This window comes from Lactuca serriola, chromosome 1 (genome assembly GCF_051521515.1).
Source record: "Lactuca serriola cultivar US96UC23 chromosome 1, Lser_US96UC23_V15, whole genome shotgun sequence".
NCBI lineage: Eukaryota > Viridiplantae > Streptophyta > Magnoliopsida > Asterales > Asteraceae > Lactuca > Lactuca serriola.
The window spans coordinates 70443303-70514545 of NC_136408.1; the positions used below are offsets into that span (position 1 = coordinate 70443303).

At 35.0% G+C, this 71243-nt stretch overlaps 7 protein-coding genes and 2 pseudogenes across 10 annotated transcripts; 6 read left to right on the plus strand and 3 right to left on the minus strand.

Moving 5' to 3' along the window:
- Positions 1–12032: 12032 nt before the first annotated feature.
- Positions 12033–13966, plus strand: LOC145091474 (protein VAPYRIN pseudogene; annotated as a pseudogene).
- A 674-nt stretch (positions 13967–14640) lies between these two features.
- Positions 14641–15200, plus strand: LOC145091481 (major allergen Pru ar 1 pseudogene; annotated as a pseudogene).
- Positions 15201–19062: 3862 nt separating this feature from the next.
- LOC145069243 (uncharacterized) lies at positions 19063–23285 on the plus strand. Of its 2 annotated transcripts, XR_013689383.1 has the most exons (14): positions 19063–19244; positions 19375–19501; positions 19640–19832; positions 19914–19994; positions 20345–20451; positions 20594–20654; positions 20751–20810; positions 20916–20990; positions 21096–21215; positions 21316–21370; positions 21510–21635; positions 21728–21957; positions 22155–22266; positions 22998–23285. XR_013689383.1 is itself a non-coding variant. In XM_079016188.1 (13 exons), the coding sequence occupies exons 2-13, from the start codon at positions 19470–19472 to the stop codon at positions 22176–22178; spliced, it is 1164 nt and encodes a 387-aa protein (XP_078872314.1). In that variant the 5' UTR covers positions 19063–19244; positions 19375–19469; the 3' UTR covers positions 22179–22395. The 2 variants fall into 2 exon arrangements, 1 of the variants encoding a protein (XP_078872314.1); XM_079016188.1 differs by lacking the exon at positions 22998–23285 and having other exon boundaries at positions 22155–22395.
- Positions 23286–25314: 2029 nt separating this feature from the next.
- Positions 25315–29170, plus strand: LOC145091490 (5-methyltetrahydropteroyltriglutamate--homocysteine methyltransferase-like). 2 transcript variants are annotated; one of them, XM_079029229.1, is made up of 12 exons: positions 25315–25560; positions 25730–26083; positions 26167–26254; positions 26330–26457; positions 26556–26947; positions 27116–27279; positions 27368–27448; positions 27524–27690; positions 27767–27872; positions 27961–28211; positions 28306–28507; positions 28584–29170. In XM_079029229.1, exons 2-12 carry the CDS (start codon positions 25734–25736, stop codon positions 28950–28952), a joined length of 2298 nt encoding a protein of 765 aa, XP_078885355.1. In that variant the 5' UTR covers positions 25315–25560; positions 25730–25733; the 3' UTR covers positions 28953–29170. The 2 variants fall into 2 exon arrangements, with proteins under 2 accessions (XP_078885355.1, XP_078885359.1); XM_079029233.1 differs by having other exon boundaries at positions 25315–26083.
- Positions 29171–37874: 8704 nt separating this feature from the next.
- LOC145091502 (uncharacterized) lies at positions 37875–40326 on the minus strand. 2 transcript variants are annotated; one of them, XM_079029253.1, is made up of 7 exons: positions 40100–40326; positions 39517–39856; positions 39303–39432; positions 39095–39181; positions 38769–38969; positions 38493–38696; positions 37875–38356 (listed from the first exon to the last, which is right to left on the minus strand). In XM_079029253.1, exons 2-7 carry the CDS (start codon positions 39748–39750, stop codon positions 38151–38153), a joined length of 1062 nt encoding a protein of 353 aa, XP_078885379.1. In that variant the 5' UTR covers positions 39751–39856; positions 40100–40326; the 3' UTR covers positions 37875–38150. The 2 variants fall into 2 exon arrangements, with proteins under 2 accessions (XP_078885379.1, XP_078885371.1); XM_079029245.1 differs by having other exon boundaries at positions 39517–39762; positions 40100–40325.
- Positions 40327–46128: 5802 nt separating this feature from the next.
- Positions 46129–47666, plus strand: LOC145091532 (uncharacterized). Its single transcript, XM_079029273.1, has 5 exons — positions 46129–46257; positions 46487–46681; positions 46831–46919; positions 47004–47117; positions 47233–47666. The coding sequence occupies exons 2-5, from the start codon at positions 46498–46500 to the stop codon at positions 47422–47424; spliced, it is 579 nt and encodes a 192-aa protein (XP_078885399.1). The 5' UTR covers positions 46129–46257; positions 46487–46497; the 3' UTR covers positions 47425–47666.
- A 171-nt stretch (positions 47667–47837) lies between these two features.
- On the minus strand, positions 47838–51744 carry LOC145091520 (uncharacterized). Its single transcript, XM_079029262.1, has 9 exons — positions 50390–51744; positions 49963–50052; positions 49069–49876; positions 48903–48994; positions 48706–48812; positions 48498–48586; positions 48383–48420; positions 48223–48290; positions 47838–48031 (listed from the first exon to the last, which is right to left on the minus strand). Exons 1-8 carry the CDS (start codon positions 51416–51418, stop codon positions 48225–48227), a joined length of 2319 nt encoding a protein of 772 aa, XP_078885388.1. The 5' UTR covers positions 51419–51744; the 3' UTR covers positions 47838–48031; positions 48223–48224.
- Positions 51745–53292: 1548 nt separating this feature from the next.
- LOC145069257 (uncharacterized) lies at positions 53293–54114 on the minus strand. The gene is made up of 2 exons (XM_079016205.1): positions 53934–54114; positions 53293–53834 (listed from the first exon to the last, which is right to left on the minus strand). Exons 1-2 carry the CDS (start codon positions 54049–54051, stop codon positions 53386–53388), a joined length of 567 nt encoding a protein of 188 aa, XP_078872331.1. The 5' UTR covers positions 54052–54114; the 3' UTR covers positions 53293–53385.
- A 14541-nt stretch (positions 54115–68655) lies between these two features.
- LOC145091541 (binding partner of ACD11 1-like) lies at positions 68656–70703 on the plus strand. The gene is made up of 8 exons (XM_079029285.1): positions 68656–68794; positions 68883–68986; positions 69074–69158; positions 69401–69466; positions 69551–69613; positions 69727–70067; positions 70182–70298; positions 70486–70703. Exons 1-7 carry the CDS (start codon positions 68789–68791, stop codon positions 70249–70251), a joined length of 735 nt encoding a protein of 244 aa, XP_078885411.1. The 5' UTR covers positions 68656–68788; the 3' UTR covers positions 70252–70298; positions 70486–70703.
- The last annotated feature ends 540 nt before the right edge of the window (positions 70704–71243 follow it).

A 71243-nucleotide genomic window follows, 5' to 3' on the forward strand; every position in this document is an offset into this window, starting at 1 on the left:
TCGCCCACACTCCACTATCTCTGAGATACGGGACTTGCCCACACTCAGCTACTATCACAAATATCATAACACAAACATACTATCAGACATACCTGGGGTGTCCGAACTACCCTTCGGCCCTAACAACCGAACTTGGGGACTATTCCCCTCCTACCATCACTATCACATATAACATATCATGCCAACATATAAACATATCATCACATGCTGTCAGACATATCTGGGGTGTCTGACCTACCCTTCGGTCCTAACAACCGAACTCTACTACTATCACATATAACATATCATGCCAGCATATAACATATCAGGTAGTAGCAAACCTAGATGATATCACAAAGACAATCATCTAATATACAACTCCTACTGGTGGGCCGGCATTGTGGCCGTAGACCCACCGCTACTGGAAGGTAACTCACCTCACACTGCTGAAGTGCCGTAGACACAATCCCACACTGCTGAAGTCCCGCAGACTCAACCCCAGCTGCTGGATGACAGATTCCCGATCTGTCAATATCAAAACATCACCCAATTAATAATTGGGTCCCACTACATAACCATAAACACTTACTTTGGATAATTACGTTACCCCAAGCTTGGCTTATTCAAGCCCAAGGCCCAACCCGTAGGCCCAAAGTCAACTAGGAAATCAAAGCCCAACACATGGCCCAATTTTCCAAATTGGGCCTAGGCCTATACATGGTCTCATTCTGAGGCCCAACATCATATAATCATTAAGGCCCAAACTATGGCCCATCTATGGCCCAATTTTCCAAATTAGGCCCAAGCCCCTTACATGGGCCTTACCCTAGGCCCATTAAATTATTCTAGTCTAATTGCTTGACTTTGGATGACCCATTAATAACCCGATCATCAAGGCCCAAAAGGAAGGCCCAACAATAAACCCAAGTGAAATTAGGGTTTCCCATAAAATGATGATTAGGGTTAAGTTTCCTACTTAACCCATTAGGGACTTAATCCATTAAGTCCATTATCGCTTAGATTAATCTTTGCCAAAGTTTATTATTTAATATCTCAAGTTATTAAATCATTCTCGTGTGCTTCCCGATTAATTCTCACAAATTTGAGTTTAATTGGCATTAGTGTTTTCCAACCCAAAGACTAACCCATTTATTAACTTGTTGGGCTTCTAGATCAATTAGGGCTTTATTGGGCCTATTAGGCCCACTAGAATGTCATTAAGCCCATTAGGGTTTTATTAGGGTCCATTAAGGTTTTATTAAGCCCATTAAGTCTTATTAGGCCCATTAGGGCTTCCTTGGGCCCATTAGGGTTTCAAACTCTCCAAACGAATCAACACAATCGAGACAAGGCACACCGCCACCCGACACGACGGCCGGTGGCGGCAGCCACCACCCTACGGTGGTGGTTTGAGATTTCATTTCATTATTTCGACACTATTACAATTACAATGCAAAATCTCAAAATAACACACACTCACACTAATACTAACACACACACACAACCACCTAATGGTGGCCGACGGCGGCGCATGGCGGTAGCCACCATGGCCGGCGGCCATGGTGGTTATCTTCATAGTTTCTGGCTAACCAACATCCACACAACACCCACTCTATTGCAGCAATAAACCACACACACTAAAACACGCACAACCACCTTCTCCGGTGGCTAGCGGCGGCGGACTAGGGTAGCGACCCCTATGCATTTTGCTCGGACCCCGAAAGCAGCCACCCACATGGTGGCATTCAACGAACGAAAGAGACCCACGAAGGTGGCAGTATCGGCTAATGATCAAACAAAAGCGGCATCCACGCTCCAGCTCCCTGGCGGCGGCAGCAGCAAGGTGACAATGGCAGTTGGCGGCTCGCAGCCTCGTCGTCGACTGATGTTGTGGCTCCACTGACGGTGTAGGCAGCAGTCGGTCCATGCGGCGGTTGAAGAAGGAGAAGAAGAATGAGAACGGTGGAGGCTAGGAGGCAGTCGATCGATTCTTCAGTGTGCCTCGGGTTCGTCGGCACTCGTCGGGGAAACATCTTCGGTCTCAGTGTCCCTCCAAGCCACTCACAGCGTCACCGGCAGCAATGGTCTCGACGGTCTTTGGTTGATCGGAACAGGAAGAGCCGATGGGAGTGGCGGCTACACAAAGAAGGTGGCGGCTGAAGAATTAGGGCGCTTAGGGTTAGGGTTAGACGGACGCTAACACCATATATACCGCTCCTTTAGAACTTTGAACCATAATGACATAATTAGTCCCTGCCCTTCAATTTTCTTTCGAAAGAAATCCAAAACTTACATTACAGCCCCTAAGCCTCTAAAATTCCTTCAAATAAAGTCCCAGAAGTTACAATTTAGACCCCGCCCTCATTAATACTTACAAATTAAGTCCGGATTTTACACTTTTAACCTCCATCTTCTAAACTTGTGACAATTAGCTCCTCGAGACCATCCTTGGATATGTAATTATTTATTTTAGGGCTACCATTTGTTCATTAATTTATTTATTTATCTAATAAATAAACAGGGTATTACAGCTAAACATGGTCACGTTAACAACCCATGTGATTACCGACATGTATCCGCTCTCCAATCCTTCCGATCTCCGCTCCCGTTAGCTTAACGGCCTTCCGGCCGCCTCCTAGACCCTCAAAACGGCAACTATGAAGTTTTCTTGTTGCACAAGTCGAAGTGGAATATCATAGATTATCAAACTGGTGGAATGATATGGGGTATTTATAGTTGATGGAGATGGAATTATATGGAATATTAGAGTTGGATTGGAATAAGGAAACTAATGTGGCTTAGGGATTAAGCAAATAAAGATAAGGAAAGTGGTGCTTGGGGAATAAGTAACGTGGAGGGAATTTCCGTCCAGCTTTTATGCTTCATCTTCAAGTCCGATTTTGGATAAGATAAGTGTCGAATTAGCCAAAAGTCCCTCTCACATAAGTCGTAGGAAATTTCGTCTAGTTTTCAGAACATTTTGAATCTCGTCAATTGGACTTGTGAGTCATCAGATATACCCGAAACACTGAAGAGGGGTCAATCTGCCAGCAATATCCTTTTTGCATCTTTTCAGCTCCATTCTCTTTCTTTTGCATTCCATCTCCCATTTTAACTGTAATTAAATATTTCAAAGCATATTAAGTATATTTTAGTTCTAAATAATAATAATAAAGGCTAAAATATTAAGATATGTTATACATAAATATATATAAAAATACACATATCAGAAACCAAGCTCGAGGGGCTTGGTGAAGACCGTAAAGAGCTTTGTTGAGATGACACACATGATTGGGATGAGTTGGATCAACATGGCCTGAAGGTTTTTCCATGTATACCTTTTCACGTAGATGACCATTCAAGAATGCGTTTTTAGCATCTAGTTGGTGAAGGTTCCACCGATTTTTGAATGACAGATAACGAACAATGTGAACTATGGTTGCTTTAATGATAGGGATTAAGGTATGAGAAAAAATAAACTCGAGAATTTGGGTGAAACCTTGCGCAACAAGACGTGCTTTATGGTGACTAATGGTGCCATCGGCATGGTATTTGGTTCGAAACACACACTTAGACCCAACCATATTTGCATCGGAGGGGCGTGGAACAAGTGTCCAGGTGTTGTTGTGGTGAAGTGCTTGTATTTCCTCAGTCACAGCACGACTCCAATGATCAAGTTTAGCTGCTGATTTGAAGCAAATAATGCACCATGAAGATGTGTTTAAGACGTAGCAAGAAGATCAAAAAGATGTTGAGGTTTGACAATGCCCATTTTACATCTAGTATTCATAGGATGTGTTTAAGTTTGACCACAAGCAGGAGATGGCGACGGATGTGGCGGACTGGTCAGTGACTTAGATGGGTCGGGATGTGGCGGTGGTGTGTGGTGGTTATGTGGTGACTGTGGTGGGGTGTTATTAGGTGTAGGAGCATCGTTGTTTTGATCTGTAGTGGGTGAATGATCTTCTTGTAAACAAGAAGAACAAGGTGTGGTTGTTTGAGGCGTGGGCGATGTAGATAACGTACTGGTGTAGTCTTGTTGGGTGAGAGAGGCGGTGTATTATCTGAATAAGAACTCATAAATAAGGTGAGAAGATTTGGGGTAGTTGTCTTGCTTGATAATGGATAAGAACTTTCATCAAACTTTGCATGCCTCGTAATGAAAACTTGAGAAGTGATAAGATCCAAGCAATTGTACCTTTGTATTGAGTGCAATAGCCTAGAAAGACGCATTTGATGCTTCATGGTGCAAGTTTGTGCTCTGCGTAGGGTCGTAGATAAGGAAAGACCCGACATCCAAAGGCTTTGAAATTGTTGTAGTTGGGTGTGACATTAAAAAAAATTCAAATGGGGATTTGTTTTGTAATAACTTTATGGGTAGGCGATTAATGACATAAGTTGCAGAAGAGAATGCATCAAACCAAAAAGTTGCAGGAGCATTGACACCAAATAACATTGCATGTCCCGTTTCGGTTAAATGACGATGTTTTCTTTCTACTCGTTCATTTTGCGGTGGAATGTAGGGACAAGAAATTTGATGGTGAGTACCATTATCATGAAATAATTTTCACACTCAATTATTTAGACATTCAGTCCCCTGTCACTTTGAAAAACCTTTAGTTTGCAAGCAAACTATGTTTGCGTGAATGTTAGAAAATTTTCTAACACATCATAGAAATCGGTTTTGGTTTTGAGTGGGTAAAACCAAGCGAATCGCGAGTAGTCATCAATATACAAAGCATAGTAGCGATATCCATCAGTAGAATTGACTGGTGTTGGTCCCCATAAATCATAATATACCGAATCAAGAACATGTAAGGATTTTTTATCATTCAGTTGAAAAGGTAAGTGATGTTGCTTTGAAAGTTCACAAGAAGAACATAGATTAGGACTTGGTAGAATAGAAGTAACATGCAAATATCCGTGGTTATTAAGAATAATAACATCATAAGCAACATGATCAAGTCTTTTATGCCATAATTCAAAAGAAGCTTTAGTAGGAGAAATCACTAATGCTGCCAAATCTTGAGAGACGAGATTGAAAATGTAGAGACCATCCTTATGCGTTCATGTTGCGAGAATTCTTTTGTTGATTATGTCCTGGATAACAAAAGAAGCCCGAGAAAACAGGAAGTCAACCGGGTAATCATTAGTTATCTTACTCACAGAAAGTAGTTTCTTTCTTATGTGTGGAACTATAAGAACATCGCATAATTTCAAGTGTGGTGTAAGAGATAATGTACCAATGAGAGAGATAGGGAGCACCTTACTATTTCCAAACGCAACTTTGTCTTTGCCATGATAAGGAGCGGATGAGTCAAAATCGGTTGAATATGGGGCCATATGATCTGTTGTGTTGGTATCCACACACCAATTTGGAGTGGAGTCATTTATATTGCAATCAACATTGAAGGCTTGAACAAGATTTGCAATGGAGTAAGAGGACTTTTGAGCAAATCTGCTTAAGTCTGGACATGAACTAGCATAATGACCATCATGGCGACATAACTGACAGTGTAGTGGTCGACATCCACAACCCCTAAAAGAAGAGTTTCCATGATAAGAGGATCGTTCAGACATGCCTCTTTCACGAGAGGGATTAGCAGTGATGGCAGCAGGAGATGGGGTTGATTCATGGAGAGAAGAGACAAATAACTCGTGACCTTCAACCTGAGCAACGAGGCCACGAAAGGAAGGTCATGGAGTTGTGGCTCATTGGGCAATAGAGAAAGTTTCAAAGGACAACTCTAACCCGCATAAGAACCAGTGGATCTTGTCAATAACAGTGATCGGTTGCCTAATTACTGCAAGATTATCACAAATAAAGTTAAACTACTTAGCAAATTCATAAGAGAGGGTACCCGTTTTTAATTTGCACAAAATCTTTAAAATTTTGACAGCGTTCTATAGAGTCATGGCTATAAACTGACTATAGAGCTTTCTAGACTTCATGAGAGGAGGAGAGACCTAAGACTTTTGCCATTGCTTCTTCAGACAGAGAAGATTGAAGAATAAGGACCTTTCGGTTGAGTTTAATCCAGACAACATAGGCTGGATTTATGGTCTTGCCATCGGTTTGGATTGTATGTGGAGGGGTAGCGACAGAGCCATCAACATGGTTCATCCATTTTTGATGAAGCAGCAGTGGAGTAACTTGATTCTTCCAGAGAAGATAGTTGGAGGAGGTTAACTTGATTGTAAGCATGTGAATGAGGTTTTTGAGGGAGAAAGAATCAGTAGAAGACATCATGTGAGGGAGGGGGTCGATCGGCAAGAGATAAGAAGAATTTAGGGATTTTGGTTTTAGGAATGTATTAGGTTGATACTATGTGAGAGTAGAATAAACATTTTTCCTTGAATATTATTGATCTATGATCACATATAAATACTAGAGTACAACACAATTACAAGAGCTATACAAGGTAAATTGAAAATAACTTAGGTAATCAAATAAACTAACTATGGACAAGATTTATCTTAATAGTTACCTTTCAAATAGGGCAATAATCTGTACACAACACTTTTTAACCATATAAAACAAATTATGCTTTATACAGTTGTACAATACAATCATTTAAAACGTAAGTTGTTGTGTATGGACAAAAAAATGTTGTGTACAAATCATTAGCCAAATAAATACTTCTTAAACATTTTAAGATATAAATATTTTCAACATAACATAAAATTCCAATGATTTCAAACTTTTAGACATACAAATGTTTTTCAAACATACAAGGGAATATCCATCAATATCATAAACAAAACCATTAAAATTTTCTATCTATTTCCAATGCATTAGAACTAATATCTTTTAAAATTTCTCACCACATGCTATTTCTCACGATCATACTATTCACACATCATGTCAAAATATCATGTTAGGTTGAGAATCGTAGTGAGATACAAAGGGTTAAAGGGGCTAGACATCATATACGCATATATAAAATCAGTATGTTATATATTTCAAATAAAAACCCATTTCCTTCTTTCACACTGAATATCACACTCTTGAAAAACAATGCTTTGTTATACCACATGCTGAATAGATAAAATTAAATTTTGAATTAAAAAGTGTTTCTCACAATAGAGTGCAATGCTGATTATCGACTTAACAAATTTCCAGTCATCAATTCACAACGTCACACAAGTCATTGTTTCTCTCAATCGTTGTTTCATACTTAGAGTATTTTAGGGTTATTGCAAGACCCAAATGTTAGGATTTGGCCCATGCAAAATAATCTACTTTAAACTCAAGTAAAATATGAACCATAAACATATGTACCATACTCAAGGGTTTGCAAGACCTAAGGTTTCTTTTGTTGGGTTTTATACACATCAAATACATTCTAAACTAGGTAGCAGAAAAATCGAAACTACGATATACCTAAGTGTACATGCAACCTATGGATCTATGACTTCATGCTAATTACATCAACCCTAGAAAACATAAAAAACAAACAAGAAAACATACCTCTTTCGTAGCCCTTGATCTACATGCTTGAGATCTTGATCCTGTACGAAGTTGCTTAGTTGAGAGGACCCAAACCAGAATCCTCTAATGGTATCACACCTAATGACACCAAAGAGTGGAATAAAAATAATTAGGAGAATGGTCAATTTCACAAACCCTAAAAGGGGTTAGAAATCGTCCCAAAGAGGGAGTGGAAGAAGAGTTGACGAAACTTCAAGCCAAGGTGCAAGGAAGAATGGAATCCTTAATGTCCTATTTATAGCCTTGGATCCCTTCTTAGGTTTTGTACACCTTCCTATGTGAGATGGGAGGCCAACAACGAAATTCACTCCTTTTCCCATGTGGGATGGGGTGATTTTCATCCAACCCTAATTCCATAAGGGTTCTAGAACATTCCTGATTAACCAACTATCGATTAATGAATATTCAACCATTTAATTAATTAAATTGTTAATTAATTCCCAAAATATATTTTCAATTAGTTTCTAATTAATTATTAACCATAATAATTAATAAACAAATTTCTCCGTTATTTATTCTACTCAATTTGGGTATTGAGGGCAACCCAAAAGGACTCTGTTATTATTAGAAATATTACCAATAGTTAATGACCTTGGACACACTTTCTAACATCTTTTAGTTACATAAAACTATTTTCTGCGGGGCAACGGGGTGTTGGTGTGGGCGGAAATGGGTGTGTATATGTTTATATTTAGAAACATTTTGAAGTTGAAAAAGTATGGAAAACAATAATTATTAGTTTTTTTTAATTTTATGTAATTCTAGAAAACAATATAATTATTGTTTCCTTACTTTTCAATTTTCATTGAATTTTTTTTACGGAAAACAAGTTATTTTTACATAACTAACACACACTCCAAGTGATTTGGTAAAAACTTTTTAGAATATAAATACCATGAAAAATCATATTTCACTCAAATATATAAACCATACACCATACTAGGGATGAAAGTGGGTCCAAACCCGGACCGGATGGACCCGGACCCGAAAACCCGAAAACCGGTTAACGAGATTTTGTAGAACCGAAAACCGGACCGGTATATAGGAACCGATTCCGGTTCGGTTCCGGGTAAAGTGGGTCTAGAACCGGAAAACCCGGAAACATCAAAGTGGGTAGGTTGGAACCGGATAAAGTGTGTTTAGAACCGAAAAAACCGGAATTTTTTGGTAATTACTTACTACTTAGTGGGTTGAACTTTGAAAATTTTCATATTGATCCCGACTTTAGGGGACTCTAACTCATTGAATATGAAACCAAATTAACAAAATTATAGTCTAAAATCATGTACAAAATCTAAAATACACTGTGGAAAAAACTGCATGTCAATCCGACTTTAAAAGAATGAGATGTGCATGTGTTAACATTTTCACATAATACAATGTACAAAAACAAACAGCTGAAAAGTTGAAAATTTTAAGTTTTGATATCCCGACTTCGGAGGACTGTAAATCATTGAATGTTAAACCAAAAATGATAAAATTATAGTCTAAACTCATGTACAAACTGTAAACTACAAGTTGGAAAAAACCACATGTCAATCCGACATCAAACAAATTAGATATGCATGTTTTAAAACATTTACGGAATACAAAAAAACTGAAAAACTGAAAACTTCCAGCTTTGATATCTCGAATTTGGGGGACTGTAAGCCAATGAATATAAAACTAAAAATGACAAATTTATGGTCTAGAATCATGTATAAACTCTAAACTATATGTTAGAAAAAACCGCATGTCAATCGGAATTGAAACAAATGAGATATGCATCTTTTAAACGTTTCACAAAAACCGGTACCGGCCCTAAAAGTGGTTCCGGTTCCAAACACTGGTTCTAGTTTTTAGACCCGGTTTACCCCGATCCGATGGACCCAAACCCGGATTACTCGGAACCCACTTCTTAGGTGTGACATGAAACCACACTTTTGTGGTAATTGCTAATATGTCGCCTACGTGACATTGTGGTTTCATGAAGGAGTATGAGTGTGACACCACTCCTTAGGTGTGACATGAAACCACTCCGGTTTACCCAGACCCGATGGACCCAAACCCGAGTTTTTTTTTGATTAAAAATAAAAATTTTAATTATTAAAAAAATTGAGTGTGACACCACTACTTAGGTGTGACATGAAATCACACTTTTGTGGTAATTGCTAATATTTCGCCTACGTGACACTGTGGTTTCATGAAGGAGTATGACACCACTCCCTCCAACCTAATTAACTACCTAATATATATATATATATATATATATATATATATATATATATATATATATAATGAGAACACCTAAAAGGTTGAGAATGCGAGAACAAGTATATTCATTTGTGATTTCATGTATTCATTTGTGGAGAAATGATAAATTTTCGCACAATCAATATTAATATGTTTTTTCTCTTCAATTGAAATTAAAGGCATAAAAATTTATCATTTCTCCACTAATGAATAATGGAATCACACATGAATATACTTGTTCTCGCGTTCTTAACTTTTTTGATGTCTCATTTGATCTTACTCCTTATAGACCATTAGGGAAAGGTTATTTGGAAAACAAAAAAACCCTAAAAATCATAATAATGCATAAAAAATACTAAGACATCACAAAACTTTTTTTTAATTTTTTTTATCAAAAAATCGCAGCATTTTTTATAATTTCGCTGAAAAAAAATAAAAAATCATTCTTTTTTTGTAAAAAAAAAATTTTATTTTTTTTCAACGATTTTGACATAAAAGTTGCGATTTTTTGATAAAAAAATTTAAAAAAAAGTTTTGGGGTCTATAAGTATTTTTTTTATGTATTTTAATGATTGTTAGGGTTTTTTTGTTTTCCATAGAGTCTAAACCTCTCTCTCTCTCTCTCTCTCTCTCTCTCTCTCTCTATATATATATATATATATATATATATATATATATATATATATATATATATATATATATATATATATATATATATATATATATATATATATATATAAAAGTTATCAGCTCATTAGGGGCACCTTGACTTCCCCCGACCCCCATAGAGCTCCACTTGCATCCGCTCTTATTTGAAACTGAAGCATATAAGTTTTGAAAATAAATTATAGAGTCTGGTTTATTTAATAGAAATCGAATGTTTTAATTTGTACAAAACAAATTAACGTATACCATATATTTTTTACTTTTTTCATTATTTATTATTTTATATTTTGAGAATCGTTTTTTATAAATTAAAATTTGCCAAATCAGATTATATATGGCGTTTGTATAAGGCTTTTTTTTTGTTTTGTTTTTTTTTTTTTTTTTTTTTAAATAATAGTGAATCCCAACACTTTGAGGTGTGAATAATTGTACCAGAGTGATTTAAGACTTCTTTTTTTGACTCAAAAAGTGTAAAAATTGCCTCATTCATTACTCCCCCAGTTTGATATTATACTTTGTTCGAAATATGTAAATGGATATTATAACTATATAACCATATTAGAAATTAAATATTTTTCTACTTTTTGACCCAATTAAATTGTGACCTATGTAACAATATGTAACAAATATAGGACAATAGTTTCGTTTTTTTGCCAAATATAAAATGTGGATATTATAATTCCAAATCCACAAATTTAGTCCCTTCATTGGAATTATCTTTTTTAACATTTTGGATTACAATCGAAACAATGAAACATCAAACATAAGACAAGTGTCTCAAATATCTATAACAAAAATTATGACATCATTCCCCAAGTTTTAACCTGTTTTTTGACCCAACCTTTGTCACTTAGGTTGGCTTTCAATTCCAAAAATCTTCAAAATCACCCATCCCTTTCATTGTAAGAACTCGAATATATAATAATACCCAAGAAGATACAGATTAAATATTCTACTCAACAAATAGGATGATTTTTTTTTTACTATTTCATTTAGCTTTTCAGAATGTATTAGGTGATTTCCTTTTGTTATTATTCTTCAAACATTTTTTCCCACAACTTATTGGTCTTTCTGGATTAGGTCAATGTCATCAAATGAATAATACACATTTTTTAAAATTGTATTCAATAGGTTCTTATTTTTTGTCTATTTTATTTTTCATTACACTATAAAAGATAGGTTTTAACCGGATAAATTGATATGAAATCATGATGTCAAATGTGACATGAAATATGACAAAATTTGTTCGAATAAGTTTACATGACACTAACATTATGTCCAGTATCCGATTAGAATGACTATACTTATAGCGTAGATAAATATAATTTTTATTAATTTCTATCGGTTGATTTATTTTATTAAATATGCAAAATAATGTGGAAAAGAAGTCGTAAAAAACATTTATTATGACTATCAAAATGACATCCAACATCAAATATTAAGAGTACACATCAATAGAAAGAAAAAAACAAAAACAAAATGCTATAATACGTATACAAACAAATATATATCCTTAATGAAAGCACACACCCTAATTAAAAACCTTGCATCCACCACTAAGTACAACACACGTTGATGAAAGTGACATATATGGTATGGGAACAAAAGGTACACCTAATACAACAATTCAACATTGTTATTTCCACCACCATTTGGAATTGGAAAGAATCCCTAATGATAGCCGGCACTCTTCTAAGTAAAGTAACCCTTCTATTTACATACCACTCAAACTCTTTTCCACAAATCTTTCTTCTTCCATCTTTACAAAACCACCATTAGAACTTAGAACACCATGGACAGGTTAATAACATTAGAGCCATCAAATGTGGTTGCAATACGGATCGAACAAGGTCAAAGGTGTTATGGTCAACTCACATTACGAAACGTCATGTACACAATGCCCGTAGCTTTCCGTTTACAACCAATGAACAAATCACGTTACACTATCCGTCCACAATCCGGGATCATTTCCCCACTAACAACCGTTACAATCGAAATCACATACGATTTTCAAGATTCATCTCTCCCGAGGGGTGGCTCGTTTCCTTACTCTGACGACTCATTCTTGCTACATAGTGTCGTGGTCCCCGGTGCTTCTGCTAAAAACCCAACCTCGACCCATGATTCGGTCCCGAGTGATTGGTTCACAACCCGTAAAAAACAAGTTTTTGTGGATAGCGCCATACGGGTAATGTTCGTCGGGTCGATGGTGATGACCCGACTTGTGAAGAACGGGTCGATAGATGAAATTCGCGAGGTTTTAGAAAAGAGTGATCCGAGTTGGAACGCGGTCGACTCGGTTGACTCGGAAGGTCAATCGTTACTCCATTTAGCGGTTTCCAAAAGTCGACCCGATTTAGTCCAGGTGTTACTTGAGTTCGACCCGGACGTCGAATGTCGAAACTGGTCCGGGTCGACCCCACTCGAGTCCGCGGCTAGCTCGGGTGAGACCTTGATTGTCGAGCTGTTACTGGCTCACCGAGCTAGCATCGAGCGGTTCGAGTCATCCACATGGGGTGCGGTTCATTTAGCCGCAGGTGGTGGTCATGTGGATGTTTTGAAGCTTCTTTTGCTCCGAGGTGCGAATGTGAACTCCCTTACGAAAGACGGGAACACCGCGTTACACCTGGCGGTGGAGGAGCGGCGGCGAGACTGTGCTCGAGTCCTCCTGGCCGCCGGAGCAAAGGTCGATATCGGAAATTCCGATAACGAAACTCCGTTACACATCTCCGCCGCCCTCGGAGACGATAACATGGTGAAGCTTCTGTTACAAAAGGGGTGTAATAAGGACATTAAGAACAAATTAGGTAAAACGGCGTATGACGTGGCGGCGGAGCATGGGCACACGCGGTTGTTTGATGTGCTCCGGTTGGGTGATAGGCTGAGTGTGGCGGCGAGGAAAGGGGAGGTGAGAGCGATTAATCGGTTACTTGATGGTGGTGCCGCCATTAACGGGGTGGATCAGCACGGGTGGACGGGGTTGCACCGGGCCTCGTTTAAAGGGCATACGGATGTGGTTCGGGTTTTGATTGAAAAGGGTGTTAATATTGATGCGAGAGATGAAGATGGGTACACTGCTATGCATTGTGCAGTTGAATCTGGGAATGTTGATGTGCTTGAATTGTTGGTGAAGAAAGGGGCGGATGTTAAGGCGAGAACCAATAAGGGTGTGACAGCTATGCAAATTGCGGATTCGTTGAATTACGCGGGAGTTATAAGAATACTTATTAATGGAGGTGCTAATAGGGATGAAGTCAAAAAGGTCAGTCAAAGTTTACCGGCTTTTGGGAATAAAATTGGCGGGAGATTGGATAAGGAGACAATAAAGAAGAGGACTACACGAGCAAAAGTTGTTCGTGGTAGTTTTGGATACAGTGGTTCACCGTTAGCTAGGGTTAGTTAAAATGGGTTTTTTACTTGGGTGATTGAGTATTTTTATTATTATTGGCAGGGGTAAATTCGTAAAGTGTTCATTCTTGTGTTAGTTAGTATTGAAAATTCATATGGCTGTATTGTATGATTCTTGATATCTCGCCAAGATCATATTGTAATATTGATTAGATTTGTGTGTAATGTGTAAAATTGAAATTTGGGCGTATACAATTATTGCTATACTAAAAATATTGTATTTTCATTCCTTTAAAACGTGTGTTTGAATTTGTATCTCCAGATTTGAGAAACACTCTAAAAGAAGTGCTAAATTTCCCAACATTAGTTTCTTCTTGTTAACATAAGATTTGTGTTCTACCTTAAGATTACATAACTACCTTAAGCATATAAAGATTATAAAATGGGTTAGTGAGACAAATATGTAGAAAAATATAACATACTCACATGGTGAACTGAAATCTGTAAGGAACTCTATATCTCATGTCTGCTTTCTTGAATCAAGCTCGATTTGCATCATGCGATCATACAATGATATATCTTGTATCTATGAAGGATATGCCATTTCAAATTCAAAAAAATTAATCAATATATTCACAAATTTTGTTTTTAGTGAGATTATTCTTGATTTTGTTTGATTCACAAGGTTTATTACCTGAGCATATTTGAAATGTGGACAAGAAATAGAATTTTGGCAAACATATGACCTTCACAATGCAAGGTACCATTACACTTGCACAAAATACAATCCCTCAAAGCTCTACCAATTTCAAATGTACTCAAAACAGTTTCTCTAGCTTCAACCTATAAATACCCACATCATCATTTAATCTCCATACTCACAACATTCTCAAAATCAGCAATTAACAATCTTTTAGCCTTCAAAAACCATGGGTGTCTTGACATATACCGATGAACACATTTCCACCATCTCTCCATCAAGAATTTTCAAAGCCTCAATTATCGACTCCCACAATTTGATGCCAAAACTCTTGCCAGATGCTATTAAAAGTGTTGAGTTTATCAAAGGTGATGGTGGGGCTGGAAGCATTAAGCAGATTAACTTTGCAGGAGGTAAACTTATATCTGATCCAATATCTATTAATAGTGGCAAATATTTGTGTCTAATTAAATTCTTGTATGTAGGTTTTGTGAAGCACGAAATAGATGAAGTGAATGAGAAGACATTCACATACAAGTATAGTTTGATTGAAGGTATGGGCATATCAGACAAGATTGAAAAGGTGTCTTATGATATTAAGTTTGAGGGTTCACCTGATAATGGCACCATTGCAAAAATGACCACAACTATTTACACCCATGGTGATTTTGAACTCAAGGAAGAAGAACTAAATGCAGGCAAAGAAAAGGTTTTAGGGCTTTACAAGGTTGTGGAAGGCTACCTCCTCAAAAACCCTGATGCATATGTTTGAAGATTCTCATTGTTGTAGCCATGTTTGGCATTTTTAAGATTCACAGTGTTTTCTTGAAATAAACATCACATCATCAATAAAGTTTGACTTAAAAAAGTGTTTCTTGATATAGTAAGAGAATGCAAGATTTGTGTTGTAGAAGACAAATAGGGCTTGAAGAAAGAATTGATGTTTACTTGCATTGCTTATTGATATTTGAAGGAACCGATCATAAATCTGAATTTTAAAAAGAATTAGAGATATGAATCGTATGACACACCTATGGATTCACTTTTAACACTCAATGGGAATAAATTGAATTTATTTTGCTTTCACATTCTTCTTGCAGAAAATAGATATCTTGATATGGACAATGAAGATCTAAACTGGAATTTACAAATTCCATATAAGCTTGATGAAACAAATTGTATACGCAGGGTTCAAATTTACCTTAATCTTCCCTTGGCTACTCAAATACCTGTGCAACCTCAATTCTTCCCGTTTAGGCTCAACATCCAACTAAGGGAGTGGTCAAAATTACCGGCGACTGAGCCACACTAATCCAAAATCTCTCAACGAATCGACTCGGGGCCACATATAAGCTAACATTACTTCCATAACTTATATAGAAAAGTACAAATTTTTACCTCAAAATCGTTGCTCAATTCCCAACCCTAAGGCTCAAACTGCAGTTACGATTTTTGTCAATCTCAGTTCTCTAACGTATGATGCAGTTAAAGGTTTTGACCGGTAGCACATGCATATGAGTGATTGATTAGCCATTCTGCCGAACGCCGATACATTCCTTGTTCCTTGCCTCCATTTTCACCAAACCGACGTTGGTTATTTAGAGTTGAAAACGAGAAAAAATTAATTAATTAAAAAAATTGGAGCTGTTGAATACGGTAAAGGACAGAGAAGTAGTATGCGGGTGTGGAGCTCGGCATTTTATTTTTCTTACTAAATGCATGTATTTAATGGTGACTAAACATAGTTCACGTAACGAATGAGACTAGTCTTACTACTCCATCTCACGACTTGATTAGTTGATTTTACAAATGGAAGGTGATATTTTCATTTAGTTTTTTTATTCATACATTTAAATATAATTTGATTTGATTTTCATATCTTTTTTAATTGAAGAGAAAAAATTATGATGAAGGATGTAAAAGCTTATGCTCTTTTTTTAAGTTGTTGAATAAATAAAATTAGTTGTGAAACTCATATATTACATGTGTTAATTTTAAAAAACAATTAAATATAAATGTCAAAATATTTAAAAACTTTAAATTTATAAGAAAATAAGAAAAATAATAAATTATTATAATGAAAATGTTTTTTATCTTTCAAATTTAAATAAATAAAAGAAATTAATGAACTTTAATTTTGGGAATTTTGAAATTAAAAGATAAGTTTATTAGTGAAATTGATATTCATTTATTACTAACCACAGTTATAAAATTAATTAAACTTTTATAGTAAAAACTTAAAATTATTAATTTAAGAGATATTTTTGTTAGTTATGTGAAATTATAATCATTGATTCAAATAAATATATAAAATTAATTTTTAATATATATTAGATATTTTTTATTTGTGAATTAATGAAAACAATAATTTAAAATTTAAAATTTATAATAGAATCACATTAACGAGGATGTCTAATAAATTTAAAATGGAAAACTAATAAATTGACAAGTGGCAACACATTAATTAAAATGTCTAATATGATGACACATGGCAAAAGAGCTACTCTTTTATTAGTATAGGGATTATTATATTAAAATATTATGTGAAATTTAATAAAATGGAAAAACACATAAAATGATGTGTGGAAAAAAAATTAATCTAAAAAAACCACAAAATAATATTTAGCAAATTGAATGGGAGTGTAACAACAAATGAAAAAAAAAAAAAAAAAAAAAGAGGGTAAGTAAAAAACTGAAATACCACCTTTTACAAATAAATAAAATAAAGCTGCTTTGGTTTGTAAGGGCCCAAAACTTATGGTGAGGGAGGGGTGAGCAAAAACCGCAACCGCAATAAAAACCGATGGTGAGGTTTTCTGTTTTTCAAAAACCGTAAATTTACGGTGCGGTGTGGTTATTAGTTTCCAGAAACCGCAAAAAAAACCGTACCGCATATATTATATACAATTTTTTTTATCAATTATTAATTTATTAAATATTAATAATAAGACAAGTTTCATGAATGAAAGACAGATAAAATACTAGAAGACAAAAATGTTGGTTTTTTCTTATGCTTAACTTTATAAAAAAGGATGAAATTAGACAATTTTAAGATATTTATTGTTAATTACTATTGATCTGACATTTTTAAGATATTAGTTGTTTGTGGTTTAAGTTAAATACTTAATTGTCTTATACATTATGGTTTTTTTTTTATTATTACAAGTAATATGTTTGAACTCTTAAAACTATTTGAGCTCTAAATTGTGGTTAAAAACCACACAAAATAACCGCACCAAATCCATGCGGTTAATAATCGCAACACTGAAAAACAAAACCGCACCGCAAAAATAACTCCCTAACCGCACCACAAAAGTAACCGCACCATGCGGTTTTGAAAATGGATTAACCGCATTTGCAGTTAGTGGTGAGGTTTTGGCTAATAACCGCACCGCGCTCGCCCCTAGTGAGGGTCATGTCAATTTTTCTTAATGTTTTATCCGATTGAGGTGTTTATGAAGACTTGCACCTCATAAATAAAGTTCCAGCCATGAGCGGAGACAATACCGGGGCTGCCGGGTGTCTTGCCCCCACTAACCCCACGTGTTTTAATGTGAAGTAAACTTGCTTTGGCCCACCTAAATAACTAATTACAAGCCTATTTTCTTTAAATTCAATATAAGTGGTATAAGGGGATAAGAATTAAAATCACCGTCCAATTTCTTTTAACTATGGCCAACCATCTAAACTTTTTAAGATTCCATTGTTAGTTTTTAAAATCGTCGGCTTCAATTTTTATCTTTAAATGTTGTTGCAATGCGAGAATGTTAAGTTTTTTGATCGATAACAAGCAAGGTAATTTAATTTTTTGGTAATTTATAATTAATAATGTTTTTATTATTAGTGATTTGTTTTTTTGTAATGAAATGATTAATCAAGAGAAATTAAAAAGCCACTAGTTTTTTTCGAAACAAAAAGAAAATTTTCATTATCCATATTGTATCTCGATGATGATAATAATAATAATAATAATAATAATAATAATAATAGCGAATATGTCACACGCCAACAACGTAAAAGACTAGTAATGTTGAAGAACCAATTAATGTGAACATGAAAAAATAATATGTCAAATTTAAGTGTTAAAATTTGGTTATTTGATTCGTGATCGTGGAGAAATGTTTTCGATCGTATTACAAATGCATGTCCCCTTTATTTTAAAATCATGACATCGATGTATGCCTCCCTTATTCTAAAATCCTAGCTCCGCCCCTAAAAACCTTCATAATATTACTTTATAAAACAACAAGAGATTTTCTAACATGTGCGACTCAATAGCACATATAATTTTACATTTAATTATGATAATATTTTTTAATTATGGTAATATTCCTTATAATTAATGTATTTTACAATTAATTAATTATGATAATAATTGTCATTAATTAATGTATTTTACAATCCAATATGCTATTTTAACTTTCATCTAAAATGATCTAAAAATGACAAATAAATTATCAGAATAGACTTGAAGCAAATGGAACGCAGGTTATTTGAATTTTGAACCCAAATAAACAATCGATATACCATGCCGGAAGCAATGGCGAAAAAGTAAATCTATGGCTTCCACTATAGCTTCTTATGTACCTTTATATTATTGGTTATTCAACATCTAATTATCACATCATACAACACCCCATAATCGACTTTCACGTGATTTTTCACTTTGGTGTCCAAACACCCACCCACATGGATACATATGATTAAAGAAAAACCTTGGTGGGCATATCTTGGTGCATTTGTTCTATGTGTCGTTGGGGATTGGTTTGCATATATCTTCTTTTACGTACGTATGTAAAGTAATCGTTGAGAACAATTGTTCCTCAGGTTGGTTACATATATATTCAGTTATTTATATACATTTCACTTTTGATCGAACCTTTTCCGTTATGCATTTAGTAGACCTTATTTTGATCTGTGGTTTGTATAAAGTTTATTGATTTCGTACCTAATTCAGATTCCACATCACGATTAGCTTTTCCTCATCCATCGGAGATTGAATTTATTATTACACTTCTGAACTTCAAAAACAGTTCAATCGACAAACAGAAAATGCTAGGTGTTGGAAGGAAACCCCAATCAAGGTAAGCAAACAGTTAATTCATTCATTCGTTCCTTCTTCATTCTCTTTCCTTCAACCCAGGTCTTCAAATTCATTAATCCTGATAGTTGCTTTTTCATGTTTTAATTTAAGTCGAATCTAAGTAATGTTTATCTTTTAGGTGTGAATTGTTGAGTATAGTGAAGGAACATTCAAATTTATTAAGAAAAACCGTAGTAGATATTTCACAAGATACTTTTGATGTTGAAGTGGATCAAAAGTTTTGGCATGATGTTCTGGATTCATATTTCATTGGTGGGAGGGAGTCAAAGGAACAACAAGATGATGATCTTTTATTCTTTGTTAGAGAAATGGTATTTTGCCTTAACTTCATGCAGCAAAAAGAAAATACAAATTCAATAATTTGTCCATGATTCTACACCTTTTAATTTCAGAGCTTTCATGGTCATGGGTATGGATCCAATGATAATTTTGGAAGAAAGTCTTCTTACTTTGTACGCAGGTGGGATACTAAGGTAAATAAACCAACAAAACTAGTTAAGCTAAATGCAACAAATAGCAACCCATTTTCATTTATTAGTGTATCATATCATCCTACATATACTTTCTTTTCTTTCTATTACATTATTACTTTCTCTTTTTTTTCCTTATTATAGCATTATACTTACAAGTTTTTTCTTATAAGGACATTATCTTTTTGAAAAATCTATGCATTTGTAACAGTGAAAATGCTATAAATGGGTGGATATTTTTAGGGTTAATTCTTTAATAAGAAAAAATGAAAGTGGGGTGCTATAATAAACAAATCAATCAAAGTATATCACTATTTCTTTATGTTTAACCCAATATATAAATTCGCTGACAGTTGGATGATTTAGTTGGAGGGATCACATTGAATATAGATTGGAGGCGCTCATTATACCTGAATTTAATTGCCCACACTTCATATAGTATAACAGTGGCAATTTGCAGGTAAATCTAAGCTTACTTTTATTACCATTTTATGTAAATTTTACTTTTGCAATTTGGCCTAGAATTGAATAACAACCTTAAATTTTATTTATTATATTTCACTAGTTTTTTCGTTCTAAATAATATGCATGTGTTCTTTCAGTCATCAGTCTATTCAGAATCATCAAAGTAATCAACAAACACAACCATCTCCTATATACAAGGTAACATAGATCCTTTATTTAAATCATTTTTGTAAGTCCTTTTACATTTCTGTATTTAGAAATTGTTGTAAGACATTTTTTTGGATGTGTTTTCAGATTGTGAAGAAAGTCTATGCATCTCCTAGCCGTGTCCATTTTCACTTAGACTCCCGAAAGGCAAACAATATTATCAAATTTCATGTTGTTTATACTTTATATTATTTTCAATTTTGATCACATTTCATCATTTTTACATGGAATGTTGTTTATTTCTTTATACAGGAAGTAGAAACAACACCAGCATATCCAGATATATGTTTTGCAATTGATGACTTTGATTCTACTTTCGAAGCCATGGTAACCATTATAGGCTCTATAAAAAGTTTGATTTTAGTATTATCATTTTATATTATATATGACCATTTATAAGAATATGTAATCTTTTTTTCTTTTCTTTTTCAGGTTTTGACTGATGCAGACCATTGCTACTGTGTGGTTCTAAACGCAGTTGGAGGGGCAGCATTTCCTAGCGAAAAGCTTCTAGAAGATAGTGTCATGAGGGAAAATTCTACTCCAAAAAAGGTTTGGTGTTATTATTTAAATTTTAGTTGTCGTTTAGTGACATTCAGATATCTTGTGGGTTTCTTGTAAAATCTAATAAGGTTGTAATTTATAATCACAGCTTACTCTATTCTCAGGATTTGTAAGCTATCAAATGGTTCGTGAAGCTTACGATGGTAAATATAAAATACCTTTATTAACTCAATTCTCTCACTCGATGTACACTTTTTTATTTTCTTTATAAAAATAGTAAAGATTGCACAAATATCAACCATATGCAACAATTTCATCTTCTTTATTTTTAAATCTTTACAGTTGGGAAATCTGGATTTGGAAGCTTTTTACCTTTTGGTCTTTCTCATAGCAAAAAAACAGACAGGATATACATGAAAGGTCCTGGAGGTCGTGGGGAAGTTGAGGTGGCAGTTTCTGGTGTTTTAGGTATAAATGATATTTAAAAAAAAAAAAAAAAGAAGAATTTATTTGACTCTTTATTGTTTTGTGACATAAAATGTGGTGCTTCTACTTTCTAGATCAAAGTCTAGATGAATCTGGTCTTCACTCACCTTTACATATATCAAGAGGATTTAAGATTGGTGCAATGGTTCGACAAGCTGCATCTGTTGCTGAGGTGGCAGCAAAGAACGTGTTTGCAGTTATGTCTTCAACAAGAAATTCAGATGGAAGGAAGCTACCCCTTAAATGTTGCCTCATGTCCATTTCACTACCTTGGGAACATATTGCTTATGATCTTCTTTTTAAGGTAAAAAACAGCAACGTATTTTCATTTATTTGTTTTGTTATAACATCCTAATTTCAAATCTTTATAATTACATCTTAGTATTTTTTATATTTTTCTTGTAAAGGCATTGTATTTTAAAGAATAAATGATACGTAGGTTGCTTTTTTGGGCATTTAGCCACTTACATACATTACTTTCTTTTTCTTGTGGAAAATCAGGGAAGTCCTCCAATTAACTTGTAAGAAATATATTCAAAGATGAAGGAATATATCGACACTCACTTTCTTGTCTACAATGTTGAAGAAAAGGAAAGGAGAAGAGGAGAGACAAGTATGTATCAGCTTTTATTGTTTTATTATGAGAAGTATGTAGCAATGTCATTTGTTAGCAAATTTATAGATTAAGAAAAAAAAAACTCAGGTTTTCTTATTGATCAGAAAAAAAGAAATGATTATCTTATTCCTGTTTTTGAGTTGGAGGAAAAGGGAAAGAAAACTGATAAATGTATAATATACCTTCTAATATTTTGTAATGGTAAGAAACGTATAAATTAACGTAAAATAGAATGGTCTTTTTGTTATTATAAAATTTTATACAACTTTTCTCCTCATTTCATTCACTTTCTTATCAAACTAAAAGGAAAAGATTAGAAAACAGAACAATAAAATCTTCTTTTACTTTGCCTTAATTTCCCTCCTAAATATATTTTTGGAAAATAATTTTTGAATGAAATAATTGATGCAAAATCAATTTATTTTCCTATTTTTCTCTTATAGCTTGTGGTCATGTCCACAAGTATTATGTGAGAGGTGAATCTTAAATACACATCAACCCTTTATACGATTCACAAAAATGCCAGCCCAAAATTGTTTAATTCTAGAATCGTCAATTTAAGACATGAAAGGGTAAATTCAATAGCAACTTTTGAATGGCAAACTATAACTTGTGAAACGTAAGGGCTGCAACTGCAGTATTTCCTTATTTGACGTATTGCTTGAATCGATAATATATATGGTGATTATGGTCCATCTTCACATTTGGATTTTGCTCAATTGCCACAGGTATGTGTTATGATCCCGGGTTTGTGATCAAGTTACACAATGATTAACCACCAAATCTATTTCTCGATGTTTATGAGATTTCCTTCCTTGACGACCAATTGTATTGATTTAGTGAGATGGCTCGATAGAGAGAACCCATTGATCTCAAAGGAACAAGATTGACACAAAATTTGAAATTCCATTCTCTTTTTCTGTGGATAAAAAAAATGATATGTGATCAAATAACTACTCTGAAAGCAACATGATAAATAATATGTATTATATATGGATATGTATTTATTTCGCACCCCAATTATTATTTGTACCTCTCATGTGTAAATGAATGAGTGATTGTGTGTTTTACTTTATAGTATCACCCATATATTTTTGGTAATAATTCATGTTAAGAGACTATAACAAGAATTTGAAATGAGAAAATTGAAAATTGTATTATTCTCTCAAATCCATAATAATGATTTGGAAGCAATATATATACTATATGGGGAATGCTTTAATGAACCACTAATTCAAGCCTAACTAACTGTAACAGAAACAACTAACTGTAACAACCCAAAGAAACATGTGATTGATAGTTCCAACATTCCTCCTCAAGATGGACTCTGAAAGGTGTTTTGAAGAGTCATCTTGGAAAATAAAGGCAACATCTTTGCTTTGGGTAATGGTTTAGTAAACATATCGGCAAGTTGATATTCACTTCTTATGGGCATGAGCTTGATTGTATTATCAATAACTTTATCTCGAATGAATGACGATCCAACTCTATATGTTTAGTCCTTTCATGAAATGTTGAATTATTGGCTAAGCTTTATGGCTAACTCATTATCGCAAAATAGAAGAGTTGATGTCACAACCCTAGCCGGGCGGCAGAAACGTTGGACAGTGAGACGATATCATGGATCACAGTATTAAGCATACATTTAATAATACAACAATATGATATGAAATAGATACTTTTATTTATTGAAAAGAGTAGATTACAATATCCTCTAGTCTAGGGTATATATAGAAACAAGAAAGTACGAAGTAAGCCCTAACACTAGGCTACTTAGAAAGTATTGAAATAAGGAATAGAAATTGTAATCCCATGATTGTTCTGAAAATATGTCTTTTATATGCTTAGTTCCCAGAGAATACATATGTTTTGAAAGAGTGTCCATTTTAAAGTTGGTGAGTTCATCGGTTTGTAATATCTTAATCAAATGTATTTTTTATATCAAAAGTATGTTTCTATAAAATTTCCAGACCTAATAATCTTTTGTGTTTTGTTATAAAATTTCTAAAATTATTGTAATCATCACAAATGTTCTATGAGATACAAGCAAACATAATAACATGGAAAAATCTATATAATTGTTGAGGATTGTAAAAACTTTTAGAATATTTTAGACTATCTACTCTAATAAATAAAAGTTTTTTGCCACATGTCTTCTTCTCCTTTATTTGGACATATGCTATTTTCTAGAATTTTTAAATTTTCTATTTTCCACTTGTCATTTTATTGTATTTTTCATTTTATTAAATAAAAATTTCACATTTAATATGTAAGGTAATATATATGTAAGGTATTTATTAGAAAATATTTATATATGTAATGTATTCAATACATTAAATCCTCATTAATTTTAATAATTCAAAATTTTTCTCATTTTTTATATAAATGCAAACTTTTCAAATTATTAAAATTTCATATTTAATTTTCTTTTAAAATAAACTCATGTAATACATGAGTCTCACACCTAATTTTTAATAATATGTTCAAGAGAAAATGTATTAATTTCAAATTTGATGAAGTCGAAGTGGACAATTTGAACCTAAGCGATCGAGTAGCACACTCTAGTTAAATCAAGAGAGGTGTTTGGACCGTGTATTTTTGAAGCATTTTGCCACAATAGAAAAATATAAAAATATCAATAGCTGGAACAACTTTATTAAATATCTTTGGAAACAATAGTGCTTTGTTTTCAATATATAATTAAAATCGTTAAACCAAAAACATTATATAAAATACTGAAATAACCAAAATAATTAGGAAAAAAAAAAGCAAATTACATGGTTTAATCATTATATAAAATATTTTTTATCCATACACAACATTTTATGCTTAATAAAATTTTACAATACAACATTTTAAAACATAATTTTTGTGTATGAAGAATTTTTGTTTTATACAAATCAACTCCCATCATAAAATACTAATTTTGGAATGATTTATCACAAAATTATCATATCGTTCGTGAAATTGTTTTATCATACTAGTAGTAATTTTTTATCCCAAAAACTATAAATACTCCACACACACACACACACTCACACTGTATCCTTTTCAAAAATCTTGGTCATCCTAATACTATGTATGAAAGAACAAGTCCTCTTCCAAGTATCTCCCTATTCCATTGCTCTTTTCTCGCCCTTTTCCATCTGATTTTGGATCCGATTTAAACTCCACTCTCTTGCCCTCTTCTACCCTTCCGCTTGTATGTGTTGTTGCTAGTAATTAGTTCGATTTTCAGTACTTCATTTGATAAAACCTCGAATCCATTAGACAATCAGATACTATTTCCAGGTATACGTCACTGACTTGATCGCATTTCTCATTCGTTGTGTAAATTTACGTATACGCCATGATAAGTTCCATTACCGATCGCATGATTGCTTTGATAGATCATTCAAATCTGAAATTTTAATCGGCTATAGTTCTGTAAATGTAAATCGTTCGATTTGTGGATTGACAGGACAATGGCATCTCATATCGTTGGTTATCCACGTATGGGACCAAAACGAGAGCTGAAATTTGCGCTTGAATCGTTTTGGGATGGTAAGAGCAGTGCCGATGATTTGCAGAAAGTGGCTTCTGATCTTCGATCAAACATCTGGAAACAGATGAAGGATGCTGGCATCAAATACATCCCTAGCAACACTTTCTCTTACTACGATCAGGTTCTTGACACCACAGCCATGCTTGGTGCTGTTCCTTCAAGATACAACTGGAAAGGCGGTGAGATTGGATTCGATACTTATTTTGCCATGGCTAGAGGAAACGAATCCGTCCCTGCTATGGAAATGACAAAATGGTTCGACACAAATTAGTAAGTTGCATGTTCACGTTCTTATTTTCCTTTTCCTTAACATAATTCGATTTTGATGCCATCAACTGTTTGTTTATACACAGCCATTACATTGTTCCTGAGTTGGGCCCTGATGTGGTGTTCTCAAATGCTTCTCACAAAGCCGTGACTGAATTCAAGGAAGCTAAAGCTGTATGTGTTCTTGAGCTATTTGATCCATTTCCACATGTGTAAGTTTTATTTGAAACTGATTCATCTTTTATGCAGCTTGGAGTTGATACTGTCCCTGTTCTTGTGGGCCCTGTAAGCTACTTATTGCTATCTAAACCTGCAAAAGGTGTTGAGAAAACCTTCAATCTTTTATCTCTTCTTGACAAAATCCTCCCAATCTACAAGTATGTCTCTTTCTCTTTATCATCACAAAACCTTAATTCATTGTTTATATGATTACATCATAATGAAACTGTAACTGTAACTGTAACTATTCCTTCAGGCAAGTCATTACAGAATTGAAGGAAGCTGGTGCGACATGGATCCAGCTTGATGAGGCTACGATTGTGAAGGATCTTGAATCCCACCAATTGGAAGCTTTCACCAAGGCTTATTCTGGATTACAGTCGGCTTGTTCTGGTGTTAATGTTCTTATAGCAACCTATTTTGCTGATATTACTGCGGATGCATTTAAGATACTCACGTCATTGCCAGCTGTCACGGGGTACACGTTTGATTTGGTTCGTGGTAAAAACAGTCTTGATTTGATCAAGAGCAGCTTCCCATCTGGAAAATACCTCTTTGCTGGAGTTGTTGATGGAAGGAACATTTGGGCTAATGATCTTGCTGAATCTCTTGGGATCCTTGAGTCTCTTCAGGGTGTCGTTGGCAAAGGTAGAAATGAGTAGTTTTTGACAAAAACAAATGATCGTTTTTGCATATTTTCATAAGTTATTGATCTTGAAAACCATGATTTCTTTTTCATAAGTCCTCAATCTTGCAAACTATGGTGTCTTTTTATCATACTTGCAAGAACAATAATTTGAAACATGATTTGTGTAGACAAGCTTGTGGTGTCAACCTCCTGCTCCCTCCTCCACACAGCTGTTGATCTTGTAAATGAAACCAAGTTGGACAATGAAATCAAATCTTGGCTTGCATTCGCTGCTCAAAAGATTGTTGAAGTCAACGCCTTGGCTATGGCCTTATCTGGTAAAAAAGACGAGGTACATATACATAAACATACATATGCATACATTTACACATACACATACATGTATAATGGTGTGACTGGTTGTGTGGGTTAATTTTTAGGCATACTTCTCGGCTAATGCTGCTGCTCTAGCTTCAAAGAAGTCCTCACCAAAGGTGACTAATGAAGCTGTTCAAAAAGCTGTAAGTGATACAGATTCTTGACATTAATTTGTATCACTATATTTCCCAAAAGATTCATTTGTTATGTTTTTGTAGGCTGATGCTTTGAAGGGTTCCACCCACAGGCGTGCCACCAATGTTGGTGCTAGATTGGATGCCCAACAGAAGAAAAACAATCTTCCGGTTCTACCCACAACCACCATTGGTTCTTTCCCTCAAACCATTGACATTAGGAGAGTTCGTCGTGAATACAAGGCTAAGAAGTGAGTATATTCAAATGGGTCTGCAAGATTCTTTTAATTTGTTGTTTGATTACTATTCATGTGTTTATATATATAGGATCACAGAGGAAGATTACGTTAAAGCCATGAAAGAAGAGATCAATAAAGTTGTGAAGCTTCAAGAAGAACTCGACATTGATGTGCTAGTCCACGGAGAGCCAGAGGTACAAGAAAATGATCCCCAAACCAGTAAATTTGGTTAATGAATTAGTCGAAAATAAGACATGAAAATGAAATTACATTAATTTACAGAGAAACGACATGGTTGAATACTTCGGTGAGCAATTGTCTGGTTTTGCCTTCACCGCCAATGGATGGGTGCAGTCTTACGGGTCCCGGTGTGTGAAACCGCCGATCATCTACGGTGATGTTAGCCGGCCAAAGTCCATGACCGTTTTCTGGTCCTCCATGGCTCAACAAATGACCAAACGCCCCATGAAAGGCATGCTCACCGGACCTGTCACCATCCTCAATTGGTCCTTCGTTCGTAATGATCAACCCAGGTAACCTAATTTTAATCCTTTTCATTCCCACAAACCAGAAGAAAATTTGCTTAAAAAGAATTGGAATTTGAATATTTGATCTGTTTATTTGCAGATTCAAAACCTGCTACCAGATTGCTTTGGCGATTAAGGATGAAGTCCAGGATCTCGAGAAAGCTGGAATCAAAATCATCCAAATCGATGAAGCTGCGTTGAGAGAAGGTTTGCCGCTCAGGAAATCGGAGCATGCTTTCTACTTGGATTGGGCGGTGCACGCTTTCAGAATCACCAACGTCGGCGTCCAGGACTCCACTCAGGTAATCTCCGTCGAAACCCTAGCGTCGTCTGTTTTCGGTTGAACAACGATTGGTTTATGTTTGTAATGGTGTACAGATTCACACACACATGTGCTACTCAAACTTCAACGACATCATCAACTCCATCATCGACATGGATGCTGATGTGATAACAATCGAGAACTCGCGATCCGACGAGAAGCTTCTGTCGGTGTTCCGTGAGGGAATCAAGTACAGTGCTGGAATCGGTCCTGGTGTGTACGATATCCACTCTCCGAGAATACCATCAATGGAGGAAATTGCAGAGAGAATCAAGAAAACGGCTGCGGTTTTGAAGCGGGAGATTTTGTGGGTGAATCCTGATTGTGGACTGAAGACGCGAAAGTATTCTGAGGTGAAGCCGGCGCTATCTAACATGGTTACAGCCACCAAGAAGATGCGCACCGAGCTTGGCAACACAAAGTGAGCACAGGGTGGTTAAATAACACGATAGATACGGGTTTTGGAGCTCTTTTTTGGTTTTTATGTTTTGATATCTTGTAGTGCAGAGATTTTGTTACTAATGGTTATTGAGTTAGTTAAGTCAATTGGTTATGGGTTGGTTCGGGTCGGGTTTTTTTTGGCATTTTGGTTTATAAAGGTTTAAAACATATATTTGAGGTCATAAGAGCTAACTTTTTCAAATCTAACCTAATGTTATCTTCTTAATTCTTTCTTTGCTTCCCTCCTCCTGCACAAGCGATCGTGACCACCTCCATACTTCTAGTTGTATTCTAAATGCCAAGTTTGGTATCTTTTGTAACAACATTCTATGTCATCTCCACAACAACATTCTCAATTTTGCAACGTTCGTTTTCTTTGCATGCTTGTTCTTAATTAACTAAGGGCGCGTTTGGTATGGATGAATAAGGTAAAGAAAGGAAAGAGGTATTCAAGGGTAATGAAAAAAGACACGTTTGGTAGGTTTGAAGAAAGGAAACCCCAATTCTTAAAGCAATTCCATTCCGGCAAAACACGATGTTTTCATTCCTTGGGGTACCCCAGTTTTTTTCCATTCCATTCCCTCTCAATATTGTATCTCCCAAAATTGCCCTCTATTGGAAGCATAGGCGCGACCTCTCTAAAAATCAGTGTGATATCTTCCATTAATTGAAGAACAATACCGATTTTTCTTTGAGGATAATCACAATTGTAGAGAAACCAACAACATATTTCGAATTCCCTCAAAATCACAGTGAAATTAGCTGCCAAGTCATCTCTAAAATATTTTCCTATGATCTAGGGCTTAATCGAATAGATATATATACATTCATCGCATTACAAATACACCCTCATGAAAGCTTTCCATTGATTTCTTATATGTTCCATCAGGGCTTAAACAATTTCAAGGTTAGTATTTTTTTACACTTATGAGTTTTTGTTTGTACGTATGTTGATGATGTTGTAAGTAGCACCGAAGTAATCAATATCATTGAGTGTATAAGCATGTTCCTGTGAAGTTAGACAATTCTTGCAATGTGTAGGTTTCTCATTTAATTTTTGTAGGATAAACATTATATTGTCTATAATGGATATAAATTAAGAACCAAATTGAATTTGCTATTGCAATTTGTTATACATTTTAGACCACTAGGACCTGCAATGCAATTTTCTTTATTCCCATTTTGTCCAATTAGTATACAACCACCTTAGGAATAAAGTCTGCTCTTCTTTGTTCCATTTCTTCACAAAATCCAAATCAAGGGTAATTAAGTAAAGCAATGTTTGAGATGTCCATGTGGGACAAAGCTAATGAATTTCACTATTTTTTCATGGCAATATTCTCTTGAATGTCACTGCTTTTTTCACAAATCCAACTCAATGGTAATTTAAGTCAATGTTGAAATCTTCAGGTGGGACAAAGGTAATGAATTTTGGAACGGAGAATAATAGATGAAAAAAGTTGTTGTTTTAACCATTCATAAGTGTCACAAGGTTGTATGTAAGCTAGTACACAATGGGGAGTTGATGGTTATCTTCTTTAAGGTTGATGAAACTACAAACTTGAATTGTTAAGAACGTTCTTGATGATGCTGCTTGATGTTAAATATGATGAATTTTCAATAAATTTTTAGCGAGAAAAAAATGTTCTTTCTATTTTATTTTGTTAAATATAGTTTATTTTCCTAATATACACGTAATTTTTAATTAGATAACCCTGTGAAAATTTGTAAATTATATGTATTTTTAGTTAGGGTTATTTTTGTCATTGTGAATGAATTTTATTCCATTTCTTCATCTATTCCTACCTACCAAACAACATGGATTAATGATTCATTCTATTGCAATAGAGTAACCAAACATGACAATGGAATGGTAATGATCCATTCCATTAGCACCTCCATTCCATTATCTCCTCTATTTCATTCCCTTGCCATTCCATTCCATCATACCAAACAGACCCTAATATTTTGATCTAGCCTTAGATTTTATTTTTCTTTTGTTTAGTGGGACCTTGTCGCATAAAAATCTTATAGCCTTATTCTACATTAACAATCTCTTCCTCGTAGATAATGTCATTTGAAACACCATTTGTAGAGCCAATTGAGAAATATAAATTTTCACCATGTTTTTAACAAAATAGATCTCCACAGGAAATGGAAAATCCCAAAGTCTTCAACCCATTAAATCACCATAACATGTTTAGTAAAAGTGTAAAACATGTATAAGGGATCAACAACTCAAGTGTGGAGGGTTTTTATTCATCAATCTTATTTATATCATTGTCATCTCATCGATACCACTAATAATGTGATAAGACCTGTTAAAACAGAGTAAACTCTATAATTCTTATTTCATCATAACCAAAAAGACATATCAAAACCTTATATAGAAATGTTAATAAATAATCTTATCCTAAATTAAAAGATACTAAAAGATATCCTAATTTAAATAAAGATAGCTACTACCTAATTTGAATAAATAATTAAATAATTACTAATTAGTCGATAATGTTGACTTAATCGGCGAGTCATATCATTACTCCCCTCCCAAACAAACACCTTGTTCTCAAGGTGGAAATCTCAGTTTTGCAACTAAATGTTGCTGAAATTGTGGATTGTCTTCTAATTCCCCATAATTTTTTGTCTCGTCCTCGTCAGCTCGGTTTTCATTGGTCATAACAGTGAATATCATTGTGCGGGTCAGACCCTTGGGTTTCATGACCATTACTGATGATTTGAGTGTGGGTCCTTTGATGAAAGTTCCTTCTAAGACCTGTTCTGGAAATCCACCAAATGACTCGCCATCTTATCAAAGGTTCTCCTGTACAAGGGTTGAAATTTTGCTAAAAGTATTTGTTTAAGTGTCGCCCAAGACCTGAAAGGTCTTCGATTTTCATCTAATCTATACCAAGCTAGTGTCACTCCCTCCATGCATGAGGCTATCTTAAGTTGTTCCATGTGTAACATCCCGACTCCCAGGTATGAATTTAAATTATTTTATATTCATTCTTACAGGGCAACTTGACGAGTTGGAGGCCCCAAATCGTCGAGTAGAGAACGAGATAGTCGCGTGAATCTTAGAGTCAACTCGACGAGTTAGAGGACCCCAACTCGACGAGTTGGAGCTGAGTGTGAAAACCCTAATTTTCAGGGTTTGCACCCTATTTAAAGGAACTTAAGCCCTTTATCTTGTCTCCTCATCACCTTATCACCCTGAGACAAACCCTAATCGAGCTATCATCCACTGTGAGAGAGAGCGAGGCTAAGAGTGTGTGTTTTGGTGCATTCTGTCACAACTAGCATTTTAGCTAGGAAATTCTATTCCTGTGTAACCAATCAACTATTGTAAATCATATACTCTAAGTAAATCTCACTCAAAGCTCATTTAGATTCAACATTTATGTTCATCAAAGAGTCTGAATCCCTAAGAACCATGGTTTAAGTCCATATTGGACTAGGATTTCCTTATTGGGCCTAATGGACCAATAAGCATCCAATTCAACCATTTTGGGCTTGGAAACCCTATTTGGAGTCTAATTGGACCCACTTCCATAAAAATTAGCATTTTGGGCCATTTTGGGTCCAAAATAAATTAGTTTACCCTTAATGGGCCTTATGAGCCATTAATGAATTAATTTGCCCTAATGGGCCATAAAGTCCCTTTTTCTTTCAAAATGGGTTGTGAGCTATCTAATGATCCCATTGGGCCGAAAAGTAATCATTGGGCCTCATGATCTCGAGTAAAGGCAAGTCAAGGCCCAAACTACTCCACCCTTTCTCCTAGCCCAAGAACCCTCGGCCCATCATCAATTAAAAAAATGAAAAATGAAATGGAAGGGGGGAGGGGAGTTGACTTGGAGGTGTCACCTCCATAATATTCATCATGTATCAAGGCATGGTCTCTCATATTCCCATGCATGTCACCTCACTACCTTTCTCCCCTCTCTTCTTCTACTCTCGGCCATGAGGCAAAAACACACACACACACCACATCAACTTCTCTTTATCATTCTCAAGAATCATTCTCCTTCTTCCTCAAAAATCTCGAAATTTTGCTTGTGTTTCAAGAGGATTTTCACAAGAATATCATCATTTCTTGGTAATTTTTTACATATCCAAGTTATATAACTCCTTTCTCATGTTAGATCACTTCTCCTAAACATTTTTGGTGATGATACTCTTAGAAAACCCCCATAAGCTCGCGATCTACATCAAAGGTGTTGTTAGGACCAAAAATCTCTTCCACTTCTTCTTCAAAACCGAAACATAAAGCAAAGGTGAGTTCATACCCCCTTGTTTTTGGTTTTTACATGATTTTTGGGGGAGAATGCAAGGGAATTTTATGTTAAACATACCTTAAAAATGGCCAAAAATGCAAATTTGAGCTTAATGGGCCAAAATTTTGGGCCTCACGGTTTTTGAGCCCAACTTGCGAAAAAAAATGTAGATTTTAGGATTAAAATGATATTTGAACAAAAATTTGGGTCATAAATGTAAATAAACCAAATTTAGGGGTGAAAATAACATTTATTTTCAAATTGGCCCAAAAATGTAATTTTTTTTAAAAAAAAAAATTGGGCCAAAAGTGTAAATTTTTACAAACAAAGGGTTGAAAATGCATTTCTCTGCAAAGCTAGGTCTTAAATGTCAAAATATATACTTTTGGACTAAAACTGTGAATTTCTAGATATTTGGGACAAAATTGCAAATTTTTACAAACTATGGACTAAAATGTCATTTTTACAAAGCTTTGGGTCTTAATTTAAAATTTGAGGCTTTTGACCAAAAATGTTGTTTTATGAAAAAGGAGACTTTTTATAATAAGTTTAGTGAACCACGAGCTAAAATAAACAACAAAACAATACAAATGAACGGAATACATCGTTAACAATTTTATTGTGCCTAATATTCATCTTACGTGGCCAATGGGCTCTAAGTGCCCATTCAGGTGTATATTGAGCCCAATATCATCCATGACATGTTTATTGGACCTTGCGGCCCATTCACATGTTAATTTGGGGCTGAGTTATGGTTCATATGTTTATTGGGCCTATGTGGTCCATTTACATGCCTATTGGGCCCAAATTACCCACTTACATGTTTTTGGGCCTTTGTGACCCATTTACATGCTAATTGGGCTTGTACTGAGATTCACATGCTTAGTAAAATCGTAACTATACCTTCACATAACTATTGAACTTCGTATACTTATAAATGTACCTTGGATGGATAACACATAACATACACGTAAATATTAAACATAGTACGAAAGGTTGAGAATCCAGTGAGACGTGTCGGTTGGCACCTTGAGTGTACAGTCTTAGCTTGTAGTTATAATCAGAGTCTCCCGGGGGGAGAGCGAGAGTTTGTGTATAGATTTATATGGGGTGACCCCCCACACCTTAGATGTTCGCTACAGCTAGACTAGGCCAATCTAGGGCGACAAAACCTTGAGCAACTCACGCCATTTGGAAAAATGTCAAGACAAGCAACCTAGTCATTACCATGTATGATTATAAAGGCTCATGCTAGGATTTTATACCAAAAATTAATACTTCAGAGATAATCTCTTCGATGGTGTCAATACACAATAACATATTTAACGATACAAGAACCTCGACATTCTTATAAATCAGAAAATATCGGATTTTCTGGGGAAAGATCAATACTCAATAATCACTTACTTACAACACAAGGAAATCTGAACTACAATATATATATATATATATATATATATATATATATATATATATATATATATATACATATATATATATATATATATATATATATATATATATATATATATATATATCTCACAACTATGATATTCACACATGCATTATATACTTGATTTTCACATCATTTTCAGACATTTTACAGAAAATATCGGATTTTTTGGGTTTCTATGAAAGATACAAAGACTTTTACTCAAACATACTTATGAACTCACCAACATTATATATGTTGACCGTTTCCAAAATAACTTGTATTCTCAGGAAATCGTTAAGCTGGAAGATTTGCAAGTGTGTATGGTTTTGTTTTATGTAACATCACTTATCGTGCTTTTAACAATTTGAACTTATGTATTTTTAACAATGTACTTGATGTGAACAGTGTTGGTTGTAATATGTAATTTTGGTGATGAATGTGTTATGTTTCATGTATATCCATTGTAATGATTATTCAATTGTTAGTCACACAAGCCCTCGGACGTTTCCGTCGTCTGGTTTGAGGGTGTGACACATTCTTTGAAGGAACTTGAGGAGTAAAAGGCTTGGAACAAGAAGGAGTCTTTGGATCCGACATTCATTTAGTGTTAACGGCTATTTGGAGGTAAAAAGCCATTACCTTGATCACTTGATTGTTAAATCTCTCCATCAGAGAGTTTATGGCCATTTTTAGCATTTTCTTGAGACCGGAGGGCCTTCACTGAGATACCAGACTGGAGAGTCCAACCCGAGCTGTGAGACCGGAGGGTCTTCACTGTGACACATGACTGGAGGGTCCTTATCGAGTTATATTCATGAGAGGCTAATTATTTGTGTGTGGTATTTTGGGGAACTCAGTAAGCTTTGTGCTTACAATGTTGTGTGATATGTGTTTCAGGTAAATCTCAGGATCGCGGGAAGGCGTCGGCATGATTGTACACGCCAGCTAGAGATTATGTTTTGAGAATTTTGGGATATTGTCAAACAATTTATTGTTTTGTGTTTTGAACAACTACTTGGGTTTGAGAAATGTTAAACTGTGTTTTTGTATGGTTTTAAAAATGAAATTTTTATTTGAAAATTTAGAGTGTTACACCATGCCTTCAATACCTTGGATATCATAGTAGCGTTCCACCTGGTATATCCAACCATGGGAGTCTTCCCATTGAATATGGGAATCGCGATCTTTCGGAAGTCAACCTATTTGAAATTACTATTAGATTTGCCCTTGTTTCCTTCTTCTTCTTCTTCTTCTTCTTCTTCTTCTTCTTCTTCTTCTTCTTCTTCCTTGCGCTTACTCTTCTCTATTACGGATGCCTTGCTTTCCTCATCAGATTCCTTGATGGATCTCTATTGGAATCCCTTGGAATCCACCTTCTTTTCCTCGTTCTTGTTGTTCAAGCTTTCTAACTTAACTCCTAACTTAACTGACAAGTCGGTGATAACTTTCATCACTTGGTTAAACCGCTTGAATTAGCCTCCCGATCGTCTTTCAGATCCTGGCGGAGTTTAGCCAAGTCTATTTCCAGCTGAGTGATTCGATCAATGTTCCCCATCTCAATACCCTAAATAAAGATGAACATTCCTTGTGAATGGTGTTGTTGTGAACAATATTCCGATAACAGTAATCAATGTGAACAGTACTAACAGGAATAGTATTCCGATGAACAGTGATTTGCCATAATCGTTGCTCTGATACCAATTGATAAGACATGTTATTCGAGACATAAGAATTCTCCCAAAACAGAGTAAAACTCTATAATTTTTATTCCATCATAACCAAAAAGACATCAAAACCATATATATAAGTGTTAACAAATAGTCATATCCTAAATTAAAAGATACTAAAATATATCCTAGTTTTAAATAAAGATAGCCAATACCTAATTTGAATAAATAATTAAATAATTATTAATTAGTCGATAATGTTGATTTAATCGGCAAGTCGTATCATAATGCTCACATGAGGCATATATCAAAAATAGTACATTCGGGTGGGAAACATAGTGAATTACATATGGTTTAAACTTGATAGATTTTATAATCATCATCATGAAATTTTATAAGAATCACATGAACCCTTTGTACAATTCATCACATATTTACATAATAAAAACGTTGCAATTTACAACATATCCAAATGAATCTGTTGATTAGGCACAACGCACAACAATGCCCAACCCCTCACCTCACCACAAGTAGACTTGACATAACCTAAGTATGAGGCCGAATTGATTTTCTAAAATTGTTGTTTCCTATCGCAACCTTGCTTCCAACACTCTCCCCCATATAGGCAAGTTCGTTATAGAAGTCAAATTTCGGAGAGAATTAGAGTGCTAAATCTCAACCCTTCCACCCTTTGATGAAAACAATCAATGACCGAGGGCGAGAATAAAAAAGAGATTACAAATCAGTAGGACGATTAAAAAGGTATGGACCAGTACAAATCGCAGTTGTCTGATGATGATGATTTTGTAGAGTATAAAGCCTCACTTACAACCACTTTTGTTTACTGTACAATGAAGAGAAAATAAGAATAAAGAGAAATGAAAAGGAGTGGAGTAGGAACTCAATCTCTGCATATACTTATAGGCCTTACACACCACGTGACAATCAAAAGAAAAACAAATTAAATACTATTCTACCTAAGGACCAGGTCAAAGACCTTTTCTACCCAACTACATAGATCTCAATCGGAAGGAGCTTTGACCAAGTACTTTATTATTAAAATTAATACTCAATAAAACATGCATAAAAGACTCAAACGACCCATGAACCAAAAACCACTTAACCCATCAAGATTATGGACGTATTCGGCACGGAACGTTTAAGAGCTTCTAGCTTCTAGCGTTTGACAATACGCTCCGTTTAAAACAAAAAATCTTGTTTGACACTACAAGCTTCTAGCGTTTAGTTTAATCAGAACGCTCCAAATCCAAATGCTACTTCATGTAGCGTTTAACAAAACGCTACAAACTACTTGCTACTCGTTACTAGTTAGTTTTGCCGAACACGCTCTATATCCAACAGATTTTTGGTCCAAAAGTTGTAACTGATTAAAAATTATCTATACTTGAAATTTAAAATTAAAAAACAAGTACTTTATCGAATCCCAGTTCATTTTCATCAACCAAACTTGTGAATATTACAATTCCTTCAAATTCTAATTTCCTCTATTCTAATCCATGTGGAAAATTTTCATTCAACATGCTTTCTTTCTAGCTTTTTTTATTTTTTTACTCATTCAGCCCAAATTGATTATTTCATAAGCAAATGGGTGGAAATTGTCAATCTATAGCATACATATATGAAGCATTAACCCTGGGTTCACAATATCACTGCCTAACTCATCATATCACTGCACTTACGCCTAAAGACAAAGTGATCAATAAGGATTCAAAAACCCGAAGACATTACAACCCTAATTTGATCTTAGACAAACATCTTTGATCCTTCTCTAGTAGTCCCAAATCACATTTCATCTTCAACATTCACTTTCATGGCCACCCACTCATCATCAGAAACATGGATGGGACCCTCATACGTCATGCCTTGTGCATGTGCTCGAATCACAATCTTGGTTTTATGTGGCATTGCACTACCCGAATCCTTAACAAGGTCAACCCTAACATAAGATTGATTTCTTTTTCCATTTGAACCTGACCCTGACCCTGACCCTGAAAATATAAGATACAATAATATCATATTTACAAAAACTCAAAACAAGCATATAGCATTGACAAATTAACACAGTTCACGACAGGACATGGCATGACATGGCAGACTGTATCCCTAGAAAGCTTGCCAAATTACCTTCACGAGCTTGATTGGCTCGTGTTTTGAGATTTTCCCGCATGATATTCAATTTCGCTTCATCGACAACATTCGAAGTGGTTTTTGGCTGAGGTCGATGGATGACACCTGGCGCCATGGTGATTGCATGCTTCTTTTGTATATCTTCTGTAGGAGCTGTAGCCATATAGAGTCCATCTTCTAAGTTCTTCAATCCATAACATCCTAAAAAACAATATGATGGGGGGTAAAAACTTCTTATCAGAAGCTTATAAGCAAATGTATTTTGAAAACCACCTTTTGGTTTCTCGGGTTCTTTTGCAATTGGATAAGTGGGAGGGTCATTAATGGAAATTGTCCGCATTTTATTAGTGGTTTGCTCGAGGGTAGATTCTTTATCATCGATTGTCACTGTCTGTGAGCTTGAAGATCCAGAAATAGAAGCTCCTGGAATCTGGATGTCAGAAAAGACAGCTGCATTGTTCGTTCTTTGTACCCCTAGGGATAAAAAACACAAACAAAAATAGACCATGTAATTATTAATTTCAATTAAGGCTAGTGTGTGTCTGTGTGATGGAAAATTAGGAACTTTTGTACACCTATAACATGTTAGATCTGTTTACCTTCTGTAAGAGCCATAAAAGCAACCTTTGCTGCATTCATCTCTGCTTGCTTTTTTGTCCGTGCTTCTTGCCCCGCATAGCATTCACCTGCTTAGTAATGTATAAATAGATCAGGGAATATGCTAAAGTAACAAATTTTCATGTGATAGCAACTAAAAAAACATTTGTTTTGTTTTTTTACACTAATTTTTTTTTGTAAGGATCTAACCTGCTATCTCGACTGTAGAGGAGAAACATGGCATATGAGGTTGGCCAGTTCGATTTGTGGCATAAACAGGAAGAAGAAGACCCTTCTTTTGAGCCAATTCTTGTAAAAGACTCTTGTATAAACAATCATCCTGGATCAAAACACACACTGTTAAAAATAGTGAAGTAAGGCTAATAAATATAAATAGAGATAGCATAAAATTTAAAAACCACACTTCTTGTGTTCCATCCGGTGATAATGCCATGAATGCAACTTTAGCAGCTGCATGTTCTGCATCTTTCAATGTGGTGCAAAATTCTGGTCCTTCGAATGTAGCTCCATCTAAGGTGACACGTGCTTTGAAGAGACGAGCATGGGGTGGGCCTTGCATCTCACAAGAATACACAGGGAAAGTAATGTTCTTCTTTTGTGCATAGTTTTGGAGTCTACTTTTGTATAGATGCGCCATTTCTAAATCAAACTGAATTCAAGGAGTGATATGATTTAGGAGGCAAATGAGAAATTAGGTCTGTAATTCTTAGATTTCACGACACAAATGTTATCCGTTTTGATTTCTGACAAATAATTAACCAAATGAAACTTTAAGTTACATCAAATGCACGTATACGATTCAATTTTCAAACAACAGTAATGAAGGTGTTTAACCTAACCAGTCGTTGGTAAACCAAGAATATTATGAGCAATAAGTGAAAGGATCCTTAGTTTTCTCATATATATATAAAAACTGGTTTTCGACTAAAATGCAAGAAATTTGTTCTATGCGATGAGTTAGGATAAAAATTCATTGAGAAAAGTACCTGAATTTCGCAATATGAGCGGTGTTGTGCTTAGAACTGTTGAAACCCTAGCTCTAGGAAGAGGAACAAACAGTTTTGTTGAAGAAAAATCGAATATCGGGTGTATTTGCTAAACACGATTGCATTAGAGATACTTATAAAAGGAAAGAAATTTAGTGGGCATTTGAAGTTTGAGGTCGTAATCTGTTGCCTGGTTGGATTGGTGCTCAGGCGAAAGTTATATAGCATAGCGGGCATCATCATATTCGTAACTTCACTCTTTTCTTTTATTTGCCAAAACTGTTATTTATTTATTTTTATTTTTTTTGGTTTTAGGGTTTTACGTATTTAATGTAATATTTATTGTATATTTAATACTTGGCAGACCTGTTTAATGTTTATTCACAAAAAAGGCAGTTTTTTAACAACTATTGTTTAGTTTTTTATATGTACATAGGTTTATGGGGCACGCCTTGTAGCTAGGCTTTTGTGAACGGGAAGCAAAATTTTCATTGAATTAAGTTATGGCAAGATACCAAGAAGTACAAAGCAAAGAGAAAATAAAAACAGAACAGTAGATTAAACTCTAGAAATAAAAACCACATTTAAGAACCGGATCACAAACCCGGTTTAACCACCTCAGATTCCATTCCTGTCCTTTTTCTTTCGTGAATTAATGTAAAGAACTAAAGATGTGATAGAACCTCTACCTCAACCTCGGTTGCCAAAAACATGTGACTTAAGACCTAAGGAGTATACCTTGTGGTTTCCAAAAACCTATGAGACTATCCCCATTAACGATCCAACCAATGTTTTAAAACCCGGGTCGACCCGGCCGGTTGAATCGGTTGGACCGTGACCCGGGTGAGAAGACGGGTCAATTGAGACCGGGTTTTTGTAAAAATACCGACCGGATCGAACCGGCCGGGTTTACCACGAACCGCGGTTAAACCGGGTAATTTGAACCGGTAAAAAACCGGATTGGCCCGTTTTTTAGGGCTTGGATAATTAAGTGGGTATCGCTGCTCCAGGCCTCAAAACAAAGTAACAAACTCCGTTCTTCTCTTCTCTTCTCTGGGAAACGAAAGCAACGACCGAAAGAAGGCATCGGCTACAATTCCGGCGACTGAAAGAAGGCATCGGCTGCTATTCTCCGGCGACTGAAAGAAGGCAGCGACTTCCAACTGCGAAGGTTATTCTCCGACGACTTCCATTCTTCTCCAGGTGAGTTTTTTTCCTGCAAAACAATTTCGTTTTTTTTCCTGCTACAGTGATCGCTGCTCCAATTGGTTGGTTCCTTCTCCATCGAAATCCTATTTTTCTTCTGAATAGTTGTTGTTAATTTTTATGAAATCAGCGACTGTTGTTATGACAACAACGACTTTTTTTTCTTGCTACATCGAAATCAAGTGATAGATTAGCAATTGTTGTTTTCCTACTAACCAAATTTGTCACAAATCAGCGACTGTTATTTTCTTGCTAACCAAGTTTGATAAATCAGCCACTGTTATTTTCTTCTATGGCTTCCATTCTTCATGTTAACCAAGTGTGATAGGCCCTGTTATTTTGTTAGTTTATTTATTGTTAATTATCAATTACAGTTCATTTATTGTTAATTATCAATTACAGGTGATAGATTAGGTTAATTAGTTTATTTATTGTTAATTATCAATTGACTGTGAAATCAATTACAGTTCATTTATTGTTAATTATCATTGTTTCAAGGTTTTGTGACAAATTTGGTTAGTTTACAGTTCATTTATTGTTAATTATCATTGTTTCAAGGTTTTGATTGTAACATTACTTTTCAATGCAGTTAGACATGGAATCAAGGGAAGAAGAACCATTGCAAGCACAATCTCAAGCTCAATCCCATTCTTCGGTTCTATCAAATGTACGAACAAAGAAGGATATAGCATGGGAACATGTTACTCAAGTCGTTGATGAGAAGGGGAAAAAGGCATGGATATGTAACTTTTGTCAAAAAGTTATAGGTGGTGGTGGAATAAACAGGGTTAAGAAACATTTTGTCGGTGTTAAAGGTGAAGTAGCAGCATGCCCAAAAGTTAGTCCATAAGTGCGGTTTACTATGCAAGGGAAATTGAAAGAGACTCCTCAAAAAGAAAAAGAAAAACGTACCACTAGTGTTATTATCTTGGATGATGAAGAGATGGAGGAAGCAGAAATTTCAACTGTGAAAAAGGGAAAAAGGAAATCTACTTCAAACTTGCATCCATTTTTTACGAAAGGTATAAATGATCCTTCCCAACCCACTATCAAATCTGCAATGCAAAGTAAGACAAAAATACATGATGTGGATTTAGCTATTGCAATGTGGTTTTATGATGCATGTATACCTATGAATGCTTGCAACTCTCCTTTTTTCAACTTATGGTAGATAAAATAGCAAGTATTGGTTATGGGTACAAAGCACCTAATTATCATGCTCTGAGGGTTCATTTATTGATAGATGCAAAAAAGTCAGTTTCATTGATAATTGATTCGTTAAGAAGTCAATGGGTTGATACGGGTTGCACAATTATGAGTGATGGGTGGAGGGATGTTTCACAACGACATTTGATTAATTTATTGGTTTATTGTTCGAAAGGGATATCATTTCTTAAATATGTTGATGCATCTAACAATTATACAACTCAACCCAATCTAATTAGTAACACTCGTTAACAACCCAATCCAACCTATTTAATATTATATTTTTATATTTATAAAACTATATAAATATTGGTCTTATTTTATAGAGAAAAATAAATTAGATATTTCGATATATATTTTTTTATTTTTTTTTATTAAAAATTAAGTTTATTTATTAACCAAAATATAGCTTTTGATATAAAAAGTAATTGATTTCATCTAATAAAAATGGACACGTAGGCATGAACACTATTGGACTTTCCAATCTTAGACGAGCGAAGGGCATCTGCATCAGCTAGCTCACTAAGGATTGCTTAATGTTCAATTTTTTAATATTTTTTTTGACGAACCACTCACAAGAAACCCCTAATGGGGGTAGTCTGACACACACACAAAGACCATCGTGATGGTCAAGCATTTCTTGTTGTTTAACACGCTTATCATGTTGTGTGTTTTCTCCTCAAATCGGAAATGTTTTAATAGATCATCCAATGAGTTATCTTGGAGAAGCCTTTCTAGGAGGATAAAAACTTTACAATAATTGCACCTAGTTGGAAGAACACCTATAAAGAGGTAGAAAGTGTAGCCTTATTGTTGACTACTGTATGAAACTCATGCACCTACTCCAAGATTGACCTTGTGCCGAGCATTTGGAAGTCTAAGTACTTGAAACAATATATTTGTTAGTAACTTTTGTGTGTGCCTTGTTTTTAAGCTCCAAGCTTTATAAGAATTGTGACCGACACATACAGATCATAGAGGTGGTTAAATAGATAATTTTGAATATGACAAAGGCATAAGCCCTCTGGTTCTCTTCAAAAATATCTTAGTTTCTACAAATCCAGAATTGCTTTTTGTTCCGGTTCCTTTTCGTCTTCAGAGACATGCTCAGCCGTAATGGGGGCAGTTCAAGGTCTATAACAATACCCAAGCTTAAGCACAACAAGCGAAAACTTGACCTTGTCGATAGGGGTGTGCAACAATTAAACGATCCAATTACGAACCGACCGATTGGATTGGATATCCAATTACAATTGAATTTGATCGGATGCGAAATTTGAAAATCCAATTTGATTGGATCGGTTATTAGATCATCCTGAAAATCCAATGGATAACTGAACTAAAAATATCCAATTAAATATCATTTTTATCTAATAAATATTCAATATTATTATTCAAATCCAATTAATATTGTTAATTTTTCAATGAAAAATAAGTTTATGACTTGAAGTTAATGTTACTTAGTTAATCTTTTTTAGCGTACTTATTGCAATTTTTTTTAATTATTATAGTTATATTTGAGTATTCGATAGAAAGATATTAGAATTGGTTAGATAATAGATAACCAATAGATTAAACCAATAAAAAAATCTAATGAATAAATCCGATCCAATCCAACATCCAATTGGATCGGTGCGGTTCGGTTTTTTATGCAGAATTAAATTGGATCGGTTGGCAAAATCTAAAACGCAATGGTGATTGGATTGGATCAATTACATATAAATCCATTGGATTTGAACCGACTATTTGTCAATCCAACCAATGTAGTTCTAACCATTGAAGTTTTCAATTTTGCAAACTCCTCGTTAATGAGTCAAAATTCGGTGGAAAAGACAAATGATCAAATAATTAATATTGGCGATTAATTATATGGTCCTTAGAAACACTAAATGTTATTATTACCAAGTTTTGTCTACAAATCAGTTTGATCATCCGCACTCAGATTGATTATAATAAAGATAGAAGAAGATCACCCGTTAGACGAATTAAAGGACGGGGCAGAAATTAAAACCGGTCCAAAAATCGTGAATTCTTGAATGGTGAAAGCTATACGGAATGACTCTTATCCTTAAAGGTTTTTAAGTTGATTGATAGTTATAAGATCCAACGTAAAACTCATGATTTAATACATATTATTGTTTTTTCTAACAACTATTGGAAAACTGATAAACGCATAGTGAATCCTCGAAAATTAGAAGAACTGTAAATTCTAAAACAATCTGCTTGTTGAATTCGCAGAGAGAAAGGGAAAGGAGAGGAATTCTTGAATTTCAGTGTGTTCTAAATGGGACATGAAAGGTCGTATTCATACCTGTAATGGATGGCGACCAATTGCTTATCTGACGTAAGTCTATCTCTCTAGATGCATTGCCTATCTATTACCAAAGCATGTAGTTACCAGACTAATGTTATCTTTAATTGTAGCGAAGCGCACAAACATCGCCCCGTTTCGCAAACCTCTCGTCTCGCGTCCACGGCTTGGGTAAGCGTATGTGTGTTTGGGCCATCCTTTAATCGCCACTAAAGTCTTTAAAGGATAAAGACACTTATCTACATATGAAATAGAAAACCAACCAACTTCTTTTATAATTTCCAACATTTTGTACTCAGTTTATATAAATAACTAAGATTATTTATTAGGTTATGGGGCATACCTACAATAAAGATCTCGTGGTGATGAGCGGGAGGAGGAAAACAACCGTGCACATCATCCTAAGCATAGTGTTGTGCTTGCAGAACACGACCATTGGCTGTTGTGGTATGCACCACAAGAGGTCACACCGTGCAATCTATCTCTCTTGCTTCTAATTCATTTCCTCTCCTTGGTTGCACTTGAATACATTAAATTGGGTTTTGTGTGATTTAATATGAAGAAGAAGGTGAATTGGAAAGAACCCCATACTAATAGTGTTGAGGGTATGCTAGGAATGGCAATGGGGCGGGGCATGGTTTCCCAAATCCGCCCCGATATTTTTCGGGTATCTTATCGGGGTGCCCCATTGGGTTCGGGTTTTCCCGTCGGGTTTCGGGTATCTTATCGCGTTTACAACAATTCATAACGAAATCTTTATTTTGTTTTAGGGTATCCCGATGTCTTATAAAAAATATGTGTTCTAGCCTCCCTTTTAAATTAAAAATATGATGAATCACTTTAACAAAATTAACTCGACGTTATATTAAAAATTATTTGATTTAATTTTAGTGTAATACGTCAAAACAGAAAAAATGATCATTCACACCGGATTGTTAATAACTAAAAAGATTGTCCATAGTAAGTATTTTACCTTTGAATGCGTGCAATTAACATATATATATATATATATATATATATATATATATATATATATATATATATATATATATATATATATATAATCGGGACGGGTCGGGTCAGTGCGACGATAACCCACTACCTGCCCCAAACCCGATAACGACCCGTTACCCGACCCCCGACCCGAAATAATCGGGTTTCGAATTTGCCCGTCGGGTTCGGATTTTTTTTGCCATACCTAGGGTATGCCTTCAGATGTTACCATTGTCATTGTAATATAATAATTTAACGACAACAAGGCCCAAAATTAACGGGTTTGGTAACCTTACTAGATCGGATTTTTACGAGATTGGGCCAAATAGCCCAATGGCCTCCTCGCTGCTCCTTTCCCCCTTTCGCTTTGCTTACAAACGCCATGGCAGCCGCTGCTTCCATCCTCAATACTGAAGAAACCTAATTCCGAACATTGTGATCGGTAAATCTCTCTCTATTCTTTGCATCAATCTTCTGCGATAGATAACCAGGTTCTCTAATATCGGTGTATATGTGTCGAGGCAGTTTGGTTTTTACGTGATTTCAAGCTATATTTCGTGTTATATTTTCTTCGCTAATTCGTACTTTAATTACTATCGGTTTTGGTAATTTAATGAGCACGAAGTCTTATTAGAAGAATTGGAATGCTAACAGTGGTTAGGGTTTTGTAGGCGAAGTTACAATGGTGGTGCCTGCTCAGCTTACAGCTGAGGCTGTTAATCAACTCAGAGAAGGTATCGATTTGCTTCTTGGTCGATGGAGTGCACTTCAGATGGCTGTACAAAACGAATGGGGTGGACGGGATACTCGCCAGAAAGCTCAGCAACTTGCTGTTGATATCTATCAATGGCTAATCAGACCTTCTGGTAATTAACAATCAGCCTCTTCAGTCTTCCAACGAAGATCGGTTCTATATGGATGTATATTATAACTGAAATTCATCCGAATCCATACAACTGGCAACTGAAAATCAAAATCTCTTCTATAACTCTACATCCATTGTTCTGTTTTTCAGAGGCATTATATGTTGATGAATTGGAGAATTTGCTTGATGATTTTATGCTTTCTCTTAATACCGAGATTGATGACGGTAGCATAGAAGAGGTAAAGCAAACCCCTTTTTCTCAAAGTATGCTCGCATTTCATCAAATGTTTTTTGAACATTTCAATCTCCTTTTTTGTGATTAGATAGCAGATAATCTAATGATCATTCATGAAGAATGTTTGGAAGGTAATTTTGCATCAATCGAAAGACTGAGACAGTCTGCACCTCAAATTGCTGCTGCTAGTCATCAAATGCAGGTATTATGTTGGTTCATCTTATCACCCCTCTTCCCTTTTTCCCAATATGTTGTATCAATAAGCAAATTTCTTCTTAGTTTGTTACAATTTTGATGATTTTGGGGCTTGAAATTAGGTTGTGAATGGTGGTGAAGATGATTCAGATTCAACCTCAAGCTCAGGGGATGAGTCAATGGAAATGGCAGATGGGGTTGACCCGACTTCAAACATGGCGGATATGACACTTAATGAATCAGCAAGGCCAGCAGCACCAACTGTTGATGCAGATGGCTGGACAGTTGTCTCCTCTAGGAGAAACAGAAGATGATCAAAACAAAAAGTCAAACAGAATCTGCAATTTTGCTACTTGAACTACCAACTGAATGTGGTTTATATTTTATAATCATAACTAAATTAATATTTTTGGCTATTGTGCATCATGTTTTGAGTTCTTGAATAGTCTTTTACTTTGAGTCTTTTGTGTGTATTTTTTTGTTTCTATTTTGCTTTTGTGAACATGTAGTAAGTTAAATGTTTGTTAAGTGGAAATACATGGTTACGTTAATTGTATTTGGTACTGCGTAAGCTAATAATCACTTTTATCCAAAAATAAACATGATTCATTTCATATAAGCAATTCCAAACACCCCTAAATTTGATAAATTTTATCTAATATCGCACATATTAGTTTATAAAAAATAATTAATTTAAGATAAATAACTATAATAATAATAATAATAATAATAATAATAACAGATTGAATTACTTCCATGATTCAAGACCTTGACAACCACTTATCACTTTATCAGATTTATAAGTATAACATCATAAACACTTTTTTTACAGTTGGGGTGAATTTACAAAGGGCTTAAATGTAATTTCCAACACCAAAAAACTAATGGGGGCTCTGCAGACACCTTAGCAGCCAGCAAGTCCTGTAAACAATAGTGAACTAAGAAATGTGAGACAATAAGGATTTGCAGAGAAGACGTTTAGACTTTAAAATCCATATATGGGGTCAAAAAAATACCTTCAACCAAACACAAGAACAAATGTTTAATGTTAATAATTCAAATATGAAACATTAAAAAAAAAAAAAAAAAAAAAAAAAAAACAATTGACTTACAACTAATGCATTTGGCGATATATGCTGCTGCCACTACTACTTCCATGATAAGTAGTTTGGTCTCTTGTCTGCAAAAAACATATGGAATTTAATATTGCAAGATAATTAATTAAAAGAGAACTGAGAATAAGTTTTCAGAAATAGAAAATCTGAATCATACCTGGAAGTACCTAGGAACAGGGTTCCCATTAAATGATCCTGTAAAGCAAAAATATTTATTGGTTATAATTTAATCCAACCATATATAGCCACAAGTGAGATAAATAACAACATACCAGATGTGTAACGACCATGTTGTGGATCAATATGAGGGAACGATGTCATGGGCATGGCAACACCATCTGTTGTTGGTCTGCTTGTAAATCTATCAGACCAGAACAACATATTTCTTGTCAAATTTCAGATTTTTTTCCCCTTAAAAACACAAATATATACAAATAAAAGGAAGAAGGTAAAGTGTGTATCAAGAAACATGCAACACACCTGGGATGTGTAGTAGCAGCAGCAGCAGCAGCATTAGGGATTTGAAGATGAGTTTGGTGGTATGAATATGGTATTGATTGGGGATCATGATATAATGATCTGCTTTCCTATTAGAATACACAACATCTTTATATATCAACTATGATATGTATGATTATTACATGTGTTTTGATTTCTGAAATAATTCAACTAATTACCACTTGTGTAAACAGTTGCTTTCCTCCAAATCCAAATGATGGTTGATGTTGATGTTGATGTGGATGATGATGATGATGACCAGTGTTCATGCCTGAAAAAATAAAGATACCATGTTACATGTTGTCACACTCACGAGTCATAGGTATTTAAAAAAGAGTGAAAAACCTGGGGTCAAAGTCAAACTTGGTCCACCATGCTTCCAAGATGCTTGCTCTCTCAAAAGCTTTACAAGTTCATCAGTAGTTGAAGAAGATTCTGCCTTTCTTCTACCATCTTCATCATGTCTGCTAATGCTTGAAATTTTCATGTTTTGAGGTTTCTTGTGTGGCCTGAGGTAAGTTTTTTGCTTCACCTCCGTAACAGTTGACCCTGTTGACCCTGAGATGGTCTTCATCGATTTGACTTTTGGCATCGACTTTGAAAGAGAAACCTTTAACCCATCATCACCCGTTGACTTTTTACAAGTCAACGCCTCGATACACGAAAGAGCACCTTCACATTTCTTGTAATTAATAAACGCAAAGTCGTTTCTGGTAGTTGACCGGATATTTTTCGCAAGTGCAATGCTTTCAATTTCACCAAATTTTCCAAAATGGTCCCTCACTTCCTTTTCTCCCCATGTACAAGGTATATTTTCAGCATATACAGATTTACTATTCTTATCATTATTATTATTATTATTATTATTATTATTATTATTATTAGTAGTAGTAGTAGTAGTAGTATTGTTGTTGTTATTATGTATTTCTTCTTTGACTGGATCAGCTGATAGGTGGGCCCATGTGACTTTTATATTCGAGTGGGCCCCGAAAATATTTTTGTTTTGAAGTTTATTGTAAACGACTTGTGCATCTCTTTTTGTTTCAAGTTCAAGATAGGCAAAACCTAGGTTTAGGTTAGGGTTTTTAGGGTCGGATACAACTGAGACTTCATCTATGTTCTTGATGCCAATTTTTTGTAATAATGTGAGGACCTGAAAGAAGGAGAAATTATATTTGAATATTTTGTTAAGTGTGGGGAGTAAATGTAATCAAGGTTGATGATTGAAAAATGGCTTACATGTTCATTGTTCCAGTTTTTGTTGATGTTGTTGAGTAAGATAGTGTCACTCCCATCAACAGCAGCTGTGTGACATAGTCTTCCACGAATCTATTTTATTTGATAAATCAAACAAATTACAGGATTTAACTCATGAAAAACTACTCCTATAATCAATCATGTAACTATGCATGGCGTAAGTTTATTACTACAGGCTCTAACAGCTGTTCATATTATAGTGGTTGACAATAGTGTTATAAAGACCACTATCAGTAAACCAAGTAGAGGAGATATAAGAGAAAGATATGCAACAGTAATCGTCAAACATGTCAATAGCATTGATTTTGGTACACATGATGGATCAGACCTTTAGATTTCTTGATGTACAAATGCTGAAAACAGGGAAAAAAACAATCTACAACATAATAAGTGGACAAAGTAGAGTTACCTCAACAGTGTTGTATTTGTTCAGAGCCAATCTGGCAAGGTCTGCTGAAGCATACTTGATAAAGCCACAGCCCCTGCTTTTCCCTGATCTAAAATTTGTTATTAACCTCACTTCAACAACCTCACCAACCTTCTCAAAAACTTTTCTAATATCTTCCTCCTTTGTCTCCTTGTCAAAACCATGGATAAAAACCTTTGTTCTGTGCTTCATATTCAACCTGGATGCTACCATTTCTCCACTCATTACTTGTTTCTCGCTTGAACCTTGTGATTTTAAACCATTATTCACTACCTCCTTCATTCCCTCCACAGGCTCAACAGCATCACTCGGTTTCAAATCAATATGTTCTTTATTGTCAACCTGCTTATCCATGTCCTCTTCTTCCTTGACACCATTACTTAAACCACCTGCAAGGTTAGCATTAGCATCACCACATTCACTCCTCTCTGTGTGCTCCTTCACATTTTCCTCTACCTTTGTGTCCACACTAACCCCATCATCCATTTTGAAAACCTTCTCTTCCTGCTCCTTCACACCCTCCTCGCCTGCATGTTCTTCTGCATCCATGTTGTTGATGGTATGCTCACTATCGTGCAATTCAATTTGGGTCTGATCACCCAAAAGGGATGCAAATACCAGTTCACTCCTTTGGCTTTCAACCCTGCAACAATCATTGTTTTCAACCAAACGAACGTCCTTGTCCTTATTACTAACCTCAAACTCCTTCATATCCTCAACTTCTGTTGAGTCGTTAACAACAAGATTAGGATTTTCAATTTCCACCGGTACAAATGATTCAGCTTCCATTGGAGAATTATCATTAGGGTTAGGACTCGCAACTTTTTCTATGACATTACAATGGGATGATGCAACTGGCACACGTTTTGGTACCTTTCTAATAATCTTTTTCTTCACGATCTTCTTTACAATCTTTACTTTCTTCTTCGTCGTATTTTTCCCTACGGGTGCTAAATCCGTCTTCCCCGATTCGATTCCAGTCTTTTCCGCTTCTTCTGTTAGGGCTTTCATTTTGTTATAGCTTCTTCCTTTATCTTCACTTACTGTGGTGGTAGCTGTGGTGGCTGTAGAGTCGCGTTTGGATTTGGGGCAGCAGAATTGCCAATCGCCGGTGTTTTTTCGCAGTGATATTAATTATTAAGAGAATATGCGTCGCAATGCTTGTAGAATCAAGCATCGACCGGATCGTGTAGTAAAGAGGTGGCGATGCGGTTGCGTGCGGTGTCGGTGTATCTGTTTGACTGGCGTCACGCCGTCGAGGAGGAGCCGAGTGCTTTGCGAAGAGCTGGCCTCTAAAAGGCTCAAGTTTTCTTCGGCTAATTGTAAGATGGTCTGGGGGTAGTTGGAGCCTGGAGGCAGGTTTTTAGATTAACGATATAATTTAGCATTGATAATTGGAATTTAAAAAATAAAAAAATTAGTCATAATCATTTAATTATTTGTCAAGAAAAATCAAAAAGTTAAGGAAATAACATAAATAACTTATAACCATCAAAATCGCATGTGGGCTCATGAGTTTGCGATTTCATATTTGTTCAATTTTTATTTTTGACCGACTTTGAACCTTATATATTTATGAATTTCGATTGACCTGATTCTTTTCAATTATGTCAGGAGACAACCTCAAAAAACATTGAAACAATGAGCATCCTCATCGAAAGAAAAACAAAATAGGGACAAAACTTAATATCCATTTATATAATTTAGTCTTATAATAATTTAATACAATTTAAAGATGATTAAAAAACAAATTTAGTCAAATACATAGTTGTCAAGAAATATCTAAAAATTTAAAAAAATGACCCAAATAATTATCAAAATCAATGTTGGACTGTAGGGGCGGAGCTAGTAAACGGGATAGTGGATGTCCCCCCTAACTACATTGCATTTAATTGTAATTAATATTAGTGGATATTAATTTTCAAAAAACATCAAAGATATAACTGTAAAAGTAACAATGTAGAGAATCTATTATTACTTTCCTTATTACATTCTTAGCCCGCTAATCTAAAATTCTAGCTCTGCCCTGCTTCATGGGTTGCGATTTTAGCATAGTGGCCTATGATTACACATTTATCATTTCTTTTTTTAAAATTCTATTCGCATAATACTTTTTTCTTTTATTGATTGTTAACCTAAAGACAAAACGGTTGGAAAGACATGGAAGTCTAGTTTCCATCACAAGAAACAACGAGTAATTTGGAGATTTCTAGAGAACATTTTGGTCGTTTTTTTTTGTAGGTTGTCGAATGGACAGATCCATCTAAATTTGACAAACTTTTTTGGGTTACACTAGTGTTTTGAGATATCAATGTTTGTTTAGTGAAGTCTTTAAAGTTTCTAAGTTATATATGGAGTATTTTGATCTTCTAAGGTTTTAAGAACCGTCCCTAAATGCCCATAAATAGTTGAGCTTTAGTAGTCTAACATGTTTAGTTTGATCATTTTCTTAATGAAAACTAAATTTAAAATTTAGATTATTATTTATATATTATATAACTATCAAGTCGGGATCTTGGACCGATTGGTATACCAGTCCCCCGTTTCCCTCCTTGATTTTTAGTTCGGAGATTACTTGTCCCCATCTTGGTCAACTCGGGTTCAAGTATCGCGTACGATGGTTTTTGTCATCTCTAATATTTTGTATCATATTCATTATTTCTAATTTTACTAAATTAACTAGTATAAATGGTTGACTGTGATAAGAATATGAGGAAAAAGACAATTTGATGGAAAAATGATTGGTCTAATTATCTGTTATGAATTATTTTTGTTAAGTAGATGATTATCATTGTGTGAAACAAAAACGATACTTTTATTTGTATTACAAAGAGTACAAATAGAGGAATTTGATCACAATTTACTATAATTCTTTTCAACCGATATACATTAAAATAATAATAATTCATCTTATTTCACATGATTCAATTCATCGTACAAACAAATACATATTAGTCTCCAGAAATTTGATGAATGAATCAATCCTCATCAACTCGTACATATGAAGTCCAGTAATTATATGCAACATAAATGCTAAAAGCCGCGACCACTACAAAGCCAACATTCACCATTGCTGCAGAAAACTCTTTAGATTTCACAACTTTGCCTACTCTTGCTCTTATATTAGGAATGATGGACGTTTTCCCGTTTGTGTTGGCAATAGTATCGTTTTGGTTATCTTGAGGCAATGCCATCGCAGCTGCAGAAGGCGATTCCATGGTTGTGGGTGTTGGAACTTTTTTGGGCATAGTAACACGAAGACGACCTTGGGAGAATTTGGCATGAATGTTGTTTGAGTCATAATCTTTTGTGACCTTAATTTCTTTCAAAAAACGGTTTCTCCTTTTACCATCTACAACATTTTCTCCAGTGATCTTCAAAATCCCAGTATTGCTAATCTGGATTCTTAGTTGATCCTTCTTGAATTCTTATATATAAAACACATATATATAATTAGAATATATGAATCAATAAAATCAGTTGTTCCTAATTGTATTTAAAAAGCAAGAAATATGTGGATGGATACCTGGGAGATGGAGCACGAGTACATCTTGTCCATCCTCACGTTGCCATGTGCACATGGGTTCGAATTCATCATAAGATAATAACTTTTGCAATTGGGTGCCTCCAACCTTTGAATCCATCGCGATTATATATAGAACTGTTTACTAGAGACAATTGGAAATTAATCTGAAAGATGATTAATTTTGGATTTAGCGGTGTTGTTTTTATAGTGGTAGCATGAATGAATAATGTTATTCCTTTTCTAGTAGTGTTGGTTTTGTTGGTTTTGCTTCGTTAAATGGCAAAAGCTTAGGTTTCAAAAGCTTTTTGTGAAAGCAAGGCATGGCTTGAAACAAATTAAAAAAAAAAAAAAAGAAGGATCTTTGAACATGCGATGCATGCATGAGGTAACTTTTAAGATGTTTATGATTGATTTTGATAGTTTTATGTTGTTTTAATCCCAAAAATGATATGAATTTGGTAACTAATTTATCGTCAAGATTTTAAAATTTTACTATTTGTTCCATATATGTTTAAATTGCTTGTAAAATTTGATTAAAGGAAATGTATTTTAGAATCAATATTTAAAAGCTTATCAAATAAGTTTATAGTTAAATAGGGTCGGGTATTATTTTAGATACCTGTGTCCTTTATTTGATATTCAAATTTATAACCTATAGATTATTAAAATTTGATTTAAGAAACGTGTTCTTTTGAATGAAATATGTTCTTTCTACATGCACACTTTTGTCATCATGAATAAATATATTTTTTTGTAATTGGAACTCAGTAATTTTGACATCCAAGCTAACTTTTAACCATATCATTATAAATTATTAATTTGAGTATTATATCAAAGTAACGTCATACTCAATTGCTCATATTAGGTTTTAATAATTTGACGGTAAATCTTATTAATATATTTCTAAAATATTCATAATTCCACCTATATCATATATATGACTTGAATTTTTAATTTAAAGAGAAAACCCAACACTTAATACCATTAAACTAGAAGTCCTTTGATAATAGATATCTTTGTTGATATATAAAATTTTCTTCCATGAACACAACATAAAAGCACATAACTTTCATCTTAGATACTTCATGACTTCATGTTTATAGTGTATTATATAACTACTGGATTCTAAAATCTTTTCTTTACTTAAAACTTGTTCACCAAGTACTCCAAATTCGTTTCAACTTTCAAATACTTACCAAATCACCACATAGGTTTTATTTATTTATTTATTTATTATAATTAAATATAATTCGGTCCTCATTGTTGGAAAACTTTATATAATATATCGACAAATGATTTAACATTTAAGTTATATTCATCTTTAACGGGTCAAATGATTAATTAGATTTTAAAATATTTAGCTGGCCGAAAACAGAAAATATCATATGTTGCCGAGAATGAATTCAAATGTGATAAACACTTCAAATATTATGCCTACGTTTCTATTTCAGACATTTTTTTATGATTTTTCGACCTAATTACAAAACCTAAATATTAAAGAAACATGTTAATAAAGACATACAAAATACATATTAAAAAAAACTTTACCTTCTCGGAAAATGTTCATCGCATTTCGGATTGAGATTTTATTTCCAGGGCAGATTTTTTTTAATTTTTAACTACAAAACATAGGGCTGTAAAATAACTAAACGATCGAAAAAATGTTCATGAAATGTTCGTTGATACATTCGTTTATTTAATAAATAAACAATATTGAACATTTTTTTTCTTTGTTGAGTTAAACAAACAATGATGCCATTCGTTTATTTACTTTTGTTTATGTTTATTTGTTTATATTTGTATGTTAATATTTGTTTATGTCAGTTGATGATGTTATATATATTGATCTTCAATGGTGTTTGAAACCGACAGAAAAATAATGAACTTCAACCTAAAATCACACATTCAGTTGTTATTCATCATTCTTTTACTTGTTAGTATGATGTGAAAGTTAATAAATAGTCGTTGTTATTTATCATTCTTTTAGTTGTTAGTATGATGTGAGAGTTAATAAATGGTCTAAGGTGTCGTACTTTTCAAGTTTGCTTTTAGTGAAAATATTTAGACTTTATTTCTAAGTTATTTTTGGATTTTTTTGTTATACATTATATGATTTATGTATAATTGTTTTATTTATGTATGGTTACTCATTTGAATGATTATTTTCGATTGTGAATCTAAAATAGAAATCGTGTGGCTTCATTATCGGGTTCAACCAAGCCGGTTCAAGAGAAAATTAAATTCAACAAGAAAAATAATCAATTCAACATGTTTCAAAAAACTAGTGGTGAGAGGACTGAACGCAAACCGATCATTCCTTAAATTTTTTAGACTAAAAGTATAAAACCAACTTAAACATGGAATAAAGTCGGTCTAAACCAGACATCAAGGCGCTTCATGGAAGTGTGAAAAAGGCATCATATATTTATAATGAAAAACCCCATAACCATTTTCTTATTGGCTTCGATGTTCAACCTTTGTCACATGTGACTTAACATATTCAATTAATAGCTAACTCACATCACTTAAGAGTTCCACAAAGCACAAAGCAAGCAACATTCGTGCAGTAGCACTCCACTCCATAGAATAACCAAAGAACATTCAAACTCACATACTACAACTCATGCTAGGAACTTCCACTCTCACTGTCGGTTGCCTTATGCATGCAAATTATACACAATACAAGATCAAATAGAGTGTCGAATAAAGAGACTACCCTAGGACCACAACCAAACGAGGAATAAGAAATAAGACCAAATCAATCATTTTAGGACTATATGATCCTAATCGTATTAAAGCATACACTTAGAAATTACTGATACCAATACACATTTCCAATCTAGCATAACATCTAATGCTTCCTAGGCTACAGGGCATCACATATCAGGCTAATCTATCATGCAATTCCTGAAAGTGTCCCTAGCCTTATCCTAGCATGCAATTCTCATAACATATAATCATAAAAAACGTGTATGGGTATTATGGGAGTCACTTACGTGAGCTCGGCTGATTGCATGCACCACCCCTTTTGTCTTTATAAAATCCTTTTAGAAATTTATTCCCTTTTACAAAATCTTTTTAGAAACTCATTTTCTTTCAAAAGATTATCAATTCCTTAGTTTGAGTTCAAACATACTCGAGAGTGTGCCTGAATCCCTCAAACCAAAACTCTGATACCAACTTGTAACGTCCCAAAAAGTATGAGGTAAGAATTTCATTGTTAATTCAAAAAAAACATTAATTTACTTTAAGTCAAACATTCATTGTCATTTTTCTAAATATTCAAAGGTACTTTATAAGAAAACAATTATCAAAATACAATCCCAAAATCACCATAATGCAGAAACATGGGTGGATGCGCTGCGATCACGTCGGACCCTTCCTTTTCGAACTGAAAGTACCTAAAACTATAACCATAAAAACCGTAAGCACAAAGTTTAGTGAATTCCCTAAGATACCACATATCATACATACCATTAGGCCTAGCCCTCGCATTAGGCCCATCCTACCATAATGGGATTAGCCTTGCCAAACCAATGGGCCTAGCCCGATCATACAAATGCAAAAGTCACGAAGACAATTAGCACATACATAACATATAATGGGCCTAGCCCTTCCTGATCCATGGGCCTATGTAACGACCCAATTTTCACGTCCAAAATTTTCATTTTTGATTAAGTGATTTGCAAAACATTTGTAACAAAATATCATCCGATCATAACATTTAATAAAAACATGTCTCGTATCTGAGAACCGAATCGCAAAACATAATAACGTCAGAGTACAAATCCCAGAATATCTCATAGTGCGGAAAACAAAGAGCGTGTGTATGATGTGCCGCTACCGCGCCAGCTCCTTCCCCTTTGCTGAAGAGGTACCTGAAACCAAAACTGAAAACTGTAAGCACGAAGCTTAGTGAGTTCCCTCATCGTACCACATACCATACAATCACATCATATACATACTGTCAGGCATTTCTGGGATGCCGACCTACCCGTACGGCCATTCTGGGGTGCCGACCTACCCATGCGGCCATTCTAGGGTGTCGTCCTACCCGTGTCAAGCCATTCTGGGGCGCTGACCTACCCATGTCGAGCCATTCTGGGGTGCTGACTACCCTTCGGTCCTAACAACCGAACCTCGGGGACTATTTCACCCCTACTACTACTATCACATATATCATAGCATAATCTATTGTCAAACATATATGGGGTGTCCGACCTACCCTTCGGTCCTAACAACCGAATCTCGGGGACTTTTCCCCCTCCTACTACCTCTATCTCATATAACATATCATGCTAGCAGCTAAACATATCATAACATATTGTTAGGCATATCTGGGGTGCCTAACCTACACTTCGGTCCTAACAACCGAACTCTATCACTATCACATATCATATCACGCTAGCATATAAAATATCAGGTAGTAGCAACACAAATGAATATCACAAAGACAAACATCTAACATACGATCCCTACTGGTGGGCCGACATTGTGGCCGTAAACCCACCGCTACTATAAGGTAACTCACCTCGTAGTAGCTGTTGAACTGTGCGGGAATCCTCTGACTGCTGCCGCTGCTGCTCCAAAAATCCTCTGGCTAAAATTCCCACAAAACACTTAGTCATACACTGCTAACTGTTCTTAGGGTAAAATGACCATTTTACCCTGACCAAGTCAAAGTCAAAGTCAACTTCTAGTTGACCTGACTCGCCGAGTCCCTATCCTTCCATTAGACCTCATACCTGTCTCTACTCGTCGAGTTAGGCGATGACTTGACGAGTTTTCCTTCTAAATGAACATCGACTGAATCCTCATCCGACTCGCCGAGTTGTATGAACAACTCGTCGAGCTCATCATCAACTGATACACAGGTCCTGTCCTTGACTCGTCAAGTTATATGAACAACTCTTCGAGTTCATATTCATCCTTAAGAAGATTGCCTTGGACTCGCCGAGTCTGTTCATGCACTCGTTGAGTCCCATGAATTTCCATAACAAGGGTTTAGTCCAGAACGTTGGGTCACTCCCTGGGACCCCCTTAAAACATTTCCACACTCAATTGGATCCTTATGACCCTCAACTGATATGGGACAGAACCTTGGACTCGCCGAGTCCAAGAACGGACTCGTCGAGTTGGTCACAACCACTCACTGGATCTTCACTTTCTGAAATACAACCTTTGATCAAAAGATAGATCTATGCTTCTACAATCGATCTAGCACGTAAAGTTACAACCTTTATGTGCTTGCATGGGACTTTGAGCTTAAAAGGTCCTTAAACAAGCCCTTTCAAAGCATGGGGCCTTCTTTGAGTGCAAGAGCCACTCCTTTCTGCCTTGTAACCCCTCTAAGGGCCTAGATCCGAAACATCAACTCCAAACCATGCTTGCAATCATGGTTGGTGACCAAAATGGCTTAGAAAAGCGCTAAAACTTCACAAAATGGGATCTAGCAAATGGAAGAGCAAGGTACATGCTTTTTACCTTCAATGAGCTAAAAATGGTGCACAAACTCGGATCCCTTTAGCCTCCTCTTGTTCCTTCAAGCTTTTCCTTCCCTCCTTGGATCACAAAAGCACCAAAGTCACTCCAAATTCCTTAGATTGCTTCAATAACGGCTAGGGTTTGCTATGGGGGTCTTCTGGGAGCAAATGGGACTAAGGAGGCCGAGTTAAGGTGTTTAAATAGGGTGCAAACCCTCATATTAGGGTTTTTGCCCAAACAAGGTCTACTCGTCGAGTCAGGGACCCGACTCACTGAGTCCATCGCTTAAGTCCCGTTTCCCTTCTCGCTTCTACTCGGCGAGTTGGACCTTCAACTCGCCGAGTCCAAGGCCAAAATGCAAAGTATTTAACAAAAGAATACGTACCAAGAACCAGATGCTACAAATCTCCCCCACTTATTTTAGACTTCGTCCTTGAAGTTTGCTGCTTGATCCTGAAACAGCTCGGGGTAATGTTCCATCATCTCATCCACCGGCTCCCAAGTCCACTCCGACCCCTTCTGGTGCTGCCATTGCACCTTTACGAGTTCCACTCCTTTGTTCCTCAGATCCTTCGACTTCCGGTCAAGGATCGCTACAGGCCGCTCGATGTAATTCAGGTTGCCATCAACCTGAATATCCTCCAAGGGTACCACTGCTGAGTCGTCCACCAGGCACTTTCACAGTTGAGAAACATGGAAAGTGTTGTGTATCTGACTGAGTTCGGCTGGCAAATCCAGTCTATATGCCACCTTGCCCACTCGGGCTATAACCCTGAACGGCCCAATGTACATGGGGCCCAACTTGCCCCATTTCCTGAATCGGATAACGCCTTTCCATGGCGACACCTTCAGGAGAACCATATCCCCGACGTTGAACTCCAGGTCTGATCGGCGCTTATCGGCATAGCTTTTCTGCCAACTCTGAGCAGTCTAAAGCCTGCTCCGGACCTGCTGGATCTTCTTTGTCATCTTGAGCACTACCTCAGTGCTCCCCATCACCCTTTAGCCAACCTCGCCCCAACATATCGGGGTCCTGCACTTCCTCCCGTACAACATCTCGAAGGGAGGACGATCAATGCTCGCATGATAACTATTGTTATAGGAGAACTCTGCCAATGGAAGGTAGGTATCCCAACTACCTCCGAAGTCTAATACTCATGCTCGCAATATATCCTCCAGGGTCTGGATGGTCCGCTCGCTCTTCCGATGTTCCTCCTTCATGGCCTCCTGCTGGGCCTCCCGAATCCGCTCCAACAACGGAGTTACCACTGTCATCCTCAGACAGATATCCCTGATTGGCGCTGCCTTGCGGGTAAGCGCGTCGGCCACCACATTGACCTTACCCGGGTGATAAAGGATCTCGCAATCGTAATCCTTTACCACGTCCATCCACTGACGCTACCTCATGTTTAGATTCGGCTGATCCATGAGGTACCTCAAACTCTTATGGTCCGCGTAGATGGTACAACGAATCCCATAGAGGTAATGACGCCAAATCTTGAGGGCGAACACAACAGCCCCCAACTTTAAATCATGTGTCGGTTAGTTCGCCCAACGTACTGGTCAATGTCTCATTCTCATATTCATGGCTTAATCCCTTAAGATCTTAAAGTACAAATTCATATCAACTTCTAAATAAGGTATTAATCCATAAAGTTGGAAGCTTTAAGCCTTTGCATGGATCCAAGAGGTCCAAATCCTAGATTTAGCATTCTTCTTTCATAAAATGACCATAAATTTTATATGGTTGATCCTCAAGACCTCAACCATCAAGATGCAAAATTTATCATCAAGGAGCCTTAAAAAATATCAAAAGGACTACTCAAAGCTTCTGGGGTAGCTCTTACTCACAAAAACTCATCCATGGGACCTAAATATGCTCCAATCTCAACTAATCTTAAATCTAAGCATAGAATAACCAAAGTCAAGACTTTATACCTCCCGGAGGCTGAGATGGATGAATAGACCCTGGATCTACAAGATCCAACTCAATCAATGATCCTCCAAGATTATTCTTCTTCAGATGAACCAAAACACACTAAATCATTCAAAAACTCAAGATTCACACAAACGAAAGCTAAGGTTTCGTGAGGGGTCTTCAAGGGAATGGGGGCTAATGAGGAGGCAGCCTCATGATTTATAATGATGCTTAAATAGGGTCCAAACCCTAAAAATTAGGGTTTGACCCTGACTCGAGTACGCCTAGCGTACCATATGTATGCCCATCATATTAGGGGAAAACCTTGTGTCCAAGATTCGGCAAGGTACACCTCGTGTACCTTAATTACGCCCGACGTAGGGACCTAAATTGCAAAATTTGTATATTTTAAGCCAAAAAGAGAAATGTACGTGGAACAAATGTTACAAACCACTAGGTAATAAATTCATGCAATTAGTATGATGATCTACTACACAAAACTCATATGAAGGCAATCAAAGACTAGAACTAAAACATGTAAGGTTTTGATTCATCAACTCTAGAAAAACCAACAATATTAAATCCTAAAATCTAAATCAACACATAATTCAATGGGATCATCTTCACCAACAAAAGTGTAACGTTTTTAACCTCTCATCATAACAAAAACACACACTAAACCAATTCAAATAAGACTAGACATGATTAATTCTAGCAAACCGAATAGATCAATGTTGATTTCTCTAGATCTCTTCAACTCTTAAGCTCCAATCGATTTCTGATCTTCCCAAGGTTTTCCAAAGGGTTTTTGTCGCAATCCTTCTACAAAAAATGTCCAAAAGCCCCTCAATTAGACCTAATGTTTGAGTATTTATACTTTCCATAATTCTGACTCCCACGTCGTGGAGAATAGGCTTCACGACGTGGCAACCTGGTTCCACGCATATTCTCCAAGTCAGTCATATTATCATGAATCTTCTCCTCCCCACGGTGTGGCAGGAATTCCCATGTTGTGGGCTTCAGAAATCTTGTCTTTTTCGCCTTCAATTGTTATAGCCCACTCTTTCTTGCTTCCAACTTCGCGTTTGCTTCTTTTTCATCCTGAGCATGTCTTTGATACTATAAAACAAATTCAAACATAATAAGTACCTTATGTCCCAAAATAAGTATAATTGTAGCCAAAAGTATTAAGATAGTGTACAAAAGATGTGATTAAATATGCACATATTAATTAAAAATCTAATTTATGTTCGCAAGTTTACTCACGATAACTTTGTCTCTGTCATTTTTGATTTCGTTTCTATAGAGTTAAAGGATCTTAATTCAGGTACATTTCTTCAACGATGTGATACTGATGGCCATCTCTACCCGTTCCTCCCGTCTACTATTTCCTCGCCGACTGCTCAAGCTTTCACAGTTGTCTCCCTCCCTAACTGCATAGACGTCTTGGTCACCCCGGATCATCCATTTTAAATTTTGTAAACTCTTGAAATTTTATTTCAAGTACTTCTAGTAAAATGCCACTTTGTTACGCTTGCAGATTGCCTTTTACTTTATCTACCTTAAAAACCTATCGAGTGTTTGAACTCATCCATTATGGTTTATGGACATCTCCTATTACTAGCATGAATGGTTTCAAATATTATATCTTGTTTCTTGATGATTTCTCTCATTTTTTGTGGGTGTTTCCTTTGCGTGCTAAATCGGAAGTCTATTCTATTTTTTGCAACTTTCGCATGTATGTCAAGAATCAATTTAAAACTGACATTCAATCTTTTCAATGTGACAATGGACGTGAATTTAATAATCAACTTCTTCTTTCCTACTTCCAATCTAATGGCCTAATGATTCGTTTCTCATGCCCTTACACATCATAATAAAACGGAAAGGTCGAACGCTCCATTCAAACAATCAATAACATTGTTTAAACTTTCCTTTTTCAAGCGTCTCTCCCCACCAAGTTTTAGACCGAAGCGCTCCTGACCGTCGTGCACACGCTTCATCTACTCCCAACCACGACATTATCCTATAAAACTCAGTTTGGCCGTTTGAAATATTATTTGATTTTTTCCCACTTATGACCATCCTCGTGTGTTTGGTTGTCTATATTATCCTAATATTGCTTCCACTGAACCTCACAATCTCTCCCCTCAATCTGCTGCCTGTGTGTATCTTGGTCCGTTTTGTGATCACAAAGGACATAAATGCCTTGACCTCCTTTCTCAACGTGTTATCATTTCTTGACACGTTATATTTGATGAGGAACACTTTCCATATTCTGATTTTCACCCTACTCGTGTTACTTCCGACTACGACTCTATTACGTCCCTCAATGATGATCCTCCCATCATCATCATTTTGCCTACCTCAACTAGCACCTCCTTTTCCTCGTTCATGCCTGTTAGTTCATCGCCACCCACAAGCGAACAACTTTCATCTGATGATCATGCTTCCCATTATCCTCCTACTTTGATCTGTCATCCTATGACTACAAGCTCACACACCGGTTCTCTTAGACATCACGTTCTCATGAATATTTCTTCCACCAACGATGTCTCTCCCATTTCACAATCCACCGTTTAGGCTATGTGTGATCAAAACTGGAAACTTGCCATGAATGTTAAGATGTTTGCTCTCACCTCCAATCATACATCATATCTTGTCCCTCTCCCCCTCGCTGCCAACATTTTTGGTTGTCGTTGGTTCTATCGGCACAAGTTTGACTCCAGCGGTAAACTTGATCATTACAAAGGTCATCTCGTTGCGCAAGGTTTTTATCAACAAAAAAGTTTAGACTTTGATGAAACTTTTAGTCCTCTTGTAAAACCCACCACCATCCACACGATTCTCAGTATTGTTGTCTCTCGCCAATGGCCTATCCACCAACTTGACGTTTAAGAATGCCTTTCTGCATGGTGATCTCACTGAAGAGGTTTATATGAAACAACCTCTTGGCTTCGTTCGTCCTGATTACCCTAATCACGTTTTTCGTTTATGCAAAGCCCTATATGGTCTCAAACAAGTTCCTCGTGCTTGGTACCAGCGATTTGTTATCTATATCTTGTCCCTTGGATTCACCAACAGTCGTTCTACTAACTCTCTTTTTACCTTTCATTGTGGTAGGGAGACCATCTATCTCCTTTTTGTACGTTGACGACATTAGTCTCACTGCATCTACTACCGCCTTAATCACAAAAGTTATTTCCCTTTTGTCTGCGGAATTTGCTATAACGAACTTAGGTCCTTTATCTTTTTTCTCAGCATTGTTGCTACTCGTACCACTTAAGGTTTGTTTCTCTCACAAACTGCTTTCACCAAAGAGTTCTTGTCCCGTGCCAACATGACCTCTTGTAATCCATGTAGCACCCCGACAGATACAAAGCTAAAGCTTTTCGGCTATAGGAACTCGGTTTTTGACCCGACCTTGTATCGAAGTCTAGTTGGGGCTCTACAATATTTGACATTTACTCGTCCAGATATAGCCTATGATGTTCAACAAGCTTGCCTGTTCACAAATGACCCTCTTGAACCTCACTTCCTTGATCTTAAACATATTCTTCATTATCTTAGTGGAACTCTTGATCATGGTCTCTATATTTGTCTGTCACATGTTGATCGTTTAGTTTCTTACTCTGATGCTGATTGGGTCGGGTGTCCTAATACCCATCGATCTACCTTTGGTTTCTATGTATATCTAGGTGACAATGTCATCTATTGGTCCTCAAAATGTCAACATGTTGTCTCTCGTTCAAGTGTTGAAGCCGAGTACAGGGGTAGCTAATGTAGTTGCTGAAGCTGCATGGCTTCTCGAACTCTCGTGTCCCTTAACTCATACCACTATTGTGTACGTACCTAGCATCTAATCATGTTCAACACCAAAGAACCAAACATGTGAAAATAGATTTATATTTTGTTGGGGAACACATTGCTATTGGTTAGGCTTGCATTTTTCACGTGTCATCTGCTCGTCAGTTTGCAAACATATGTAAGGACTACCCACACAGTTGTTTATTGATTTTAGAAACATTTTAAGCATTTGACACCCCCTGCTCAAACTGAGGGGGAGTGGTAAACTATTATTTGTTGTGTATCGTATAGTTCTTTTATTCTTATATAATAAAGGGTCTCTTATGTAAATATATAATTGGTTGTACATTTAAAGGCTTGAAATACATAGAAACCCTGATGAGTATTTTCACTATTCAACAGGTTTATTTAATGTCGTATGTTGATATTAAAAGTGACTACCTGATCCACCAAAATCTTTCTGACTACAAATTCAAACTATTTCTAAGGCATGGGGGAGTGGGTGGCAAAAAGGCTCGACATTTGCTTGGCATGCCATACAAACACCATCCCTTAAACATGACATGACAACATGGCATATCCACCCTTATAAATTTCATGTCATTTATGTTGTATGACAAAAATGACATGACAAATATTGTATGGTGTCAAATATGACATGACATAAGCTTAATCGAAATGTTTGAGAGAATTCGAAAAACCATATGGGGGTAACGGGAATATGATGAATACTATATTTTAAACTTTTCATAAATAAAAAACATTTCAAACAGACAGATCAGGTCTAAAACTATCCATTTTAGATACGAATTGTTATTTTTATAAAGTGCAAAATTGTTAATTATTTCTAAATATTATTAAAAAAGAAACCTTATGACATCATCTTAAATAATCTGGACCATTGATTGTATTCTAATCTTATTTTTCTACCCTAAGATCAAATTGCTGACATCATTTTCCCCATATGAAATGTATTTAATTCCAATAACTGATTTCCAATCGTCAAACAACAACTTACATTCTTTGAAATAGAATGTATTTAATTCTAATAAAAGCTTTCCATATTTTAAATCTTGAATTTCCGGTTATGAAGATTTTAATATGATCAATTTTAAAAGCATATTACTAACAAACCATTTCAATCAAGACATTAATATCAACCATTAATTTAAATCTGTTTATATTAGTAACCATTAATATAAAATCTATTTTTATTAGGAAATCATTAATACCGAAAAATCATATTCAAATTATCACATACATATACAATTCATCCTTGAATACGCGGCTCACACTTATTTTCAATCGTTTCTTTTCTTCAAACCTTCTCCTATAACATCATTATTATTGCTTATAACTTTCATCATCATTCTCTGCTTCAAACATTCGCTCTTGTGCAGTAGAAGGTCAGTACCTTCTTTCGCTTTTTATATTTTTTTCGATTATTTTTTTGTTCCTATATCAAATATATGTATTCATATACAGTGACGGAGCTTGAACATTTTTTTTTGGGGGGGGGGGGGGGTGGGAAAGTATAATATACATGAAAATCGGAGAGCAGGGGGGCCACAACATAAATTTTATATTTTTAGGCTAAATATGTATATAAACTAAAGTGGAAGGGATATTTCTAACAAAAAATTCAGGGAGGGGTGGGGGGGGGGGGGGGGGGGGAGGGGGCACAGCCCCCCTTGCCCTAAGCAAGCTTCGTCCATGTTTATATATTTCGATTTTCTTTGTCATAGAAATCAGTTAACTACTTTTCTGAAACTTTTCAAATAAACAAGAAAAGATATTACGTATCTTTAACAAAACAAAAATTAACTATCTTGGGAACTAACAAATGTTACTTATATATATATATATATATATATATATATATATATATATATATATATATATATATATATATATATATATATATATATTAGAGATGATTATGATTTTTTTTTAATTTTTATGTTATAAGAACCCGGGTAATTTTGGCATGATTTTAAAATATTATTGAAATTTTTTTTTTAATATCATATCAACCTACTTTTTTTATCTTTATATAGTAACAATAAAATTTATAAAATTACACAACAAATATACATATTTCGAATTTTGTAATATTATTATACCTTACAAAATACAACTCTCTCCAAAATAATTTTCGTCAGTAATTTCATCCATAATTTCACCAAATTTAAATTTGTATTTTCTTTATATAATTTTTTTTAATGATCTTGATTTTTTCCTTCAAAAATATATCAAGCATTTACGTCTTAGATAATGTTGTCCCGTTATAATTATTACTTTCCAAAAATATATCTGTTTAATGAGGAATTTGATATAATGAAGGAAGTAAATGTTAATTAAAATGAGATATATATTCCATAATTATTACACGAGTTTATTAAAAAAAATTAATATCAAAGTGCAAACATTAAGCATTTTTAAAGTGAAATTTCAGAATACAGACAAACAATGATATTGTATAATGAAGTATAAAATTGAATAGACTGAAAAAAAAAACTATTAAGGCAGTCAATCTTGAAAATAACATAGTTATGAAAAATTATAAAGTAAGATAAAAATTATAAGATATTAGGAGATTTGTAAAAAGTACAATTAGTAAAAGCGTCATGGTTATTAGAAAAAATAAAACCGTTAAGATTAGTAAAAATATAATATATAAACTAAATTATCACAATAGTAATGAAATGTCATTATTTGATATTTCATATAATTGAAAGATATATCAAATTACATTGATGATATACTAAAATTATTCAAAGTTGCGTCAAAACTAATGCAAAGTTCTTGCGAACATCAAATAAATAAGAACAAACATAAAAGCTAGCACTTATATTCATAATCAATTTAAAATAAATCAATCATGATTTAGAAAAGAATTTTCATTGATGATATACTAAAATTAAATCTATATAACATTTAACATTCTATAAATTCTATTATATAACTTTATTTGAATAAATGAAATAGTTTTCAATATTAATGCAGTAGAAAAAATGGTATATTGGTTGTCAATATATGTTTAAATTAGGTAACATTATTATGGAAGGAATGTCTAATTAAAATGCTTATAATTATCTAACAATATCATAACTATATGAGACAAGGAAGATCGTTCAACTAATAAAACAAAAAATGTTGTTTACAAAGAGGTCATTCAATGATTATAGATAATTTTCGTTTTCAATGCATTTTCTATATATTTCAATAATATCATTAACCATATATTTTTTTCATAATCATTATGCAATATCTGTAGACGATTATATATATATATATATATATATATATATATATATATATATATATATATATATATATATATATATATATATATATATATATATCGGGTATAATCTTGTTTTGTATAAAGTATAATTCAAAAAAAGGAAAAAATACAGTATCATGCTTCAAACGTAACTAAAAAATCACACAATCCTCTAAAAAATCATCATTTCTTCAAATCCGCTTTTCCTTGATTTAGTCCAAGCATGCCATTTCCACTCATCATCCGAGCTTAACACTTTAATGGCGTGATTACGTTATTCTTCTTAACACTTAACCCCCACAAGCCCCCGCAATCATCTTCACTTGCACAAAAAACCGTTTCTTGAGCACTATATGCAGAATGCAGGTGATTTTCGAACTCTTTTTTCGTTCACATGTCACCTTAACACCTAATCATCCACATTCTGTTTGCTGAATTGATGAATTTGTTTCAGACAAGAACAGTGCAAGTGGGACAACTTTCAGATCTAGCTAGCGAGAGAGAAATTCACGAGTTTTTCTCCTTTTCTGGCGAAATCGAGCACATTCAGATCTGCCGGTTGTTACTCTCTTATCAATTGCGATATTACCTATTACTTGTTTTTGTTTTTATTAAAGGAACTTAGGATTATGTTCTTTTTTCTAGGGGTTGTAGCGATTCTGAAAGAAAGAAAACCGCATTTGTGACGTTTACAGATCCAAAAGCTCTCGAAATAGCGTTATCGCTATCGGTAATCCACTTCCTAATTCCTTTTAGAGTACTTATCCCCAACTTATTTACTCTGTTCATATAGTGATTTGGATAATCCACCATTTTGTCGATAATCTAACATCTAAGGACGATAAACCATAAATTACAAATGGCATCTTGTTGTTTTCAAACCTATTAAGTCAAATTGAGCATGGAATTGGTTCATATAAGGTTCTTTCTCATGGAAAATTCAAGCTGTTTCTACTCTGTACCATTTTACAGGGAGCAACCCTTGTGGATCAAGTCGTTAGCATTACTCCAGTTGAAAATTATGTACAAAAACCTGAGGTATTTGTATGTCTGTTACAATCCATATATATCTACTTTCTCCTTTGGTAATTGAAAACTTATTATGTGATTCACTTCTTGCAGGAAATTTGTGCAGCTGACAATGCAGTTAGCATGGCTAGACAAAATTCCTTTTCAAATATTGAAGTAAGTCAAAAGAAACACTTATATATAGCTTATCAAATAAGTCATGTCCTCATTAAGTCAATTAAGTAAAAAGAAAAACAATATCTTTCAACTCTCTTTTCCTTTTTTATCAGACGAATGGGACTTCTCCTCGTAGTGGAAGAGTGTATGCAAGTAAAGCACAAGATGTTGTATCTAGTGTGTTGGCTAAAGGTTCAGCTATTGGACAAGACGCCATGAATAAAGCTAAAGCATTTGACCAAAAACATCAATTAAGAGCCAATGCATCTGCCCGAGTGATTTCATTAGATAAAAAAGTTGGACTTACAGACAAATTTAGTGTTGGGATTTCAGTGGTGAATAAAAAAGTTAAGTCAGTGGATCAGAGGCTTCAAGTGTCTGATAAAACAATGGCTGCATTAATGGCAGCTGAGAGGAAGTTAAATGACACAGGATCAGCTGTCAAATCAAGCAGGTTTCATATTATTCCTTTTTTACAGTTAAAGAAATAGCAATGTACTTTGTATTTGTAATAAAAAAATGAAATATAATAAAGAAATCAATGAAAGTATATTGCTATTTGTTGCAGATATGTGACAGCTGGATCCGCTTGGCTAAATGGTGCATTTGGTAAAGTGGCAAAGGCTTTGCGGGTGTAAAAACTAGACATAAGTGGAACTTGGCAGTGTCGAATTTAACTACAAAGGTAATTCTTTTTATTTTTTTTAATCAATAATCATTTATCTACAAATTTACACGTAAATGAATCAATGTGCGTTATACTTTATCTAATAATGGGATGATTAAAAAAAATGAACTTTCTAAATTTACTTTATCAAAAAAAATTTAATTATTACTGTAATAATATAGTTTCTGTAATAATTAATTATCAGGATTCTGGCATTACTGCATGATTTCAAAAGCTATTGATGTTTGGGTTTGATGAAATTGTGATATACCTCAATGTTGTTCTGTTGTTTTATGGTAAGTTTTGTGATTCATTTATTTGTTTATTATCAGTGTATTTATTCTCCTGTAAACCATTTTATGTTCTCAAAGTGTGTAAAAAGTAAAAACATTTGATGGATTTTAGGAGCATGTGTATTATATATATACTCCATTTTTTTCGTCTCCTATGAATTTGAATAATCCTCACACTTCTCTAATCTCTAATGCGTTGCTTTTTTTTTTTTTTCTTTTTTTGTATCTAATATTAAAATTATCTCTTGTGGAATTTACCATATTGGAATTCATCATGGTCGGATTATTTATTAAGCACAATGGACAAAGATAACAGGGAACAATTTGATTGTCAAATATACATTATCTCCCCCAAGTTCTAACAATGGTTTACTGGTGATGTGCATCCAAATACTAATCAACGACTCAAAGTTGATCATGAAATGTTGGTTTCATAGATGGTTTATCTGGTTCATAGATGGTTTCAATTTCTTGCGTGATTGATCCTTGCGGTTTCAATTTTATTTCATATATGGTTGTATGTGGGAAGACCGAGAAACTAAAATGAAAATAGTAATGGTTGCGTGTGGGAAAAGAGTAATTGTTGTATATGCATTAGTTTTTTTTTGGATGGAATAAACTGTGAATGTTATTGGAGAAATACGATTAGAGTGCAGACTTGATCACATGA

Bases quoted from the DNA above. Each gene is read 5' to 3' on its own strand.
- LOC145091520 (XM_079029262.1), bottom strand. From the start codon at position 51,418: ATGAAAGCCCTAACAGAAGAAGCGGAAAAGACTGGAATCGAATCGGGG. The intron at 49,877-49,962 runs GTAAGCCATTTT...TCCTTCTTTCAG, and splicing joins AAAACTGGAACAATGAACAT to GTCCTCACATTATTACAAAA. The intron at 48,421-48,497 runs GTATGTTGTTAT...TTTGCTTTACAG, and splicing joins ACATGGTCGTTACACATCTG to GATCATTTAATGGGAACCCT.
- LOC145069243 (XM_079016188.1), top strand. From the start codon at position 19,470: ATGCTAGGTGTTGGAAGGAAACCCCAATCAAG. The intron at 19,833-19,913 runs GTATTTTGCCTT...TTTTAATTTCAG, and splicing joins TATTCTTTGTTAGAGAAATG to AGCTTTCATGGTCATGGGTA. The intron at 19,995-20,344 runs GTAAATAAACCA...ATTCGCTGACAG, and splicing joins TACGCAGGTGGGATACTAAG to TTGGATGATTTAGTTGGAGG.
- LOC145091502 (XM_079029253.1), bottom strand. From the start codon at position 39,750: ATGGCGCATCTATACAAAAGTAGACTCCAAAACTATGCACAAAAGAAG. The intron at 39,433-39,516 runs GTGTGGTTTTTA...GTTTTGATCCAG, and splicing joins CACCGGATGGAACACAAGAA to GATGATTGTTTATACAAGAG. The intron at 38,357-38,492 runs GTAATTTGGCAA...TTATATTTTCAG, and splicing joins AGCCAATCAAGCTCGTGAAG to GGTCAGGGTCAGGGTCAGGT.
- LOC145069257 (XM_079016205.1), bottom strand. From the start codon at position 54,051: ATGGATTCAAAGGTTGGAGGCACCCAATTGCAAAAGTTATTATCTTAT. The intron at 53,835-53,933 runs GTATCCATCCAC...TTTATATATAAG, and splicing joins ACTCGTGCTCCATCTCCCAG to AATTCAAGAAGGATCAACTA.
- LOC145091541 (XM_079029285.1), top strand. The intron at 69,159-69,400 runs GTAATCCACTTC...ACCATTTTACAG, and splicing joins AAATAGCGTTATCGCTATCG to GGAGCAACCCTTGTGGATCA. The intron at 70,068-70,181 runs GTTTCATATTAT...TATTTGTTGCAG, and splicing joins TCAGCTGTCAAATCAAGCAG to ATATGTGACAGCTGGATCCG.
- LOC145091532 (XM_079029273.1), top strand. From the start codon at position 46,498: ATGGTGGTGCCTGCTCAGCTTACAGCTGAGGCTGTTAATCAACTCAGA. The intron at 46,682-46,830 runs GTAATTAACAAT...TCTGTTTTTCAG, and splicing joins ATGGCTAATCAGACCTTCTG to AGGCATTATATGTTGATGAA. The intron at 46,920-47,003 runs GTAAAGCAAACC...TTTTGTGATTAG, and splicing joins ATGACGGTAGCATAGAAGAG to ATAGCAGATAATCTAATGAT.
- LOC145091490 (XM_079029233.1), top strand. From the start codon at position 25,734: ATGGCATCTCATATCGTTGGTTATCCACGTATGGGACCAAAACGAGAG. The intron at 27,280-27,367 runs GTACATATACAT...GTTAATTTTTAG, and splicing joins TATCTGGTAAAAAAGACGAG to GCATACTTCTCGGCTAATGC. The intron at 28,212-28,305 runs GTAACCTAATTT...GTTTATTTGCAG, and splicing joins GTTCGTAATGATCAACCCAG to ATTCAAAACCTGCTACCAGA.